This window comes from Talpa europaea (genome assembly GCF_964194135.1).
Source record: "Talpa europaea genome assembly, chromosome: 13".
Taxonomy (NCBI): domain Eukaryota; kingdom Metazoa; phylum Chordata; class Mammalia; order Eulipotyphla; family Talpidae; genus Talpa; species Talpa europaea.
The window spans coordinates 86,857,382-86,929,470 of NC_140080.1; the positions used below are offsets into that span (position 1 = coordinate 86,857,382).

Consider the following 72,089-nt stretch of genomic DNA (forward strand, 5'->3'; position numbering starts at 1 on the left):
CAGTGTCGTGGGGGTGGAGTCCACAAAGCCTGTATGGAGTTTGCTCAGGACATCCTTAACCCCTATCAGTTTAATGCCATCTCTTTGAAGCAGCCTATAATTCGGTTTCCCAAAAAGGGCAGTCAGGAAAGTTTGCAAATCAGAAGCCCAGCTGAGTGAACCTGTTAGGGGGAAAGGATGTCCTGAGCTAATCCCATACAGGCTTTGTGGACCCCACCCCCACCCCAGGCCAAAGCCATCAAGACTCTGGGAAAGACAAATCCCATCAACACTAAAGGGAGGGTGGCTGGGACCTGAGGGTGGAGTTGGGCAGCCAGGTTGGATATAAAAACCACACACGTGAGCCTTGGGGGGCTCCCTGTCCCTCGCCTCCTGGCTACACAGCTCCTGGCTTGCAGCCAGCTCTCAGAGCGCCATTCTGGGATTCCTGATCGGCAGATCGGGTAGGACTCATTTAAAATTTTGTCTCCCACTTTTCTCCCTGAGCTGTACATTTCCTCATTTTCCCTTCCCTTGTAAATAAACCTTCTATTAACCTTTCGCGTGTGCCTGCAGTAGAGCATTGATAAGTCCTTTTAAGCGCCCGGGTGAGGACCCACAGTCAGGCACCCCGTTTTGTGTCGGGGCTGCTCTACAACAAACCGATTTAACTAGTAGCTACAGATGTGCCTCGCGCTGGTAACCAGTCCCAACACCACATCTGTGGACTGGTTGATCACTAATCATTCAGCTCCATCCTTAGAGACCGAGCAACACATTGTGCCAACAGCCGCCAGCCGCCGTGACGCCCATCCAGCCAGAGAAACCCCTCACCCCAGCAAGACAAGCTGAGAAGCCTAGAAACCGGAATCTACCTTGGACATAGGATGGGCAGGAAACTCTACCCTAGAACTGGAAAGTGAGGCGATAAAATGGTGCCCGCAGCTGGTTGTAACAGAGACAGCTCCAAAAAAGGGGGGATGTTCCCTGCCATGCTTAACTGTGGGTGGATCCGAGTGGCCGGGTGAAGCTATACGACATGGAAGGCAAGTGGGCTCAGGGAGTCACACAGAGGACAGACATGTAGAGAAGAAGCACTCGCTTCCTTCTTGGTTTTGAACTTGTACCAGGGATTTGTAAGACTTGGAGGAGACACACGGAGGAGACGCGTGTAGAGACCCTTGGAAGCGACGCATGGGGAGGCTGACAATGGCAACTGTTATTTTCATTTGTACTTTGGTTTTGCTCCTTTCATCCCTTGCCTGGCCTCTTTTACCCCCTTTCTATGGTTCCCCACCAGAAGGTGACTTAGACTGGGGCCTCACTGGACTTTCTCAGGCTAACCCTGTTTGGCTGCACATTTGCCCACAAGGGGATGGGTAATTGTGGGTGTTTTATTGGAGAGCTATTATCCTTTCTCCTCTATGCACATTAATCCTATCAAAGTTCTTTTAAGAACTAAGAGTTGCTCTGTCTTTGTGCACATGCATGGCCAGACCTTCATAGTGTGCAAATTTGAGGGTCCTGGGATCCCCCTCAGGCTGCCTGCTAACACTAGGACACATAAGTAGTCTGGATTCAGGGACTGAGCACTGGCCTGGGAGTGGTCCCTATTATACCATCCCTGCACTGGAGCTTTGAGGAAGCTGAAGGCCTTCTAGCTCAGCTTCTTTATCTGTAAAATCAGAAGGTTCATTTAATATCTTTCATTTTTACTGATTATTCCACATTTAACAAAGTTCTATGTTAGCTGGTGGCAGAGATTCTATAAAATTAATGTGAAAACACTCAGAAGGGTATATGAAGGCACTGTTATTATTATTAAATATTTTGACAGTTCATGTTTCCGGAAGATTCTATGTAATCTGAAGACAAAGAACAGATTCTGTGTGGCAGGGAAGAATGTATTACCAGAATAGTTAAAAACCATGGGAGATTTTCCTGAGGATGATCGCAAAGAAGGCAGAGATGTCTCAGGTGGGTACACAGACCAGAGAAAGGAGAAGAGGATTAAGTCTGGAGGCTAGTCAAGGAACAAAACCCAGAAATTTCAACAGAAGTGATTGAGGCATTTCAAAACCACCCTATAATTCCATCGAAGCTTTTTAGAGGTGGCAGAGTCTGTACAATGAATGTGAAAGCACTCAGAAAACTTACGAAGGCACTATTATGACTGGTAAGTAGCTTGACAGTTTGTTTCCAGAACATTCTATGCAATCTGAAGACCTAAAGAACAAACTTGGTCAGACAGGGGAGAATGTATTATCAGAGTGGAGAATCAGTGAAACCATGGGAGACTTTAAATTTCCAAATAATTCAATTCTCTTATTTATTAGACCAGAAAACTGGAGGCCAGAAACATGAGTGACCCACTCACCAGGGTGGAAGAAGGGTCAAGCCTTAAATTCAGTTTTTTCCTCACTCCCAGCCTCCTCCTCCCAAACTGCAATAAAAGCTTACCACTTTGGAGAGATGGTTATTTATTACCTCCTTTGGGCACCTATGAGTGACTGGAACCTACAGGTTCCTTCTGTTGGAAGTGTCAGTGTGACTTTAGGCAAAGTGCCTGTTTCCTCGACTATGGACTGAAGGTAATAGCATTGCCTACCTCTGCTGCTGAGATGAGGATTATTGTCCGTTCATGTGAGTGAAGCGCTTAGCACTGGGCTTGGCTTAGCACTTTAAGCCACCGTAGCTCCTCTTCTTTGCGGTGGCCAGTTCTGAGCACTCTTACTCCAAACAGCAACCGGTTACAGTTCTCAAATTGGACTTCAATAGAGTGACACAAGGTTGCAGCCATGGCTTGATTGCACTTAGCTGTACAACTAAACGCTGAATTGCAGCATTTTCTGCATAAAACTTTATACTTCTGGGATGTATTGTGAGTCCCAGTTCCTCTCGACTAAGACAGATCGCTCACCTCACCCCGTTGTTAGGGCCTCCCCTCGGGATCCCTGCTTGAGAAGGATGTCTTTATCATTGAGATGCTGTGCTCTTAGAGGAAGTTGTCCAAAACGCTCAACCCCATACCACCCACCTGATCTCCTTTTTGTAAATGCTGATCAACTCCTGCCCTCTGCCTTCTTGGGTTACAAACCCTTCCCCCCTCTCGACCCTCCCTCACGCAGCTGCAGCTACTCCAACAACCACGCCAGAAAAAAGGAATTGCTTCTAAGCATCTCAATTCCCCCACCCTCCCCAAGGAAGTGAGTCTGACTGGGAGAAGGAGGTCTCAGGTTTCCTTCCAGATGGCAAGGGTTTGGGGGTGGGGGAGATTAGAGGATTTAGTCTGCATTTGTCCATTCAATGCCTGGATGTAACACCAGAGAAAAATGGCCTCAGGGAGCACCAGGAGGCACAGGAGCCCCACCCAGACCCAGGCTTAGTGGGGAAACAGTGAAACCTTATGGACCTGGAGGGCCTAGCTGGGGAGGCCTTTCATGCAGGTTTTTACAATATTCCAGCCACCTGAGACTCCAAATGCCTGGGGTCTTTGGTAGGTGTGAGGCCCAGGGTGCAGGGATTAGCAGGGAGGCCCAGCCTTGCTCTCCTGGAGTTTATGCTCTAGATGAGCACGTACGGAAGTGCACAAACAAGTGCTAAGAGCACAGTGGGCAGGAGGAGACGGAGGGATGCAGGAAAGGCTTCCAAAAGGAGGTCATTGCTAAACTGAGGTTGAAAACAGTGAGGGGGTCTCCCTGGTGGCACAGCGGGTTGAGTGCCTCACTGTGAAGCTGTCCGCAGCCTCTGCAGTACGGGTTCGATTCTGGCCGGCGAGAATCCCACATAGCAAAGCAGACCTCTCCTGTCTCGCCCACTGCTCCCCTCAGCAGTGTATTTCGTCAGTCACTCTGTAACAGGGTGGTCCCCAGGAAAGGGGGAGGTTCCCTGCCCCACCCAAGGGAGGGTGGAGCTGAGCAGGAAGAGGAGAAGCTGAAGAAGAGACTGAGGAAGGATGCAGGATGGAGCCAGGAGACCTGGAGGAGGCGCATGGAGCCTAGAGACACGTGAAGAAACTACGCTTGTCTTTTGGTCGTGGACTGGGTGACACAGATGTGGGTGAGACCCGTGGGGAGGTGACAATGGCAGCTTTTATCTTGATGTTGATTTTGCTCTTTTCCTTCCGGGCTTGTCCGGTTGTTTGTGACCCTTTTCTGTGGGTCCCCACTGGAAGATGCTTTAGACTTGTGGCAGGCCTTGGGGCCTTGCTCTGGGCCAATCCCATTTGGATGGACTTTTACCCACGAGGGGACGGGTAACTTTGGGTGCTTCATTTAGAAACTAGACTCTTTGCCTTACCTGTATTGTTTCCTAGTTTTATTAAAGTTCCTTCCCATTAAAGTCTCCTATGTTTTGTATTGATGCGGCGGATGGCAGAACCCATGTAGAATAGGCAGGTTTGCGGGGTTTGGGCTGCCCCTCTCCCTGTCCTACAACAACTCTGCCTGTTCCTTTCCCCACTGTCTCTGGTGAATCCTCTCACCCTCCCACACATCTGGCCTGTACCCCGGTTCTTGTATAAAAATAAATAAATCTTTAAAAAAAAGAAAGAAGGAAAACAATGAGTAGGGTTAGCCAGCCCATCAATTTCTGTCCATTTCTCATTGGGTTTTGCATCTCCCTGTCCCCTTTCATGATATGAGGGCAAAAAAGAAATGGCTGGGGATGGTGCCACCAAGAAATTTCACCATCTCTACACATTCAACCACTCTGCTTTCCTTCCAAAAAAGCAAAACTGCTGAGTTCCCAGGCTGAACCAGAGTGGGGCCAGGGTTTATTTCTAGCCCATTCCAGAGTCAGAGAAAAAGGCTAACTTGACAAAGGGCAACTTGACCTCACCCTGCTCCCAGTCAGATAAGGCTTGGTTCTTGTTTTGGCCACCACGGGGCTAACTGTTCCTCTTGCAGCCAATCGCCCCTTTTCAGCTCCTCACTCAACAGCCCCCTGGTCCCCATGGGGGCTGCAGATGTTGCTGTGCAGTTGTGGACTGGATATAGATTAGGGCAAACGGGCTAAAGTCTCTCAGGACAGCACCAGACCCTTAGTCACCTCTGCCCCTGGCCAGGGACTTTGAGTCAGAGTTCTCCTAACCCTTTACAGCACTTTACAGTTTATAAGGTACTGATGGTTCTTGCTCTGTAGCAGACTGTAATTGGGGGGGTGTGAGGGCAATGCTAGTAAGGCTTAGAGCAGGATCTCTATGATCTAGGCAGACAGGTAAAGGAGAGTCCTAACGCCCTCGGTGGCTTTCTCAGGCTTTTACTGAGCTTTTTACCTCATTTGTAAAGAGGCATCCAGGTACACAGCAGGCAGGGGGAGTCCCAGGGCCAGGAGGCTGGCAGGCAGCCCCCCGCAAGTCTTCGCTCTTTCTGGCCTCTCAAGTGTTCTCTCCCAGGCTCTTCTCTGCTGCTGTTTCTGCTCTCATTCCGCTGGCGTCCCCATGATGCCGCCCTTAAAAGCCCAGTCTCAGCCCAGGTGCACCCACCCATGCATGCCCACACCCTACTCCAGGTGCCATCAGGCATGCATGTAGGACCACAGGGATCTATCATTAATGCTAATGGCGGGAGGGCGGAAAATCCTGACAATTTTCACTTACCCTACAGGGGAGTTGGATATAGTTTTGAAACCATGAAGGAAACTGCCAAAGACCACACAGCCCTCTTGTTGGGTCCATGGGACACACAGCCCTAGAGAACCACAGGTGTGCGCTCCGGGGATCTATGGTAAAGGAGGAAATTAGTTTGTTTGTTTTTTTTAATTGTATTATTTTTACTGAGGTAAATGTTGGTTTACAAAACTGTGCATGATTTAAGGATACAGAGTCACACCTCTTCAGATGCACATCACTACACCGCACCCACCACCAAAACACCCATAATTCCCCCCAGAGTCCATGGGGTCCCTCCCCCGCTTCACTCCCTCTACCCTGTTCTCAGTTCTACTAGGTGAAATAAGTGAGGAGAAAGACAAATACTGGATGATTTCACTCTTAGAGAAACAAAACAAAAGAACAGACAAAACTCCACCAAAACAGGCCCTAGAAATCTGACTGAAGAATTAAAGAAGAAACTTTGAAAGGCCCTAGTTCCTAAAACAAAATATGCATGTTATATAGACACATATTCAATTATGAGAGCAAGTCCATTTCTTCACATCCTTAGGAGTTTGAGGCATAGAGAAAATAGTACATGGAGGCAGAAACTGGTAGAGAAAGAGAAAAGCTGGGATTTGTTTGATCCCCAGGGAGAGCTGAACCCCCATGAGGGACCTATCATTGACACTCAAAAATATTTGTCGAATGAATAAATCCAGGGAACACATGCCACCTAAAGCAGCAGAATCAGAATATAGATTTTTGGGGGGCTGAGGTTTGGCTCTTAGGTAAGGTTGACAACAGAAGAAAAGCAGTCAATAAACTCATGAAGTAACTCTACTGCTGTTTTTATAGTTCAGTTTCAGAAACCGTGTACTTAGCATCCACTCTCTACTTTCTCGTAAAAATAGTTCAAATCTGGAAAAAAGCCATTGTGCAAGCTGTCTGATTTATAGAAAAAATCAAATATTCTTCCTAAGCACTAATGTGTTTTTATACATTAGTAGTCACTTTGGGTATGAAATCAATACAGAAGTTATGAAAAAAAAACCAAAAAGTTGTCTCCCTTGCTTGAAGTTTAAGTGCACACTAGCAAATAAATTCATTATTTGTTCTCCCTTGCTGTTAGCATTTGAGCTTTAGCTCTGATCTATGTTAAATCTATTGTGTGAAACGAACACGCATGTGGTGTCTGTGAGCCTCACAGCTCTTACATCCATTACAGACACACATGCAAATGCACACAGCCTATTTTTGCTTCCTGGGCTCAGTCTAGCCCCATATCCTATACAGCTGCTGAGATGAAACACATATACCCTAAAATTTGTACAGCTTCTCAGTAGGGGAAAACTCCAGAAGCAGCAGGAACAGTTCCACCAGCTGCTGAAAAGGAAGCTGCCGGGCCTTGAAAAAAACTGCAGCAAATGGGCTAACATCTCTGATATTATGCCACTAATAAAAATCTATCACCCCAGTTTTGTGCCTCTGAATCACATTTTTTAATGAGCTTTTTTAAAAAAAAAATTTTTTTGCCCACAGGCTGATCTGCATCTCCCAGGTCCTGTTGAATCCAGGGTGCAAAGGAGAGAAGACACATGTCACCCCCACCCCGGGCCAGCAAAGCCCACAGGCCTGGAACACTTGGCCATTTTGTGTGGTGACGAATGTGGGCATCAGTGCAACTCAAGGAAAAGACCAAGTGTTCCAGATCATAACAAATGACAACACTTTAGAAGTCAAAAACACACACAAAGAACAAGAAAAACTGAAAGATGTAGTCAGACCAGGTTTTGATGAGCGCCGTTTTCTTTTCTGCTATTGGCAGCCAAGACTCATCTTGTATTTAAGAACATTTTGAAATTTGTCCCTGTAATGTTTTCAATTAGAAGCTCTCTTGCATGTGATGCATCAAGGGAAAAACAACACTTGGAGTTCGAAGGAAGGTACTCCCAGAGACAAATATGATTAATGGGATAATCTTGTAGATTACAATAGTTAGAGGCGGTTCCTGCCATTCCCCGCTCTCCAAGGACCGGGAAGAGGCACTTCGCTACAAACAGCTGCACATTCCTCAATACCATTATTATCCACGTACAGCATGTTCAAATTCCTATAATATCCACATTTGGCAATTTCCTATTGTGCAACTTCAGTTTCAGAAGTTAAAGCTTCAAGTTCCTTGTGATTACTTGATAGAGTTTACAAACGGAATTGATTTTCTAAAGCGTCATTAAAGGTTGCTCTGTGAGAAACCAGACAAAAGGGTGCCCCAACTCGCAAAGCAGCTTTTATATGGCACATTGAAAACATAAAGGGCAGTGCTGTTGTCTGCCAGTCAGTCCCCGGGGTCCCCCTGAGGGGCAGGTGAATGTTTTTATTCCTGGTTTATGGGGAAGAAACAGCCACAGAGAAGTTAAGAGTCGCTCCAGGCTTGGCTGAATTGATGGCTGAGTCAGGATTAAGAATGTCAGGTTCCCTGTCTCTGATTTCCCAGCTCAGCCCACCAGGCAAGTCACCTCCTTTTAAGATAAATGCTCCCCTCCACAATGAGTCAGAAAGGAAATACAAATTCCCCTCTTTCTCTGCAGCTGATGCAAGCTATAGCGATACTGATTGAAATTTGATTAAGATTTTTTAGTTTCTTCCTTCGACAATGCAGATAATGTCTTGAAAGCTTCCCAGTAAACTCATGGACAATCATGCCCCTTACATTTGTCCACTCCATTTCCCAAGTTCAACTCCTTTCTGAATTGTTCACATTCCAGGAACATCCTGCCTACCCTCCACTTTTTCAACAAGCAAAGATTCTTTTTTGTTGACTATGTTGGATCCTTTAATATTTTTGCTCTTTGCAAAAGAGCTGGAGACTTTTAACCTCTTGATTGCCTTTGCAAATTGTGTCCGATGAAGAGGACAGAAAGTTCACTTTGAATAAACGTTATAACTTAAAAGAAGTTTTTCCCTGGTGTCTGCTTCCTCCTGGTTGGGCTGTTTTCCTCTCAAAAGCTGGAGAGCCCTCTCCCCACTGAAGTTCAGCATCTTGAGTCCATTTTGCTAGTAAAACCATGAAAATATGAAACCATTCATACTAAGATATAAATAACTGTTGACAGCTTAAAGTGCTCATGGACATTTGCATCTTGCAAGATCCAAAGCTTTAAACCACAGAGAAAATGTTTGTCTGAGGAAAGTGCAGGTGTGTAACAGGTGAGGGGGACAATCGAGTGGTGTGGAAGGAAGATGGGAGAGTTCTCTTAGTTCCTAAAATCATCAGGTATACCTGTGGTTCTGTAACTTGATGGGCACCACCAGGAGGATTTGTTGAAAGACAGGATGCCGGCCCTAGCCCCAGAGCTGCTGATTCAGTAGGTGGGACAAGCCCCAGAATTTGTGTATTGAACAAACTTGTAGGCGACACTGCTGGTGGCAGATCACGCTTAGAGTAGCACTGACATGAATGCTCCAGGCACACAGGAAGACAATTCCAGCAAGAACTGTTCATGATACCCAGAATCAAATAAATTAAACTTTTAAAGAAAGTAAATATCCCATCTGCGAAAGCAAAATGACCGAAGAGAAGGTGGGTGTGTGGGATGGTGATTGTTGGATAAATGACCTTGCTTTGCAATTCTTTCTGATCCGTGCAGTCCAATAAGGGAAACTAGTGGCAATTGGGGGTACTTTATCAAGGACAAGTTTTCAGGGTGTTCAGATATGAGGATTGTTAGCCAGCACTCTAATGGACCTCAGCTGTCACTGCAGTACACACAGAGATCCAAGATCAACCATCCGGGGTTTACAGATCAATATCCACACCTTGAACTGCACTTGAAATGAAGGCAAATTAAAAGCCAGGACAATGTACAACCCAAGGTGTAAGCAATGCTTTGCAAAAATTCTTTAATTAGAGCCAATTGGAAACATCTCTTCCTTTTTTTTTTTTCTTCCATTCCACCTAGGTTGCTAGGGATTTTTTTTTTCCTCTGAGACATCACAGATGTTGTTTAGGGAGATGATGCAACATTGACAATCTAAAAACCTGAACTTTTATTAATTTATACACATTGGAACCTGTTACCACATAGAAAATATGTGATCTACTTATGTATTACAAGACCTAAGTAAAAAAAAAAAACAAGTTTTGAAAATCCAACTCTCTTCAACATGAGTGTTAATGATGTCATTCAATGCCCATGTTATTAGAAGGTTATAATGAGAGACAATATACAGACTGTTCTTTACCGCTCCACCTATAGGAAAACAAAGAACATGTGCCCAGTGGATAAATTAAGAAAAAATGTGAGATTATTTTTCAATGTCTGTCATATGTCTTTTGATATAAAATGCATGTTAGATTTTTTTTTCTCCCATGGAGATATAGGAACACCTTAGGTTTTCTGGATTTAGAAAATCATAGCTTCTCCCTGTTCCTCTTCCTTTAACACAAAACTTGCTAAGGAATTTGAAAGGCAGGCTTGGCTATGACCCACTCAAGGATGCTGGGAGACTTCTGAACGAGCATAAACATCTTCTCACATTTTGTTTTCCTCTTTTATTCTTGCATCTTCTGCTGTGGTCTCAGGCTTCATTGCCAAGTTGTGGGCAATCATTTTCCAAGTCAGTAAAAGGCCTTTAGGTTAAGTAGTTAATTTACACTATAATCTTCTGTGGTGGCTTCCCAACACAGTCCTGGAGAAGCAGAAAAAACACATCACTCCTTTCAACACTGGCTTCTCTTTTTCCAGAGTTTAAGTGCATTTTAGGCACCTTAAGCCATGAGTATTTCAGAATTAGACAATTGGACGGAAAGCTAGATCATCTCCTTTTTTCTATACTGTTTGTATTCTGGAAACCAAGTAACTTCCCTTTTCTAAACTGGAAAGTATACAAACATGAATTGATACATGAATCTGGGGTTAAGATGAAATGCTTGTTTTCTGAGTCTATTTAGACATGCAAATACAAGCCAAGATTACCACCATCAACTACCTCTCATAAAAATTCTTAAGAGGCCTCCCTGGTGGTGCAAGGGGTTAAGAGGCAGCACTGTGAAGCTGTCTGCAGCCACTGCAGCAGGAGTTCAACCCCCAGCCAGGGAGATGACCCACATGGGGCATCAGACCTCTCCTGTCTCACCCGCTGCTCCCCTCAGCAGTGTATTTCAGTCAGTCTGCCTGTTCTGCTCCTCGCTCTGTCTCTGGTGAATCCTCTCACCCCCTGCACCTCTGGCCTGTACCCCAGTTCTTGTATTTATAAATAAATAAATCTTTTTTAAAAATTCTTAATTTTTTTTAAAGATTTATTTATTTATTTGTTTGTTTATTTATGCAAGCACTGGGTACAGTCAGAAGTGTGGGAAGGTGAGAGAATTCACCAGAGCCAGAGCGGAAAGCAGAACAGGCAGACTGACGAACTACACTGCTGAGGGGAGCAGCGGGTTTGGCAGGAGAGGTCTGCGCGCCATGTGGGACCCTCTCCGGCTGCTGGGGATGGAACTGGTGCTGCAGAGGCTGCGGGCAGTTTCGCAACCCAGCGCTCAACTGCTGCTGCGCCACCAGGGAGGCCCTTTTCAAATATTCTTAAATGGAGCCTCTTCTCTCCCTCACTGGCATCTCCACCCTAATATTAACATCTATTAAAGGGGTAGAAGATGGAGCGTGAGAAGACTTAAAATTCTAGTCTCCTAGAAATTTTCATGTCATAGTTCAATAGCATTCAGGAAACTGAACCCACTTAACTAAACAATTAATTGCGAACCCATTGCCTGTTTGGGAAGTGTGAGGTGCTGTGGAGTTATGATGAGTATGTTATAACTACAGGACATTCAAAGTCATTTAAAGAGACAAGGTTAACACGAGTGCAAAGATCAAAGAATGATGAAAGAGGACATTTGTTTATGTACTACATTGTGAGATGCTGATTGTAAGAAATAAAAGGAGAGTTTAACTTTATTTTTTAAAAAAATCTTGATTTTGCATCTAGAAACCCAGTGCAGCATTTTTCTGTCTCCCTTGGCTGAGAATGAGTGGAAAACAGAGTTGCAGAGTCAGAAGGAAGCCGATTGACACGGCAGGCACTAGATTATGAACTTAGTTGAACTCCTTCACTTCTTTAAGCATCAATATTTTGACCCATAAAACAGAGATCAGAATACTGACCTTCTAGCGTAGAGGAATAAATAACTCAGTTAAAACCCACGGTGTAGGAAGTAAAGTGGTACCTACAGTCATTCCTCCAACATGACCCCATCCTTCCCATTATTGGACAAGAAACATTTTGCCCAGCAAGCACGGTTGGGATTTCCACCCTGTACACCCAGAAGAAATAGGACGTCAATATCCTCGTCTCCTGAATGACTCCTGTTTAGGAGGTTATGCTCCAAGCATTTTACATGCCTTTCCTTCATTCTTTTGCCTATTTCTCCCTCAACACGAGATTGAGAACCTCTCTTCTGCTTTTCTCGTTTGAACATACATTTAATCTTGGAAAGAACAACCTCTCCCACTGGAATGGGATGTCTGACTTTTTATACCACTTCTCTGCCTTGTCTCTTTCCACTGTTAAACACCTTATGAGAAAATTAAGACCATTTGTTTTCTTATTTAGAAAATAAGAACAGCCAAGCACCAAGCACAGAGAGGTTACACCTCTTGCTTAAAGTGACAAGGCAAGATTCCAGCAGACCCTGAATGACAGCTGAGTTTTCTCATGCAGGGTTTGGTGTGATTGCCACTAAAACACTGCACCTAGAGCTTAGAGCAGCTTTAGGTAAATGCCACAGGTTTACCTGGAGACCCTTAAGACTGGAGCCTGGTGTGGTAGGGACACAGCAAGACCACTTGTGTTCATTCCTGTGTTTCCTCAATAAACATTTGCTGGGTGCTAACTGGGTGCCAGCTATGTTCTGGGCACAGAATATTGCCGTGGACAGAGGAACAATGATTTCTAACCTCAGGGCGTTTACATTCTGTTGGGAGAGACAGACAATAAACAAAAAGTAACTATTTAGCTTCTGAGACATTGGTAAGAAGAGGCACCAAGCAGGGGAGAGGGAGGATGGAGGAATTGGTGTTGGTGAATTTGTGGTGGGGGCAGGGAGGTTGCAATTTTTGATGGAAACAGGAAGAGGGCAGTGAGATAGTGGCATCTGAGTAAAGGGTGCAGAGTTCAGGGAGCCAGAGTGTGTGGTTGCTGGAAGAAGAGTGTTTCAGAGAGCAGCAAAGCTAGCACAAAGGCCCAGAGTTGGGACTTTTTCTAGAAGGATTGAGAAAGAGCAGGTGGGCTGGTGTGACTCAGCCCAGAGAGATGAGTCAGTTGAAGAAAGGAGTAGACAAGTCAGAAAAGAAGGTGGTGCGCAGGGGGCAAAAATCCAGATTGGGGCTGGGGGAGGGGGACTTGTGAATTGTCGTCGTTGTCAGGACTTTGCTTTTGCTAGAGTCAAATGTAGAGCCACTGGGGGTTTTGGAACCAGTAGGATGTTAAATGATGCTAACAGCTGCCCTGTTGAGTATTGACTCAAAGGTCATGGGCAGGCGGAAGCAGAGAGAGACACTGAGAAGAAGCCACGGCAATGACTCAGGGGCAAGATGATGGTGGCCTGGGTTGTGCCCTCACCTCCCACCTGTGATGGGCCACGCTTAACTCAGAATGATGGCAATGAAGTCAAGGTCAAGGACTTTGGTTTGTATCCTTTGAGCCAGTGATTATCCATCTTAGCTTCCAGACTCTTAGAGGTCCTCAACTCGCCCCCACATTTCAGTACTCCTAAAGGAAGCCATTAGAAGGTTGCTCAGTTTAAAACACTGAGTTTCTCTGCAGTGAACTGGGCTGGCACCACCCAGACTTCCTATGCTAATCAGATCAGGTTGATAGCAATATCCCTATTTAAGTTTGTTTTAGTAGAAAAATAAAAGAATACTTAACAAATAGGGCTTCTCTTCTGGGCCTTATTTTTCATAGCAGGTAATGCACTCATTCCTCAGTGAAAAAGTAGTAAGAACCACTAAAGCAGATAATGGCACTAGGCCTCATTTCCTCTCCCACCAGGCATCTCTGTTCTTGATTCCCTGGAGGGGCAGATTCCCCCAAGTCAACACCAGTGTCTCTCTGCACTTCCAGCACATGCCCCCTGTGGTGTGGCAAGGGGAGGGGAGGTGGCGGTGCTCTGCTAGCCAGAACAAGTCATGTGGGACCTCAGTTTCCTCATTTGTGGAATTAAGAGATTGGTGTAAATGATCCTGGTCTGGTGGCTGCCCTAGCTCTACGCACCCATGACACGGTAAGGGTGCTCGTCCATGGGGAATAAAGGAGAAAGATTCCATTTAACATCTGGTCAAGAATTCAGGTAAACAGCCCAGCTCTTAACTCTTTTTGCACACCTAGCAAATGTGTGTGTAAGTCTTTTTCATTCTTGGCATCAGAAGGAAATTTGAAATCTATCTTATAGTCTAACCAGGTGATGCTTTAACAAACTCTGAGTTTATTAAGATGTTATAAAACCTGACCTTTCTTGCATATATTTGGATAGACTATCAAGTCAGACTCTTGATATAAATGGGGTCATGCATTGCACCTCAAGGTCTTGGGTGGATTTAAGTCATTTCTCAGCTGCAATTCTTTTTTATTTATTTATTTATTTTACTTTTTAAGAGTAGAGAGTATGTGGAAAGAGCTTTGTTTTTTGTCAGTCTCTGGAGCACGCATGATAAATTCAAGGGTCAGCGATACTCTGGAGCTTATGAGCTTGGCAGAAAAAGCAACAGTTAGGAGCTCAAACAAGGGCCCTTTCTTCCTCTAATGGCCAAGACCTTCAATTCCCAGTTGCTCTGAGCCTTTTAGTTTAGCCTTAAGACACCGGTCCCTAGTAGAATTGAGAAGATTGGCACTTTAGTTACTCCCAGATTTTTACTCCTAAGGAATGAGTCAAGATTAGCTGTGCTGTGAAGAGGACAGGCAAAGAGACCTTGTTTGTGCCTTGGGGGTGAACAGATGTGCCCTGGGGTGGAGAAGATGAGGAACCAGAGGTGGAAGCACCAAAGTCAAATGGTCCCTCTCACCAGTTTCTCTCAGACAGAGACCCACAAAGCAGCACACACAGCCCTGTTCCCTGGGTGTCTTCAAGAACCCAATATCCTTGGTTTAATCAATGCAAACATTTATTTGTATTTACCTGAGCACACATTCTCAGTTCTTTCTCTTGATGCCTCCTTGATGGGCCAATTAGCATCATCACTGTGTGTAGAATCATGGATCTGAGAATCCAGTGGTCACTTAGGTTAAGTTTTACCCCAGACAGAGATTCTCTCTGCTCTACCAAGGGCCACTCTGTCGGTGCTTTTAAGACTGTCCAGTGACAAGGACTCCAGTGCTTTTTCAGATGTTCTGTTTCCACGGCGGCTCTTTAATTTTTAGGAAGTTCTTCCTGAATCTAATTCAAATCCTCTTTCTCAGCTTCAACCCATCACATACTGTCTTCCAGAAGGGCTTCCTTGAGTGGATCTCCAAGTTCAAATTCAAATGTTCAGCATCCCCTGCTCTGGCCTAGTATTATGGAAAGTTCTAGGAAGTCTTAGCGGACCTCGCATCTGACAAGCTCGGGTTATTTCCAAAGAAAAGGAGGCTGGCGATCCTCAGCTAACCTCTGCACAGGGCTGACCTTAGCTGCTCTGCTAGCCTGGGGGATAGACGTCTCCCATGAGACTTTGAATGCCTTCATGGGTTTGCTTCCCAGCATTGGATAACAGACCACATTTTCTAATAGTTTCTAATATCTTGCTTCAAATTAATCCACAATGACTATTTTGATACAAACCCCCAAAGAAAATGGGGAAAACTTGCAGCGGGTGAGACCGCACCAGGGAAGCGGGCCCTGCATTTCCCCGGGCTGCTGGTGACATCTAGTGGTGCGGCCTGGAAGAGTTCAGGTCCTCCAAAAGCTGCTGAGGAAGTGGGGGGCAGGAGTCTTCATCTTATTTCATATTTGTTCTTTGAGTATTTTATTTTGTGAAATTGTACATTGAATTCATGTTCCAATCCCTCATAATGACATACTCATCTTTATCTTAAACATCATGTTTTGTAGCTTTTATATTTGGGCTTCTTTGCAATCGATCAAATTATCTTTTCACAGATGTCAAGAGAACACACCATTCTCCTTTAGGGAAAAAAAAGGCATTTTGGAGCAGCATAAATAACTATATTTTGATCTGGAAGCATACTAGAGAAATGTTTAGCATAAATGTATTCATCTTCAAATGTGGCTTTAAGACTTTGCATTCCTGTGAAATCTGAGTCATTTATAGCTAACCTTGAATGTATTGTTATTCACAATTAGAAGTAGATAAATTTCACAGGCAGAGAAGCTGACAAGTCTTTAAGACTTCACACTTAGTTTTGCAGGAAGAGCTGAAGTTAATTAGAAGTGATTATACATACACTGCATGTGTGTGTGTGTGTTTGTGTTGCTGCGCACAGGCACCACAAAGGCCTTGGGAAGGTTGCATTTTTTTTTTTTTTTTACGTTTTAAAAATAAACATAATCTCCTTCCCATGTGTTGCTATAAGCCCAGTAAATCTAGGAAGCTCAGCAGGATTGAACAAGGTCATTTCTTGTCAGGACTCCAAGGGGGAGCAGGAAGCAACCCAGTGCATCAGATGCTGGCATTCTAATCCCTGCTCAGCACGGCCTTCCCGGGCACAGGGGCCGGTCCTGCCAGCATCACACGCAGCAGACCGAGGCTCTGACGCCAGCGCCAGTGCTAGCAGGACCGGAGCTCTCTACCTACAGTGCCCTTGTAAGATGGAAATAGAGGCTCACGCTGGCAATAGAGGCAGCATTCCAGCCGAGTTTGCTTACTTCTTGGCTTTGGTAAACAAGAAAGCAATTCTGAGAAGATATTTCCCATCATTGCCTCAACATCAGAGAGGCTTTTTGATTTGTTTTGACTTTTGTTGATTTTAAGCACCTATTTCAATTCTGTATATTTCAACTCAATGTATTGGTATATTGATTATACATACTTCTATTCAACAGAACTAAACTAGATATGTGTATTTGTGTGTGTGTGTGTGTGTGTGTGTGTGTGTGTAGACACACATCCCCACAGATCTGCTGCTGCTGCTATGAAGAAATAGAATATAAATTTTAAAACTTTATAAACTTTATCGGAAGATAACACAGGTAGGCGATATCACAGAAGGACACACAGGACCAGGCAGCAGGACCTCTGGGGGAGGGATCTGGAGGCTGGGATGCGGGTAGTGATATGGAAATGATAAAGTCATTTTTCTCTATATTCTCATACTCCTTGAAGATTGGGATAAGGTGATATAAGTCTTTGTATTCACTATTTTAAAAAATAAGGGCAGCTTCCCGTTTCCAGCTCAGACTGCGAAGTGCTAAGAGGCCTCCTCTATCTCCAAGCAAAAAGCTGGACAAACAGAAAAATCAAATCTTTTTACATCCATCAGAGAGATGAGGTCACAGGGTAAGGTGTTCCCCTGAATTGAAGAGATGTTCAGGAGAATACACAGAAGCACAACTTACTGCAGCAGAACTCTCATTAGGAACCAGTTCTGGGGTAGGCAAACTTTAACAATATTGCTGGAGACTCAATGCAGACAAATCTGAAGGACTGAAAACTCCACATTAAATATAAAAACAGATTGGCCAGGATGTGGACAAAAAGGAACTCCCCTGCACTGCTGGTGGGAGTGCAAACTGGTCCAACCACTATGGAGAGCTGTGTGGAGATTCCTCAACCTGCTAAAGATGGAGCTTCCATAGGATCCAGCAATTCCACTCCTAGGTATTTACCCAACGGACACAGAAACATTAATTCAAAAGGGCACCTGGACCCCTATGTTTATAGCAGCACTATTTACAATAGCTAAGCTGTGGAAACAACCCAAATGCCCAAAGATAGTTGACTGGATCAAGAAGATGTGGTACATATACACAAAGGAATATTACTCAGCAATCAAAAAAGATAAACTCCTGCAATTTGTAGCTGGAAGGATCATGCTCAGCAAAATAAGTCAGAAAGAAAAATACCGGATGGTCTCACTCATAGCAGGAATTTAGAAAACCTAAATAAGGGACCAGGAAAAAACCTAATTATAATAAAGTAAAAAGCAAAATCAACAAGCAACTATAAACCAGAGATACACTACGGGGTGGGGTGGGGGAGGGAGTAGGATCAAAACAAGGGGAGTGGGAATTGTATGGAGACTATAGCCAAGATGAAAATGCATAACATTGTGCAAAAATGAAAAATGATGTAAAAAAATGTATAAAAAAGAAAATTATGAGAAATGCAAAAATAAAAGCATAAACAAATATAACACATATGGGCTAAAAGTAAAGTCGTCCATGCTAACACAAATCAAAAGAAAGCAGGGGCCTCCCCGGTGGCGCAGCGGTTGAGCGCTGGGTTGCGAAGCTGCCCGCAGCCTCTCTAGCGCCGGTTCGATCCCCGGCTGCTCCCCGGCCACCAGAGGAGGGTCCCACATGGCGCGCAGACCTCTCCTGCCGCCCGCTGCTCCCCTCAGCAGTGTACTTCAGTCCTTCTGCCTGCTCTGCTCCCCGCTCTGGCTCTGGTGAATTCTCTCTCCCTCCCGTGCTTCTGACTGTACCCAGTGCTTGTATAAATAAATAAATAAATCTTACAAAAAAGAAAGCAGGAATAACTATGTTCATTTCAGGCAGAGCAAGTAAAGTTCTATTACAAAGGGTCAGTCAAAACCAAACCAATAATGAACTTGTAACATCTAACTGCAAAACTAACACAACCAGCCAGAGCAGAGTGACAGGCAGGGAAGGAGGGAGGGCCGGGGCCAGTGGAACATGATGGGGCAAGGGTGGTGGAGGCTGTGAACGTAAACATTTGTAGAAGTTTAAACCTATAACCCCCGAAGCAGATACAGCAATGTAAACATATTTTACCTCAATAAACATAAAGTGAAAAAAAAATAAAAGTTGCTATGTGTAAAGAGGAACAACATATAAGAGGTCAATACTCCAAGAAGACATACCAACCCTTAATGTACCTAACAACAGATTGTCAGGGTGCACAGGCAAAAGCTGCTAGAACTATAAGGAGAAATAGATGAACCAAGTATTACAGTTGTAGATTTTAACACACCTCTATCAAAAATGGACAGACCCCATGGGCAGAAAATCAGGAAAGAGACAGCTGAACTCAATATCACCATCCACCAACTGGATGTAATTCACACGTAGGTGGCTACTCATCCACCAACAGCAGATTACATCTTCTCAAATTCACATGGAACATTCACCAAGATAAACAACATTATGGGTCATAAAACACATCTTTACAAATTTAATGGACTATAAGTCATGGAAGATTGGTTCTCAAGGTTTGTTGGAATTAAACAAAAGATTCAACAATTGAAAAATGGCTGGAAAATCCTTAAATACTTGGAGATTTTTTTAAAGATTAATTTATTTATGCATACAAGATCTGAGTTGTAGGCCAGAGGTGTGGGAGGGTGAGAGGATTCACCAGAGACAGAGTGGGAAACAGAACAGATGGACTGACTGCAATACACTGCTGAGGGGAGCAGCGGGCGAGACAGGGGAGGTCTGCTGTGCCATATGGGCCTCCTCTCTGGCCAGGGATGGAACTCATGCTGCAGTGGCTTAGGACAGTTTCACAGTGCTGTGCTTAACCCCTTGCCCCACCAGGGAGGCCCCAATACTTGGAGATTTAAAAACACATTTCCAAATGGCATGTGTACTAAATTCTAAGACCTAAATTGATCATTATGCTGCACTTTAAATGAGTGAATTCTATGATATGTGAGTTATAGCTCAGTAAAATAAAGCTTTTTTAAAGTATTTTTTAAAGTTTCCCTCATCTTAATTCTTTCTATTGCAACACAATATGAATCTTTTTATTTGTGTATTTACATCTTCATAAACATACATTTTATCAACCTAAATATTTAAAATATAGCCATATAAAGGGACTGATTTTATACACAGTTATTATATTTTTGACCATGAACTATACAATCTTAGGTAAAGTTTATGAATAAAAATACCTTTATTCAAAACTTCTGTTTCCTATGACACCCTAGGTAATTCAGATTAGCCACCTACTGGTGACAACTAAAATATGCTACACAAAATGTTTAGGTCTTGAAATAATCAGATGTTTGCCTAAATCAACAAGGCCAATTTGCCTTGAGAGTGTTGACTTTTTGACTATCTGTTCTATCTGTTCAAAATACGTTTAAATAAGTGAATGGACAAATCACCTACTGGAAAAAGATACAAAATACATATCAAAGGACCTTCAGATATTTAAAATATCTGAAGAAATCCTGCAACAAATCATAAAAAATACTATAAAAAGTGATCATAAGTGAAAAGATGCTCAAGATCATTATTTGTAAGAGAAAAGCAAATTAAAAACAAATTAAAAACTATTACATGCCCCCTAGAATAACTACAATTTGAAGCTTGACACCATCATTGGCAAGGGTGGAATGCAAGTGTAACTCTCATACAAAGCTGGCTGGAGTGTAAAATGGAATCTCCACTTATGAAAAAGATGTGGCAGTTTGTTCACGTACTCTTTAATCTAGCAGTTCTATATCTAGACATTTCCCAAGAAAAATAAAAGCATACATACACAAAAATACTTGTGAAAGGTTGTTCCTAGCAGCTTATTTGTAATAGTCCAAACTTGAAACAACCCAAATATCCATCAGTTGGTGACTGTATAAACAAATGGTAGTATGGTTATACAATGGAATACTACTCAGCAATGAAAAGGAATGAAGTACTGAAATATGCAACACCATGGATAATCTCATACACATTTGCTAAGTAAAGAAGTTAGACACAGAAGAATACATGCTATCATTTAATTTACATGAATTTCTAGAACAGGCCAAAAAAATCTATGGTGAAAAATATTGAGAAGAGTGACTGGTTTTAGGAATTGGGAGGTTGATGGGGAAGGGACTTAATTGGAATTTTTGGAGGTGATGGAGGTGTCCTATACCATGTTAGGGACACATGATACACGAATGTATCCATTTGTGAAATCTCATCGGGCATTTGATAAACAACTTTTATATTTCAAGGTATATAAATTTTACCTTAAAAACAAATGAACAAATATTGAACACTAATAGATTAGAATTTCCTGAGATAACGGTTATCAATTCTGAAACTACATCTTGTATTGTAGACTTGAGGGAATATGTAAATACACTAAGGATAATGGAAGCCACATTTTTACATTTAGCAAATGCAGTTGCAAAAATGGAAATAAGAAAATCTAGAATGGGCCTCCCCGGTGGCGCAGCGGTTGAGCACTGGGTTGCGAAGCTGCCCGCGGCCTCTGCGGCGCCGGTTCAATCCCCGGCTGCTCCCCGGCCACCAGAGGAGGGTCCCACATGGCGCGCAGACCTCTCCTGCCGCCCGCTGCTCCCCTCAGCAGTGTACTTCGGTCCTTCTGCCTGCTCTGCTCCCCGCTCTGGCTCTGGTGAATTCTCTCACCCTCCCGCGCTTCTGACTGTACCCAGTGCATGTATAAACAAAACAAACAAATAAATAAATAAATAAAAACATGCCTCTCTATATAAAAAAAAAAAAAAAAAGAAAATCTAGAATGTTCCCTGCACTAGAGCCATAAATATGAAATTATGGGTTTTTTTAATTAAAAACATGTTCCTTAAAAAAGAAATTAAATGCTTTGTCTATGTGTGTGCATAAATATCCCATCCTGTCTGAACCTTTTTCATATTTCCACCCATTGAGAGAGACTATAAGCAAAGACACACCAGTAGGAATAAGCACAGCTAACACCCAGATCTTGGTCTCTAAATATCATTCTCCACTTTAGTGGAACTAGTGATTTATCCTTGGAGAAATAATTGACACCAGGCCTGGGAGAGGAAAGTAGAGAGAGAGCTTGGAAAATCTTATGCAAGAAAGGAAGGGAAGGGCCTCCCCCGCGGCGCAGCGGTTGAGCACTGGGTTGTGAAGCTGCCCACAGCCTCTGCAGCGCCGGTTCGATCCCCAGCTGCTCCCCGGCCACCGGAGGAGGGTCCCACATGGCGCGCAGACCTCTCTCCTGCCGCCCGCTGCTCCCCTCAGCAGTGTACTTCGGTCCTTCTGCCTGCTCTGCTCCCTGCTCTGGCTCTGGTGAGTTCTCTCACCCTCCTGCGCTTCTGACTGTACCCAGTGCTTGTATAAATAAATAAATAAATCTTAAAATAAAATAAAATTAAAGTATAGTAAAACTACTCTTTGCCTTTATAAAAAATAAAATTTAAAAAATTAAAAAAAAAAAGAAAGGAAGGCAGGGCTCAAGGATGCTTGAGGTATCAAGTCAACATGGGTGCCAACTTGCAGGGGATCCCATCAGGCAACTCCGGAACAGCATGAATATCAAAATAAACTGATAGTAATGTATTATAACCCATTGATATATAGATATTATATGATATACTGATATAGATATTGATATATAGATATCTGATATAGATACTGATAGATATTATATGAATAAAGACATAAGTACATAAATAATAGAAAAATATCTGCCTTATGGTGAACTATCATCTAAGAAATGTAAAAGAAATAATGGCATTTTAAAAAATGGTAACAAATGCTAGCTAATGTAGAAGTTTGATAAGGAACAGGATATTTAATATCTCAAAATATCTCCCAAGTTACTTATTAAAATAAGTAATTGGCTAATTAAAGTCATCAAACCTAATATTAGCAATTATGAAACAGATATAAGCCCCTGAAAAGATATACTGAGATGGACACAACACTGCTTCAGTAGTATTCCTGTAAAAAAATGAAGAGTTTGAATCCATTCAGATAATCCCAAATTGAGGGTAATCTTACAGAATAATTGCTCTAAAATCTACCAAAAAGGCCAAGGAGAAGAAATACACAGAAAGGCTAATGAACAGATCGAAATTAAGGGAAAAACAAATAGACATGGTAAATACCATATGAGCATTTTACATTTTTCGTAAATGTTCTTTACGAGGTTGAGGTCCTTTTCTATTCCTCAGTTGTGTTTTATCAATAATGTAAGGCTTTAGGGTTCCTATTTTAAGTGGCACACGTTTGCTTTTTTCCCTCTCCTTTATATTCACACTCCTCCCTTTCAAACCACCTGTTTCAACTATCATTAACTTAAAAGACTCCTAGTTCCCTACTTCTACCCCTAAGCTCTAAAACATTCTTGCCTGTGTACCTACTAGTCATCTCCACCAGAAAGGCAATAAACATATTTCAGGCACTTCGCTGAAGGCAACATATCCAAAACTATATTCATCTTTCCCTGAAAATACACTGCTTCTAGTAAGAACCAATATCTCTTCATCCAATTGTAAAAATGACACTTGAGTCACTGTGGAGTCCTCTCCCTGCCCCTGCACCCCCACCCCATAAATACAGGATAAAGCCTCTCTCAGATGGCAAGCGGACTTCATGCCATGGTTTGTATCTGCTCCTCCAGCTTCATCTCCTCCTTCACCTCCCTAACAAATCTGTTGTATTTAATTCAGTGATTCCAATGAAGGCACCATGCACTTTCCCCTGTATCCACTAAGTTCTCTTCCTCACCTTGCTGAACTGCAAATTCCTACTTAGGTTCTCAGACTTACCTCAAGCATCTCCTCTTGAAATTTGGTGATTTGTTCAATGGTGTGTTTAATGATGATAGTGATAAAAGTAACACTGGTTTGGTACTGGGAACAAAATCCTCCCAGTTCTGCTGGTTAAAATAAATAAGACTACAATTACATAATTTGGTAAGTACCAGGATCAGGATGAAATAACCACAAGGTGCTCTGGCAGCAGCAGGACAAACAGAATCTTGGTGTTACCTTTATCCTTTTTGCTTGCACTGAGTCTTATAGCTACATAGGAATATGCTAAGAGGTCATGTTGAGTCACAAGTATGTATTAGATATCAGGATGCTAGGAAGGTTCAGCACGCAGGGGAATTGGCAGCAGGGAGGGGGAGAAGAGGCTGACGAGGGGAGGGGCGAATCACATTATGAAGACCTTGAAAGATAACCAGCAGTCATGTGGCAGACACATTACAGAGGCCAGGTCAGAGGCAAGGACACAATTAAGAAATTGCTACATTATACCTAGCAAGAAAAGGCCTGAACAGCAATGACAAGTGAGTCAAGAGGGGAGAATAGGATACACAAGGTAACTTATCCTTGCTCCAGATACAAAGTAAAACACATTTAATCTTCATAGCAAGACCAAGAAGTAATGTTTCTATTTTTACAAAAGAGTAAACTCAAGCTCTGAAAAATGCTACTTTCTCAAGAAGACATAGCTCACAAGTAGGAAAGAAAATTCAAACAGTGGAGAGTCTCACCTAAGTAGCCTAACATGCCGGGACCTCAAATGCTTATTATCCAAGTCATGTTTTCACCAAATCACAAAATCACAAACCAAATCATGTTTTCACAACTAATTCTGGCCTGGTCAACTTACCAGAATCCCTGAATAAGCTTCCTCTTCCCACAGCGAAGTACAAGAGGGAGAGAAACACTCTAGCAGCTTTGGGGTTACATATCATAAAGTTTAATATTATTCCAAGCTGTGTACAATTTTAGGAGCATACCCAAATTCTAAAATAATCTTCTGAGCATAATTTAGTTACACATTCTCCAATAATTTTGCATGGGCCACAAAGTTTTAAAGTGATCTTATTAGCATGTAAAATCCCCACTGTAACCACTTACAGTGCTGGCCATATAAAAATGTATTGATGTAAAAATAAAACAATTTGAAAAAAAATGCTTTAAATGAAACACTGGCTTAGTTGGGGAATATTCACTCTTAAATTTTGTTTACCTAACAAACATGTTATACATGTATTATAAACATACATAATGAGAGTATGGAAAATTCTGTAAAACGCAAAACACCTCTGATGACAAGGTATTCAAGCTAAAAGAACACAATATTCCTACAAAGTTTTCCTTAGGGGCTTAGTGAATGGATTTATGTAGGGAAAAAAATTAAAGTTAGAAATGACTGATTCCAGAAGAGATATATAAACAGAATCTGCAAAATTGAATTGGAGAAGTATTAATACAAGCAACATGGAATGGTAAATTTTTTTCATTCTTAGAAGCTTACAAGAGGATTTAAGTTGACTAGTCAATTCCAGTGCGTTATTCTTATTACTGTATTAAAGTTTGCTTTAGACATTAAAGGTTTAGGAAGATCTGAACAGCAGGTATGTCCCCACATCAAATGTATTAATGGCAACCATGAATAAGAGGCTGAGGCCCAAATGTACAGTAACAGCACACCTATAAACACTTCAAAAACCTAGTATACAACCCCAAAACATGAGATAGACGGTGGATAGGTTTCAACTTACATGTCAACTCCAATAGATTTAGTGGCTTGTCTTCAACACAACCCTGAAAATGGGGGCCCACTTGGCCAAAATGGATCATAAAGGCCTTGCAGAGGAACATGAGTGAAGGATTTGCTCTTTTACCTCAACTGTGTGCTAGCAAAGACTTTGTGCTCTAATATTTTTATTTGTTTTCTGGACAAGGTATTTCATTGTTTTAATGCAATCTTATGTGAAATGTGCAAAATGAGGGAAGTTTTGTGAGTTTTTTGCTAGGTCTGATAAACAATAAACAAAGTTAGTTTTCTGGAAAGCACTAATGGATGGTTTGGTTAAAATAACTGGGGTTACATTTTTCAAATGCTTTTATTTATCTGGAAGATTCCGTGTTGCATAAACAAGTCATATATGTATACGTTTGTGTGTGTAATGCACACACTTTTAGGATAAAACATCAGCATTTCAGCTTGTTAATTTAAATAATGTCAACTATGCATGTTTATTTATAAAACTTCCCATAGTGAAACATTTACAGTTACCTATAAACATTCATTTTTCACTATTTACAATTTGATTATGGAATGTTTGTATAATGCAACCAACTGAGTTATAGAAAAGTCACATAAACAATATAAATCTGATGCCAATTCCTTTACAAAGATGAAATTACTTTCACTGGGTTTTCAAATTGTCAAGTATAAATAGAATGAGGTCAGTAATACTTAAGATGAGGCACTTTAAGAATTACCCAAAAAGCTGTGTACAAAAGTGTAACATAAAATCTTGATATTAATTTTATCCTTAATTTCAGACGTGATTAATCTGAGATGGTCTATATTAAGGAGTGTTAGAAACTTTTATTTCTTGCCTTTTGCCTCCACTTGATCCAAGGCAACATAGCTGATACAGATCAGTTAATGTGCTTACATACAAAAAAAACCCTAAACATTATCTAATGACAGGGGTTTCAGAAAGTGACTATTTTAACACTAAAATTTCTGCATAATTTTTTTCATAAAACAATTATAGGTACATTCTTCTCCAAAGGCAAAATTGTATCTCAACCATATTGCCAGACACCACCACCAGCAAATGTACTATTTAATTAACTGAATCAAAATTAAGACAGTTGTATGTATACTTTCCAAACACCAAATTTTAAAAATATTCAGAAATTAAAAAATTAAATTTGAATTAGAAAAATAGAAATTAAAAACAAATTGACCAATACTTTCTGAAGTAGTTTTAAGATTAAAAACAAAGAAGAAACACGTTTTGTTTTACCAGCCTTTTGTGAAAGACCTTTTAAACATACATTTGGCCAATGCATTTTCAAGCTTAACTTATGTTTTCCATATACTTACACTGCATCTTTTGGTAGCTAATAAAAACTTGATTGAAAACACTAATTTCTATGTTTCATAAATTGATAGTACTTTTTTTCCCCCACTCTCAGATTTTCACAAACCTTTCCTAGTAAAGAAAATGGCTGACTCAGAGGGGCTTAGAATCTCTGGTTCATTAACTAATAGTTTAAGTTAAACTTAAAGCTCATTAATTTATTTCTGGTAGTTATAATTTGAGAAATCTCTATACCTCAGATACCAAAATGTTTTAATAAACATATAAGTTACTGCATTCTGAAACATTTGAAATAGTTAGCTTTCCAAGTCCATGTATCAAAATCACTTTCTGTTTGTGTATACATGAGTGCACAAACACTCCTGAATTACCTGAAATAGTTTTGCTCCTCTAAAGAAAGTGGCTTTCAATCAGTGTTACCAGAAACTTAAATCTCTTCTAAAATCACAAGTTGGCCAATTTTCAAATAAATGGAAAGAGAAAATACTTATTTAGAATGACAAAAGTTAAGCTTGGCAAAAGTATGACTTTTATTTACAATTGCATGTATCAAGATTACAATAGAAACACTAATGATACCATCTGAACAAAAGCAATGATTTATTGGTAATGGCAATGAATGGAATATTGACAGTCTCTGGTGAGAATCAAGCAATTATCCAGGAGCTGTAGATCTGATTGCAATGTGGTCTTCCAGTGTCTTCTGTACCTTAATGGCTTTCTCCTTTTTTGCCAACTACCTAGAAAACAAAAATAATTTCATATACACATCTTATTTGGAAATATGGATATTTTCAAAATATTACTAACCGCTAAAAAAAAATTACTAACTGCTAATCATCTTTAAAACCTGGTATTAATTTTTACCCCTGCATCTTTACCGGCATGCAGTGTATTTTCATTGTTGAAGCAAACTGTGACCCTCCCTCCTCTCACAGCCTCAAGAAATTAAAAATAAAACACATGCAGGCTATTTTTGGCTTCCCACACTGTTTTAAGAAAAAGTAATGCAATTTTTCAAAACAAGGTTGACAGTTTAGAGAAGTTAATAAAAAGATGATGCTATATGAGTGAAATATATTTGGCATACTATTTTTAGGCAATTAGAAATCAAATGTCGATCACAAAATCTGGAATTAAAAGGGTATGCTAAACTTATGTCTTCATGCTCAAGTTGACAGGTCTCTAGACTTTTCTCTCAATATGAAGACATGCAATGAAAACAGATTAAAATGACTAATTTTGCCTAATTTCTATTTTTAAAAAACCATGGTTTCTACAAATGTACTACTGAAAATGTAAAGACTAAGTCTTGTTTCTGTCAATGATTAGAAAAATTCCCTACTGGAAGGTTTTTAAAAATGTTCTAGTTGCTATATATGTGGGCAGCACAGAAATGGTAACGAATGACCTTGTTTCTACCAATAATTCTACATGGAAATGATATAAAACTTTGTTTTAATCAAATAATTTAAGTCTAAAGTTTATTATTCAATAGTACATTCTTATGGCAGAAATGCCTCTAAAGAAATCTACTACTTACAAGTGATTAAATATGTATTTGCAATCAAATTTCTATATACATTTATAAATATAATTTAGATCAGTAGAATCAATTTAAATTGATTCTAAATTGCAAGTGTCTATATCAAGCAAAACTCAAAGGTCTTCAGTACATGTTTGGTCTGAAATAAAATATGGTTGGGTCAATGTCATTCAGGAGAGAAGATTATAAAAACCCTTTCCGCTGAATTCCCAATTACATGAAGCCAGAAATACTGTTTTTCCCCTCATAGAAAACCACTTTTACAACTTTAAAAAGCTCTCTCTCTGATCCAAGGAAACCATATATTAGAAAGTTCAGAAAGTCAGAAAGATGTTAAAGAGATAGTCTCCTAAGAGTATGTAGATGAAAGTAAGAAACTCAGATATTAAGAGCCCAGGAGAGTCTTAAGAAAGAAGGTGAGGGGGCAGGATTTATACAAAAATAAATTAAAGCAGATAAACACTGAAAGTGTTATTGATCATTATATATCACCTAGGAACACGCCAAACACAGAGCTATTAATTAAACAAAAGAAAACAAAACCAATATTAAAAATTAAAATTTTAGCAGATGTGACACAGCAGACACAAATCTGCATACTGTTTCACAGGTTGATAACTCTCAACTTTCCAATGTGTATTCTCTGTAAAAAAGAAGAAATTCAGCACTCCAATATGGATGTTCTCGTTGCCAAAATAAAGCTCTTTTATTCATTTTAAAGTCTTTATATAACACCTCAAATACACGTCTAGGTACAGCAAAATTAGGTGTCAAAGATATTTATTCAGTAAAGAGTCCACTGATCTTTGTGTTACTATTTTAACCCAGCTTAACAATCAGTCCGTACTCTCAACCGGCCTTAAGCTCGCTTGGGTAGACAAAACAAGGACAAGCCCACATTAATTAGCAAAAAGACTTTTTGGGCTACAGTTTCAATGAGAAAAAGAAAAACCCGTATCTCTCAACTACAGTCTAATCAATGTAGTATGCTAGTACTACAGTTTAATCAACACATAATTCTAGTATAAATGAACTCAGTATAAAAGAAAGTATTCATCTTTGATTTCCAAAATGATTCTACAGTTACTAAAAAAATAAAGTTAAACTTTACATCATATTAAACATTACCCAACAACTAGCTAAATCTGAAAGCATTTACAACAATATATTTTATTGCAATATTATTTTTCAAAATGTAGTACAATATTAAACGTGAGACAGGAGGAAGTTAAAAAGTCAGGTGAGCAACACAGTGTGGTAATGAAATGAAAGCACCTAGTTGCAAGCCCAAATCAAAAATCAAAACAAAATAAAAGGCCAACTGAGAAACATGATTTGAGTGAGGTTTGATGAAAGAGATGGCTGAGAAAATCTAGGTAACAAGAAGGCTGATCCAGATGACAGAAGCTGGAGAAATCTTGCACCAGCAATGGCGAGAATATGGGAAGGGTGAGAGCAGACAGGTGCTAGCTGAGTAGAGAAGCAAGGAGGGGAGGAGAGTGAGATAAGGTCAATCTTTATATTCATTTTTTTTAAATCTTCTGTTTTTAGTTCATTTGAGTTGGATTAAAAAAGCTGAAAAATAAACAGACAGATATGTTACAAAAATAGCTGATACAGTGAATGCCAGTTTAGAAAGATCTATTTTTATCACAGCAATAATCTGCTCTACTTTTCACATGCACCTCATTCCCTCAAAAGCAAAAGCCCCTACAATTTTGCTCACTTAGTACACTTTTATTTTAATACTTTTGTATTAAAATAAATAATCCATATAAATAGCATATTTTAGCAAAGAAAACATCTACTTCCAATTAAGGTGGCAAGCTTTTTCATGATGCAACACAAAAAATTCATTGACAACAACATATATCCTAAGCGTATATTATAATCTGTGCACCATGCCTCTAAGAGCCAATAAACAGACATGTGGAAGGGGTGTTCTAGCCCAACAAATCTTAAAAGTATAAACATCGAAAGCTGTAACAGCATGCAAGGTAGGCAAAGATCTCTATCCACATCAAAATTCATCAGCATTACCTTAGCTTCTGCCAATTTAATGACATAAGGAGGTGGTCAATGATATTCTGAAAACTAACATTATCTAGATACAACTTATACAACATAAAAATGTGAACTGGAAATGCTAAACTGTATTTTATCATTCACTCAACCATTTTATAGCTCTCTTCACAAAAAGGTATGAAAACTTTCTGCCCTGAGCTAATAAAACACATGCCAAATCTAACCTGAGAAAATTCTAATACTTTTGCTATCCTAAAAACAGTTAAAAAATGACAATTTGGTAAGAGATGATAGAGATAAACCATTCTGGGGTGGGAGAGGGGCCGTTAGAAACAAAGAGGTAGAAACAGATTCTTAGATGGACAATTATTTTACATTAGAAAAACCACAACTGAACGGCAGACTGGGAAGATGGGAAAGACCAAACAGTGGTTATTTTGAGGAAAAAAAGGGAAATAAAATTGCATAAAAGCTCAAGTGAGAAAGTGGAAACCAGGGCTGGATTAATGGTGTGAGGAAATAATAGAGGACTTACAGTAATAAGTTTTATAATGTGATTAAGCTAAAACGAACTACAAAATCCAAGCAAAATCCAATGGAATTTAATTCAAACAGGCAAAGTAACAAAGCAGGCAGCCAAAGTGTCTTTGTTGCTCACACATTTTTTCCAGTACAGCATATTTCATATCATTAAAATGTAGATGTTTAATCTCTGCTTCTTCTGACCTGTCATTATACATATGTCAAACACTTGACATGACAAAGTACACAATTGTTTCTACAGCTTCCAAAAGTTAATTATGCTATGAGACAGGAGAATAGCAGTGGAAAATGACCAGTTGAAATCAAATAGCATACAATTGTGTAAGTTCATCCACTCTTAGGTAATTTTATGAATTTCTCTGTAACTGAATTAAAATCATATCTGTAGATATCACCATAGAATATAGAATAAGAATTCAAACTATTGTTACCTCAGTAAACAGAGAAAATACTGCCTATGCAAAAAAAAAAAAAAAAAAAAAAAAAACAACCCAAAAAGCAAAAAAACCCCACAAAAGTAAGAATTCTCAGGATATCCTTGAATTCTACTTTCCCAAACAGGGATCTAAACTGTTACACCGGGTGCCTCCCGCTCCCGCTCCAGGTGCTGAAAACCCTAGGGAAACTCTTCCACTCTTATAATCACCTCAGGTTCTACCCTGCCTGCTCATGCAGCTCAGAAACACTGTGGTCCCCCCATCTCCTGTGCTGCTGCACATTTATCTGTGCGCAGCAACTGGGCCCTATACCGATAAAGCTCGTGGTAGCACTTACGATCTGTGGTTGCACATTTTAACAGTCACCCGAAGGAACTGTTATCAGTTAGAAGTAATTCCATTCCATGAATGTACGAAATGTCATTCCAAAAAGTCCCAAGGTTTCAAACCCCTAAGGTTTCTTTATAAACCTTACGATTATGTCCTCTTTAAAAAAAAAAAAAATATATATACACACACACACAAACATTTTTCTCATATATGTATTTTTCATATTCTTTGTTGTGTGTATGTGTGTGTGTATGCGAAGCCTGACTATTCACTATAAATTTACTGAAATGTGATCTTTTTAGCACAAACGCAGAGTTTGGAAAGTTATCTCAATGAAGTAAAACAAGTCCTTTCTTTTATCAAAAAGAACTTTAATCATTAAATTATTGAAGTCATTTAAAATTTCATCAAAATCACTGATAATCAAGATCTTAATATCAGCGAAGTACTTACTACTTTCAAGTAATGACATAACTCTTATTTTTCTGTTATTCCTACTTTCTATAACCAAACTATTATTTTTACTTCTTATTTGGATACCATTCACTAATAGACACTATTATCCATAAGACATCTGTATTACAGATTTTTTCAGTTGGATATCTGAAAATCTAAAGGAGAACCTACTATATACATTCATCTTACAAAATTTAATGCCATGATGATTGTGGATCTTTATGAAATTATTTCTTTTCAATAACATTTTTATTCCCCCAAATATCATTTTAAAATACTTACTCGTTTGAAGTCATTCATATTTGTTGCCTGGACTGGAGTACCAATGAAGGTAAAATATGAAATTCTTGTTGTTTCTTCTTCACCTTGATTGGATTGAACAAATATCTACCAAAAAAAAGAAATCACAACACTTTACATTTTCATTTATGATACTTTTTTCCATAAACATTCTTTAAATTTAATAAGCTTCCTTAGACAATAAAAATATGAAGATTAATCCAAACTATTAAGTATATATATATATTACTTGCAGCACAAAGGCATAGTTTGAAGGCTATGTGACAGAGCCAGGACAGCAACCTGAAGCCCTTGTTCTCATCCACGACCCCATGCTCATCCTTGCAGAGGAAGATAGGCCTTTACAGCCTGGGAGGGGCAGATTCTGAGAGGGGTAGCCAAGGCTCTGTTATTCTCATCTTCTCCAGGGATGATAATCTTCTCCAGTTCCTGATAATTTAGTGTGCCAGTATGAGGAGTCATGATTAAACCAGAGAAAGCGAGGGAATGTAAGATGTCTGATGACAATGGGCAGAACACTATTGAAATTTTATTAGTTTTTCACTGAAGAAAATCTTTGAGGTTGTATTCTTTCTAATTTCCATTCAATTTCCCAGAATACTGAAGGAGAAAGTAGCACTAGAAATCAACTAAGGGCCTACCTGGTGGCGCAAGGGATAAGCACAGCACTATGAAGCTATCCACAGTCACTGCAGCATGAGTTTGATCTCCCGGCCGGCCAGGGAGCTACCCACATGGTGTAGCAGACCTCTCCTGCCTCGCCCACTGCTCCCCTCAGCAGTGTATTTCAGTCAGTCTGCCTGTTCTGTTCCTTCTGTCTCTGGTGGATCCTCTCACCTCCCACACCTCTGTCCTATACCCCAGTTCTTGTATGCATAAATAAATAAATCTTTAAAAAGGATCAACTAAAATCATACTATGCCTTGCATATTTTTTAAGCTTAATGCTTTATACTTTCTATTAAAAAACTCCTTTCAGCATGTTAAGAGACAACACCTTTACTCACTGATCCTTTTTCAATATATTAGATTTCTTCTTTCCCCATTTAAAAAAACACAGTATTACTCTAGATGCTATCACTTAAGAACACCACCTCTCTTGGTTTCAACATCATACTCCTTTCTCAGATGGGACTCATCATAGGCAACCATAGATCCACCTCAAATTGAGGTTATCATCAGTTAAAAATTCCAATTCAACAATAAGTAGACTATTAAATCAGGTCTCCATTTATTTATTTGTACAGATCTTTGAATCAAAACACAAATTTACATTTACTGGCTTTAAAATATATTAAGTTGCTTTAATTAGATTTTCTGGTCAAAATTATCATTTTGAAGACACATTATATCAGGATCTCTAGGTAGAAGGGGCTTTTTTCAACAAATGCCTTCCAAATTTGATAAGCAGTGTTCTACTTTAATGTAACCATTTTTTCTTTAATTTCACTGGAAGAGGATATTTCAAATACTGAAAATTCAAAAAAATAATCTTTCATCTTACTACTAAATATATGTATTGTGAAACTCCACTGAAAACCTCCTAAAATGAACACATGCTATAATGTTCTAGTTTACAAAAACCAGACTCGTTCCATTAACAGAAAGAAATCACACTAATTTGTCATAACTGTTCTCAGTGGTCCCTGCTGGTTGCCATTCCTTCTCCAGGTATTCTGCTATTCTACTCATGCCCTCCTACCCCTCTTCTGAAGGACTGGACTGAGCAGGGTTGCATGAGCTGAATTCCAATACTGATGTTCACCAAAGGAATTAGCACTAAGTAGAGCTGAAAATGTAAATTAAGATAATGTGAAGTTATCTTTTTAAAAAGTCATTTTTATTGATATCATGATTACTACACTATTAAATCCTGGAAAAAAGAAACTGGGGGTTACAAATGTATCATTACTTAACACCAGATATAAAGGATAAAGCAAGAATATCTTCAGTTTAAGTACAAATGTTCCAGAGTAAACTTTTAACAAAAGCTGCCAAATATATAATACATGCATATAACATAGTACACTAACAAATTCACCTTCCTCTTAAGGGCACACAGATAAATGTTTTAAAGAAGAAAATTTTAATTGGCTCATTACATATATTTTTACATTATAAAAATTATTTCAAACCACGTCGACAAATAACCACTTTAAAGGATCACATGGATCCTGAAGATAGTATGAATTGTCACCCATAAACCCACTAAATATCGTTGAACGAAATACTACTTACAGTTACACTGTTAACATTCTGAAACTTCACATAACGAAGTGGGACAATACCATCTTCTTTAATATCATCCTCTGTTAGTTCCAGAGCTTGAGTTGGTTCACTTCTTTCTGCCTCTTCAAAATCCATAGATCGGGGTAGATTGATAAAAATTTTTACATATTTAGGACCCTGACCTGTAAACATAGAATAGTAAATACATAAATCACATATAATTCTTCTCTTTATCATTACACTCACACCATACAACACAGACATACATATATACATACCTAGACATACCTATACATATCTTTGTAAACCTCTCTTTTAGAAATTTTAAGAAAGTATTTTTGTAGTCATAGTTTTCCTCTTTTTCAATAGATATTTATCAGTATATACTTGGTCTGCTACTACTACACAAAATAACTAGGGAAACTAGATTAAAACACACACACACACAAATACACATACACAAACATACATATGTATATAGGTGTGTGTGTGTTCATTATAAAGAATTTCTGCTCTCAACTATAAAAGCCATACTGTGATAAATGTAATATTACTGGTAAGAAGGTATAGGGAAGGTCGCAATGGAGTCTTTTTTTTTTTGTAGTTTTTTTTTTTTTTTAAATAGAGGCATGTTTTATTTATTTATTTTATCTGTTTGTTTGTTTTTGTTTATACATGCACTGGGCACAGTCAGAATTCACCAGAGCCAGAGCAGGGAGCAGAGCAGGCAGAAGGACCAAAGTACACTGCTGAGGGGAGCAGCAGGCGGCAGGAGAGGTCTGCGCGCCATGTGGGACCCTCCTCCGGTGGCTGGGGAGCAGCCGGGGATCGAACCGGCGCCGCAGAGGCCGCGGGCAGCTTCGCAACCCAGCGCTCAACCGCTGTGCCATCGGGAGGCCCCGCAATGGAGTCTTACAGTCAGCAAAAAAGTTTCATAAAAGAATTCTTGAACTGGGTCGTGCAGTTGCCAACAACTGTACAGTTTATTATTTAAAAGGCATTTAGGAGGTAAGGGATAAATCATGAAAATTTCTTATTTAATTAAAAAAGAAATGCCAAGTCTGTGCAAAGAAGAGGAAACTTAAAGCTTTTTTTTTTTTTTTGAAAGATTTATTTATTCAAGCATTGGATACAGTCAGAAGCGTGTGAGGGTGAGAGAATTCACCAGAGCCAGAGTAGGGAGCAGAGCAGGGAGCAGAGCAGGCAGCAGGACGAAAGTACACTGCTGAGGGGAGAAGCGGGCAGCAGGAGAGGTCTGCGCGCCATGTGGGACCTTCCTCTGGTGGCTGGGGAGCAGCCGGGGATTGAACTGGCGCTGCAGAGGCTGCGGGCAGCTTCGCAACCCAGCGCTGAACCGCTGTGCCACCGGGGAGGCCCAAGAAGAGGAAACTTAATAGAGCTCACATAGGAAGATCTAGAGCCTTAGTTTTATTATCCATAATAGGAAGATATTTGAAATTAACCTCTCCCATTCTGATACTTAAAAATGTGGTTTTGAATCTAGAGTTTTAAAAAATAGTTTACAAAAAGTGTTTCCTAGTTTTCACTTAAGAAAACTTAGGAGGGAACTTAAATTCTAAAGAAACTTTAGAAATAAGGCTAAAGATTTTGGGGGCACTTTCAGTCCCAAATAATCTCATATAATTTGCCCATTCATTTATATCCATGCTTTGTTATAAAAACAGTTTTACTCTATGCTAAAGCAAGAAAACAGCTACCTGCATTTAATACAAAGTTTGAAACAAGTTCTAACCGGTCTATACAATACAAAGTTAAAGCTACCCATTACTCACCATTATCTGGTCCCTGAAATTTCATTGAATAAAGCTTAACAGGTTGATTGAATGCCACAGTAATAAGTAGCTGTGAAAAAAAAATAAGTCTTATTTTAAAAAGACTCTTGAACACCTTGAATACACACAACAGCTAAACAGAATGAAAATAACAGAAGTAGAAATATTTTAATTCATCTAACAAAAGGAATATAATATGGAAATCAAAATGAGGTAACTTCATTAAATTGACATTTGAAAAACATAATCTCCTAATATTCATATAAGGAATGGCAAAAACAAAATTCAATGGAATAAATTAACTAAAATTACATTTAAGAAACGAAAGTCTTGTCACCTATAATTGGCAATCTGCTTTCCAAAAAAGTCAAACTCAAACCCCCCAATTAAATTTAACTTTATGTTTTAGTACATATGTTTAATGTTTTCTAGGTCTACCTGCCAAGTATCTATCCATGTCACTTACCAACTGGGAGACAATGTGAGGTTATATGGATAGACTAGTCCTCAAGTGAACTGTAATCCCAAACTCAAGAGAATAGGACTCTTAGAGCGTTATGCTAAAATCTCCAAACCTCCATCCTAAACTTACATGGGAAACTGATTTTGGAAGGTCACATTAGGGAAGTAGGATACAAAATATTGTCAGAAATGCTTCTCTTTCAAAAACTAATTCATTCACTCAATCTTCTTTTCAGCTCAAATTATGTCTGATACAGGTACGTGTATTTCTATCCTGGGAGCGCTAGTTCAGGGAAGCTGTAACTGGAGTCTTGCTGATATGCATCATGACATATAGAACATTTACAAGGAACACAATGGGAACACACCTTCAAAGCTACAGAGTAAAGTAGCTCTGACTGGAGAGAAAGATGGGGTGTGGATTTATGATTTCGGAATCACTGTGGTGTGTTTGCCTAAACACATAAAATGGCCAGATTATTGCCCTTGGTTAGATAAGTGCCTTTTAATACTTGACCTATAACAGTGTGTCGAAAAATTATAAGCATGACACACTCAGGGACTTGAACCACAGGTGAACAGATGAAGTAGGAATGCCAAATTGATGAAGTCAGTGGGAATCTGACACTCTGTTCCTAAAGTCAGTGAAGAATCATTTATTTCTTCTAAGAAAGACAAACAGGATCAAATTTATATTTTAGAAAAGAAACTTTTGTAAACATGTGGAAAATAAATTGGAATGGGGACAAAGCAAACAACAAACAAAGTAAATTCAAGAAATTAACAGTCAAGATGAAGTAAGTCTGGTCAAGCAATACTGCACCACTTCCTCTGTGACAACAGAGAGGAGCACACAACTTCACTTCTAGGAGTGAGGACTAGAAATTTAGGGAGTGCTCATCTAATTGGTCCCATCTTCTCAAAGACAAGCTCATCTAGGTGGGTAAAAGTGTGGAAGGCAGGTCAAGAAGAACAAAGGACCCAAGAGTGGTGAAGGCTACACTTAGCAGTGGGGCCGATCTAGAGTTCCACTGTTCTCCCCAGTACACTGGCTGCTGACAAAGAACAAAGAAAGGAGGTGCGTCCACATGGATAAAAGACAAGCAATCAAAGAAATGGAAAGAAGTGGTAATCTGGGAAGGAGAGCCATAAAACCATGAAATGAAACACAATAAAGAAACAAGAATGGGCACAGAAAATGATACTGCCTACAATTCTTAAATTAAGCATTCAAATACCTGTTCATCACAATCAGATTCCAAGAAGGTCATATCTTTTCGTAAACAGTTGTCAAATCCATGCTCATCGCTTTCATTAAGACATTCACAGCCAGCTTTGTTAATAAAAGGCATTAAATCCATCTGAAAAAAATTAAATCAATTCCTTAGCTAAAATATTTAGATTTAGCATAAAAACTTAATAATTTAAATATGTGATTCTCTGTAGATTAGGCGATTTTAAAGAAAACCTCTATTTCTTTTAAAATAGTTACTAAAACTTTCACAACAATCTTTTCAATTGAATTCTGACTGAGATCTACCACTGATTATTATTATTTTTTTAAAGAATCATTTATTTATACAAGAACTGGGCTACAGGCCAGATGTGCAGGAGGGTGAGAGGATTCAACAGAGACAGAGCGGGGAACAGAACAGGCAGACTGGGCCTCCCCTGGTGACGCAGTGGTTGAGTGCTGGGCTGCGAAGCTGCCCACAGCCTCTGCAGCACCAGTTTGATCCCCGGCCACTGGCAAGGGTCCCACATTGCGCACAGACCTCTCCTGCTGCGCCCGCTGCTCCCCTCAGCAGTGTGTTCCGTCAGTCTGCCTGTTCTGTTCCCCGCTCTAGCTCTGGTGAATTCTCTCACCCTCCTGCGCTTCTGACTGTACCCAGTGCTTGTATAAATGAAGAAATCTTAAAAAAAAAAAAAAAAGAATAGGCAGCCTGAAATACATTGCTGAGGGGAGCAGCGGGGCAAGACAGGAGAGGTCTGCTGCCCCATGTGGGTCATCTCCCTGGCCGGCCAGGATTGAACCCACGCTGCAGAGGCTGCAGACAGCTTCATAGTGCGGTGCTGAACTGCCTGCGCCACCAGAGAGGTCCAATACCACTAATTATTAAAGCCAAATCTAGGCTGGGCCTACTCAACAAGCTATCAGAAACCAAATCTTTAACACTAAGATAATAAAATGTTAACTCACACCTTTTAAAAAGTGTATAGCTGTAAGCAGTAGGAAACATGCAATTTAAATATCTGCTGAGATCCAAGAAAGGCTATTTCCCTCTTCCAATGGCCATGGTGTCTTTAAACCTTTATCCATGAAGTGCTTAGATTTAAGATGAACAGCAAGTAAGGGCTTAAACTTTATGTTGGAAAATTTCAAAAACATACATAAATAGACTAATACAGTAAACCTCATGGACCCATCTCCCAACCAGAAAAATAATCAACTCAAGGCCACTCTTGTTTCTTCTTTACCACCACCCTCCCAACAAGTTCCTGACGCATCTCCTGATTACTTTCAAGTAAATCTCAGGCATTTTCTCCATTTCATTCATAAATATTTCCATGTATATTTCTAAGAAATTCATTTAAAAATGAACCCTCAGTATAACCATAACCAAATCTATGAACATTTCCTTATCAAAACTCAGTGTTCAAATTTCCTCTACTGCCTCATAAATGTTTTACAGGTGAATTATTAGACCTTTAATAATGATCAAAAAAAGGACAAATACTGAATTTAGTTAATGTGTCTCTAAAATTTCTTTTAATCTATGGTCATTTTGTCTATACATTTATTTTTTCTGGACTTTGCTGACTACTTCCCTGTGGTATTATCATATTCCTGAGTCGGTTCAAAACCTTCATACTTTCAGCACAACACCAGAGTTGCAGTACAGTAGTCCTGCTTCTAACTTCAGTGGAGATGGGTAGTGTTTCCCATGAAGATTTTATTGAATGCTTTATATGTAAATGAGTGTTAAATTTTGTCCATGCTTTTTATGCACACTAGAGATCATGAATTTTCTTCTATGAATTGTTACATTTAGTTTAGCTTTTATTTAACATCCATACCAATATTTCTAACTGGAACTGGTCAGTAGTTATCTTTTTTGGTGCAAATCTTGTTGATTTTGGGATCAAGGTCACACTTCAAAAGAAAATATGGCAGTTTTGTCTCTTTTTATATTGCCTTAAGTACTTACAGTAACACCAGACTGTCTGATCTTTAATAATTCGCCAGAATCTCCCTGTAACAACATCATCTTGACTTTTACTATTTTCTGTATTTCCTGTATGGTGATTGCTCTATTAGGTGGTCTGTTTCTAGTGGAGTTGATTTTGATAAATTGTGGTTTTAAGGAAAAGTACCCATTTCATATACTAAACAAGGACAATTTTCAAAATTTACCAAGTATTTAGATTATCAGTTTTATATGCTCATCTTTCTATCTTTGCATGTTCACCTATCTAGAGTCTTCACATTCTTTTTAATCCAGGACATTAATGTATATGTATATACAATTCTAGAAGGCTAAAACACACTATTTTACATGTTAAATAAATTCCAATATGGTAATAATCCATTAGAGTAGACCTCTACTTATTCATGGAGTAGACTAAATGCTTTCAAAGCCAAAATTACACAAAGTTACTTTGTATTACATTAAACATTACATTAAACATTACATTAAATATATTCAGGGTAAAATGTTATAGCCAATTCAAAAAAGGGAGGAGGATAAAAAGGAACATTGCTGAACAAAGTTCTATTATGGTACAGTTATTCTGAATGTCATCAGTATTTGCCCTAAAAGGACAGTATTGACAAAATCTTTAAAATGTTTATATCTTCCATTCTACCAAGATGCCTAGTACTGCATCTAGGATTAGGATCCAGGCATGACGACAACACTGTTGAAAATAAACTAAATAGGGGAATTATTTAAAATATTAAATTTTTTGGACCTTCCCGGTAGCGCAGCGGTTGAGCGCTGTGCTGAGAAGCTGCCTGCAGCCTCTGCAGCGCTGCTTCAATCCCCAGCTGCCGGGCGAGGGTCCCACATGGCACACAAACCTCTCCTGCCACGCCCGCTGCTCCCCTCAGCAGTGTATTTCATCAGTCTGCCTGTTCTGCTCCCTGCTCTGTCTCTGGTGAATTTTCTCACCCTCCCGCGCTTCTGACTGTACCCAGTGCTTGTATAAATAAATAAATTTTAAAAATAAAATAAAATACTAAATTTTAAAATAATTATTAAACTTTCATTTATTATGAGCACACAAAACGTATAACATTCAACCGGATATATTATCTAGGGCAAGATTGCCATTATATTATATATATGACATAGTTACAAACTGTCATATTCTGAAAATATATAATGGAAAATAAATATCACTCCCTATATAATCAACTTGCCAACAATAAGGAAAGAATAAGAAAACAATCAGACAAATCCAGATTGTGGGACAGTCTATAAGACAGATGGTCTAGACCTGCACTGTTCAATAAGATAGCCATTAGCCAAATGTGGTGATTTAAAATTAAATTAATTAAAAGTAGATACATTTAAAAATTCAGTTCCTCAGTTTCACTTGACATATAACAAATGCTCAACAGCCACATGTGCCTGGTGGCTACCATATTAGATTGATGTTGCCTTTCACAATAACTTTATAACAAAAAAAAAATAAGAAATTTGTAAAAAGAGAAATGTTTGTATGCAACATTTACCAATTTGCATAAACAAATCAGCTACTATGAAGTGCTACTCCAGAATTTTACTTCCTTCCTGAATAACTCTCAAATGATAAATATACTTACTGCATTATAACTATTCACATTACATCATTTTCAAAAAAATTTTCCCTAAGTCTTCAAGTTATTATTCAGAGTAATTTGCTCTTAAAGCTCAGAAAAACACATTCAATACTAAAGTCACATTTGATTCTAAAACAAAATCAGTAACTAGCTTTTTTAAAGTAGAGCGCCAGAAAGAAGGGAATACTTTTAAAGAGGGAAAAGAAGTGGCAGGAAAGGGATTCAGTATATAATGATACCACATTAAAACTTACAAGTCATTTTATTCGAATGTCAAAAAGTAAAAAAATTCTTCAATGCACATCTCTTCACTACTTGGGGGGGGAAAATATAAAACTAATGTTTAAAATTGGCTATAATAGGGCCTCCCCGGTGGCGCAGCGGTTGAGCGCTGGGTTGCGAAGCTGCCCGCGGCCTCTGCGGCGCCGGTTCGATCCCCGGCTGCTCCCCGGCCACCTGAGGAGGGTCCCACATGGCGCGCAGACCTCTCCTGCCGCCCGCTGCTCCCCTCAGCAGTGTACTTCGGTCCTCCTGCCTGTTCTGCTCCCCGCTCTGGCTCTGGTGAATTCTCTCACCCTCCCGCGCTTCTGACTGTACCCAGTGCATGTATAAACAAAACAAACAAACAAACCAGCAAACAAATAAATAAAGCATGCCTCTATAAAAAAAATTAAAAAAAAAAATAAAATTGGCTATAATAATAGTTCAGAAAGAGTATTTTTAAGTAAACATAGCAAAGTAGCAGAAAAAAATTTAGGAAAAATATTTATGATGGAGCCTTAGGTATAATACATATTCATAAGCAAAACCCAATCGTCAGTTAATGATTTTACTTTTAAAGTCCTTATCTGAAAGTTTTCTAAACTAGTAGAATATAAAACATGAAAACAGGGTCAATTTCATTTTAATCAAATAATGACAAATGCAAGATAACATGATTTTACATTTAAGTCTACGTACATAGCCTTTTGGAATATCTGTATCCTCGTTGCTTCCAGGGTCATTTTCTAAATGCTGCTTGATTTTTTCTTCTAATCCCACAGCATCTGCTCCTTGATACTGATCAATTCTCACTTTGTTTCGAAAAAACAAAAATGTAGGTGTTGCTGATATATTGTTGGTAGCAGCTGTTCCCTAGAATTGGCAAGTTAGATGGCATTAGGAATTAAAACTAACCTTAAAACACTCTGAATATACACTCTGTATCTCAGTGGAAGTTAAATATCACAAGCATGGATGAAAAACATATAAAACAATTTTCCCCGATTAATGTTAAAGAAAAAGCAGTATTATTCCTAAAGTGCAAAACTGTTATTACTCTTAAATCCATAAAGAAGAACACTATACCATATAGCTCTCTTATAAGAACATACTGTTTCTCAAATGAGTAACCAAAAAGGGCATTTATCTGTCAGTATAAACCGCTGCTACTAGGAAAAAGTAAAACACATCAGCATATCTGTCTAAAAAGGAGGTAAGGTCCTTTGCATTGCAATCACACTTAATTCCACTCATAGAAATGACTTCTGGTCTCCCAACAAATAGATTCCAACAGTTATCTTTTGAAATTCTACTCCAACTGCAGAATATGATAAGACTAACTACTGAATGAAAATTAATTCATTATCACTCATTCATGTTTTAAACTTCACATGAGAAATGTAAAGCCAATGTGTCACCTTGCATATTCAAATACTGTGAAGAGAAACCATTATATTTTTAAAGAAAAAAGCATAAAGTTTAAGAGATGTCTTCTCTAAGCCTCATAAATTTTGAGAGAAAAAAAAAAAACACGGTTGACCTTTTAGAATATTGCTATATGTAAGAAGTATAATGTAAAAGATAAATATGAGCAATTTAAGTAATTTAAAATTTTCCAGTACCCACAATAAAAAAATAAAGAGAAACGAGTAAAATGGGTTTTCGTGATATATTTTTAGTGAATATAATATATGCATCTTTAACATATAGTCAATGAGATATTTTACTTTCTTGCTTTTACAGTAAGATTCAAAATTTTACACTTTCAGTACATATCAATTTTAACTGAATGTACTACAAGTACTCAATTACCACATGTAGCTAGCACAACACATAAAGAAGACAGCAATTCCAGATGACAAATAATAAAAATACTTCAAATAAGAGCCAGTTCTGCAGTCTAGTAAAACGTGACATTAAGTACTGAATAATAAAGATATAAAACAGTTTAAACCAAATCCCCAAACTACTAACTGTATAACACTTTAAAATTTTTTTTCACACTGAAATACACCAAAGGTAAAAATCTCACATTAACCCTCACCCCCACACCCACAGAAAAGAGTAGTTACAGAGGTGTTCTTTAGTCAGAACTAACGATCATATTTTCAGTGTCAGAAGTCTCTTCAAATTTTTTCCAAACAACTCCCCCATATTTCTACACATGCAAATGCAAAACTGTCACACAGTCATTCAAACTAATCAGGGCAACCTACCTACAACACTGGCTCAATCAACAGTAATCAAGACTAACGTTTCTACTGATATGCAGCTTTGAAGCTAAGATTACAAATGGATCGATTCAAATCAAACTATAACCAAAAATTCTCTGCCCTAGCTTTGTAATCAGTCAATGCCTTTGTAATAGAAGATATGATTCCAGACTTGCAAAAGATAATCAAAGTAATGTAAAACACAGAACTGCAGGTGACCTATTAAGTATAACAACACAGTATTAGTTCCGTATCAGAAGGATGTTAATATAAACAAGCAATTAATATTGGACTGTCCTTCCTAACTAAGAAAGTAATGACATTTTTTTTAAATTTTATAAATATATTTTACATCATTCTTCATTTTTGTACAATGTATGCTTTCTCCTCTCAGGTGTAGCCCCCAGGAAATTCCCACCACCAATTCACCGGTGTCACGTCAACATAACATTTTGCTATTTTCAAAGGAGTACTATGCACATAGAGAGATAAGTGAAGGATAACATTAATGTCAAATTTCAAACTGAACTGTGAATTATTATTTTTTTTAAAGTATACCTTTCACTTACCTGACACTGATGTACATCTACTTCCAAGAAGACTGCCTGTGGATACTTATTACTCATAGAACTGAATGCTGGGGCAATCCTTAGACATGGTCCGCACCTGTGAGAAAGGTAAAAGAGATATTTGGAAAATTCACTATTTTTAAGCTACCAATTCTCCTCAATGTTATCTTTAGAGTTGACATAAAATCCCAGCAGATTTCCTTGTAAAAGTTAACAAATTAAACTTTAAAATTTATAGGAAAATAGGGCCTTCCTAGTGGCACAAGGGGTTAAGCACCACACTATGAAGCAATCTGCAGCCTCTGCAGCAAGAGTTAGATCCCCCCGGCTGGCCTGGGAGCAACTCACATGGCTCAGCAGACTCTCCTGTCTCGCCTGCTGCTCCCCTCAGCAGTGTATTTCAGTCAATCTGCCAGTTCTGTGCCCCACTCTGTCTCTGAATCCTCTCATGCCCCGCATCTCTGGCCTGTATCCCAGCTATTGTATGCATGAATAAATAAATCTTTAAAAAAAATAAAACCCACTGCTCCCCTCAGCATTGTATTTCAGTAGCTCCGCCTGTTCTGCTCCCCACTCTGTCTCTACTGAATCCTCACACCCTCCCTGCCCCACCTCCCCGCACCGCTGGCCTACACCCCAACTCTTATATGCATAAATAAAATTTTTAAAAATAATATACTAAGACTAACCCAAGCCATTGTGAGGTTAAAGCTGAAAAATTACATTACTAGATATTAAGAACTACCACAAAGTTTTATGCAAGATCACAAATAAATATAAAAAAGATAAAGTCCAGAAAAAGATGAATCCCATACACAGTAACCTGACATGAAATCACAAGAGTGTAGTGAGTTAAGATAATCTCTTCAATAAATACTGCTGAGTCAACAAGATATCCACATTGCAGGTGGTGGGGGTTTGAATCTTGACCCCTACCTCACACCACACTAAAACCAATTCCAGACACATTTTATTTTTTTTATTTTTTTTTTTTAATAGAGGCATGTTTATTTATTTATTTATTTGTTTGTTTATACATGCACTGGGTACAGTCAGAAGCGCGGGAGGGCGAGAGAATTCACCAGAGCCAGAGCGGGGAGCAGAGCTCAATCGCTGTGCCACCGGGGAGGCCCCCAGACAGATTTTAAATCTAAATAACAAGGATGAAACAATAAGCATTCTAGGAAAAAAACAGTGAATACTTTCAAAACCTAGGAGAGTAAGACAGTATTTCTTAAAACACAGAAAAAAAAAGGAAAGAAAAAGGCACTAAAGAGAAAAAAGGAAAGAAAACTGATATCTTGTCATGAGTCCCTTAAAGACATTAGGGTTAAGTATGGACCCCTATATGGTGATGGTCCCAATGGTTTGTACCACAAAACCTAGGTGTGTAGTAGCTTTACCATGTAGGTTTGTGTAATCACATTCTGTGATGTGTGACAAGTCACCTAACAACACATTTCCCAGAATGTATCCCTATGTTAAGCAACACACAACTGTACTGGAATATTATTGACAAACTGGAAAATATTAACAAATCTTATTCATAAACATGCCACTTAAAAGATGAAAAGATAACTACGGGCAAGCAACAAATATTTGTAAAACATACCAAAGTACTTACATCTCCACTATGTAAAGACTCCTACAAATCAGAGTGAGATGGAACAGGAAAGAACAGAGTGATATGGAATGGGAAAAAGTTGTGAATTCTTGAGCAAGTGACTTGACAAATGGAATTATCTAAACAGTCAATAAATATGAAAAAGTATCTATTTGTCAAATTAAAAAAACAGGGAAAGGCAAATTTAAATTACTCTCACTAAAATAGCTAAAACAAGGAAGAAAGAAGTACTACCAAGAATATGGAGTAAAAATGAACTATTCAGGTGCAAAGTGGTATAACCACTTTGGAAGAGAAAGAAACTGGCAGTATCTACTAAAGCAAGATATATACCTAATTTGGTCTGTTTCTGGGATACAAACACACACACACACACACACACACACACACACACACTCATCTTTGAACACTTTTAAAAAATATTGAGAGTAGCAATGTATCTATTAACCAAAACCTGGAGTATACCCAAATTCTGATCAATAACAGAATGAGAGACCTAATTATAGTTATTCACAAAGTGGAATACTAAATAATAAAGAAAATGACTGATCTAATGCAAAAGCATGAATGACCTTTATAAATAATACTGAGGAAAGAAGTATACTCTATGATTCCATTCATATAGAGTTAAAAACAAATCAATGATATTGTAAAACAGGGCAGTGGCTACCTTTGTGAGATTACTAACAGGATGGGGGGGCCTTAGGGAAGTTTCCTGTTTGTCCAGGAACTGACTATACCACAAGCACACATGCAGTTTGTGAAAATGCATTAAGCTATACGTTTATAACTGTGCACTATGTATACATGTTGCAGTTCAATAAAAGTTCATAAAAAATGAGAACAATCTTGGCTTTAGCAGATAGGTACACAAGAAAAAGCAAATTCTAAAACCCAAATGTTTGAATTCACAAATATTTAAACTCAAGCTGTAATTGTGTCTTTATTTTCAACATTTTAGCCAGCATTTTTTACCCAGTGTCAACCTTAATAAGCCTCACACCAAAAAGCTAAGAAAATAACTAGCAAATCCTTAGATAATAAGTTAAAGTGTATCTGAAAGACTGTTGGATCTAACAATCCTCAAATAAGCCCTGAGACACAATTAAAAAGAAACAAAATATTCACAGTTGACTAAGCCTATGCTTAGTTTAGCAGAATACTTCCAGATATTAATAAGTCTTTTTTTAAAAAAGATTTATTTATTTATTTATTTATTTATTTATTTATTTATGCAAGCACTGGTACAGTCAGAAACACAGGAGGGTGAGAATTCACCACAGCCAGGGTGGGGAACAGAATAGGCAGACTGAAGAAATACACTGCTGAGGGGAGCAGCGGGCATGGCAGGAGAGGTCTGTCACGCCATGTGGGACCTTCGCTGGTGGCCAGGGATCGAACCAGCGCTGCGGAGGCTGCAGGCAGCTTCACAGCCCGGTGTTCATAAACATTATGAATGAGAAAACAAATTGGTTCTTTTTAAAGAACCATTTGGACAGGGGCCTCTCCAGTGGTGCAGCGGTTGAGCGCCGGGTTGCAAAGCTGCCTGCAGCCTCTGCAGTGCCAGTTCAATTCCCGGTTCAATTCCCGGCCGCCGGGCGAGGGTCCCACATAGCACGCAGACCTCTCCTGCCTCCCGCTGCTCCCCTCAGCAGTGTACTTCATCACTCTGCCTGTTCTGCTCTCCGCTCTGGTGAATTCTCTCACTCTCCCGCACTTCTGACTGTACCCAGTGCTTGCATAAATAAATAAATAAATCTTAAAAATAAATACAGAACCACTTGGACATTATGTATTAATTTTAAATAAATACAATCCAAACTTCAACAACCTCACTTCGAAAAGTCCACCCTATCTTAACACTCAATTTCATAATAATACATACAAGGAAGTTCAATGTAATGTTTGTAAGAGTAAAAATTTAGAAACAATCTACATGGTGATCAAAATCAGTAAGAACAGCATGACAATGAATAGGAATATTCTAAATGAACAAAAACAAATGAGTGGAAGTACCTGCTTACAGGTACTGTGATGATCCAGATGGAAGTACTCTGGGCCAGTGGGGCTAATATTAAGGTAGGGAGAGGAGTATGTGCAATACTGAGAATGAGTCTCCCACCCCTAAAAGTACTGGGTGCTCTGTTGGCAAGGGTGTGGAGAAAAAGGAACTCTTCTGCACTGTTCGTGGGAGTGCAAACTGGTCCAACCACTATGGAGAGCTGTGTGGAGATTTCTGGACCTACTAAACATAGAGCTTCCATAGGATCCAGCAATTCCACTCCTAGGTATTTACCCAAAGGAAACAGAAACATCAATTCCAAAGAGCACCTGCACCCCTATGTTTATAGTAGCACTGTTTACAATAGCTAAGCTTTAGAAACAGCCCAAATGCCCAAAAATAGATGACTGGATCAAGAAGATGTGGTACATATACACCATGGAATATTACTCAGCATTCAAACAAGATAAACACATGCAATTTGCAGCAACATGGATGGCGCTGGAAGGGATCATGCTCAGCGAAATAAGCCAGAAAGAAAAAGAAAAATACCGGATGGTCTCACTCATAGCAGGAATCTAGAAAACTTAAATAAGGGACCAGGAAAATGAATATAAGAAAGTGAAAATCAAAATCAACAAAAAACTATGAACCAGAGATACTTTTTGGGGGGTGGGGGCGGGAGGGGAGGGATTGGGGTCAGAATGGGGGGGGGTTGCAATTGTATGGGGAATATAAAAATAAAATTTATTATTTAAAAAAAATAAAGTGGGAACAAAGTAATAATTTACAATTATTTGCCAGGCAAATCTGAATGTTTGTTTCCTTAAAATCTTCTAAATGGACAAAAAAAAAGTACCGGGTGCTCAAGTTTAATTTTATTAACTTTAATGTTCTTGAAATAAACCTGAAAGGGAGTCTGTCTGTAGCTGGAATTTTTTCTTCTTTGCTGAAGGTTCTATTTCTGTTCCTACTCTTTGCTACCTAGGACAGATATGAACTAACACAATCTCTACATTATATTGATGTCACTGTACTATGCACCAATCATGTATCACTTAGCACTAACCTAACAGTGTATCTGCCTGTTGTTAAAGATCACTAAGCAGACTGTACCAAAATAATGGTTGAGGGCCTCCTGGTGTGGCAAGAGGTTGAGTCTCAGCACTATGAAGTTATCTATGCACAGCCACTGCAGCACAAGTTTGATCCACAGCTAGGGAGCTACCCACATGGCGCAGCAGACCTCTGTTTTGCCCTCACTCCACTCAGCAGTATATTTCAGTGGATCTGCCTGTTTTGCTCCCACTCTGTCTTTGGTGAATCCTCTCCCCCCTCCAACCCTCCCCCTATATCTCTGGCCTACACCCCAGCTCTTGTATGCACAAATAAATAAAATAAATCTTTAAAAAAAAAGGTTGATTTGCAAATAACTGTTCTCTTTCAAAATTTAACCTAATTTAGAGTCTTTGCTGAATTTTAGTTATACATCATAAATTAGAACTTCAAAATAAGAGAACACTGCAGCACAAATATACACAAACACACTATAAACAGCATACTCACACTATAATCACTCAAATGAACTGATTGGTTAATTTACTTAAGATATTTGCCTTGTTTAATATAGCATTCAGGAGTAAAATTTTTCTATAAGCTAAATTCATGAAAAGTCACCTGATTTCTCAGAATAAACAGAGAGGGGGTAGATTCTCCTAGGACTTTCCCATCTATAAAATACTATCCCCAATTATGCCTGAATTTCAGGATCACACTTCTTTTTCTTGCACAGACCCTGATTCACAGTCCTTAGTACACGATCATAGGACCTTTGAACTTGTTAAAAAAAACAACCAGAGGCCATCTAGACCAGAGATTTGAAAAGAAAAAAACAGAATTTATCTACCCTTGTACCTTTTTTTGACTGAAAGCTAATCTGCTTTAGTACAATATGCAAAATGGATCTGTAAGGATCCTGAGTTACATCTTTTGAAAGAGAATACAGCAGACATTCTCCAGTTTTCTGCAATACATTAAGAACCAAACACACAAAACTAAAACTTTAAAGTTGCTCTAACCTAACAAAATTATTTGGTTTAAGTGAGAAATAAAGTCTAGGAAAGTTGAATGATTTGCCCACAATACTCCAGAGAATAGCAGGATCACAACTAGCAGCAGTTAATTTCTTAATCCAATCCAAGATCAGCCGCCTTTGAAAGATTCTACCAGATTCTTCTTAATAAGATTTTTCTTAGCAGTTGGAATATAAATAAATTCTATTTCATGAGCGTGCTGATCTGTCCTACTTGTTAAAGTAGTCAATGTTGTATCTTGAGCAATAACTCGTGTAAACATATTCTGCTTGTAAATGGATAAGGAAAATATGCTCTCTCAAGATGTAATTAAAAAGTTTATTTTCTGTAGGGCATAACTTTAAAACAGATAATTTCTAAATGTGTTATATTAACTAATGGCAGACATATTCACAATTGGTCTACTTAATAACAAAATAATCAGCACTCATTGAACATTTACTATGTTATGCAATTTACAAAACCCATAAACTCTTGTCAACTCATTTAAGCTTTACAATTCCTCATTTTAAAGACAACAGCAATGAAATATAGAGCTAGAATTTGGGGGGGGGGGGGAAAGATCGAACTTTCGGGCCACCCTGGTGGCGTAAGGGGTTGAACACAGAACTATTAAGCAGTCCACAGCCTCTGCAGCACCAGTTTGACCCCTGGCCAGCCAAGGAGCAAACCACATGGCGCAGCAGACCTCTCCTGTCTCGCCCGCTGCTCCCCTCAGCAGTGTGTTTTCAGTCAGTCTGCCTGTTCTGTTCCCGACTCTGTCTCCAGTGAATCCTCTCACCCCCTGCATCTCTGGCCTGTACCCCAGCTCTTGCATGCCCCAAGAGTGACCTAAATAATGTTTTTTGTTATTTCAAAATTAAATGCCAATATTAAAACTATTTATAATGTTCTTAAAACTAATTCACAGATTATATACATGATTCCAACTTTTCAAATCCAGGCAAAACTATTCTATCGTGTCAAAATTCAACAATGACGAGAAGCCTGAGGAAGACTGGTGGAGGAGCGTGATTCTCGAGTGCTGGTATTGCTGAACTACATTATTGGTTAAATAGGTATAATCACTGAAAATTTATCAAACTATATACTTAAATGATGTGTTCATTTTTTATGCATGGCATATTTCAATTTAAAAGTTTACTAAAAACAAAAAACCAGCTATATGTTCTCTACGGCCCAATCATGTCCTACTTAGTTATTTATCTCACACATTAATATTATCTGTCTGGTTCTAAAAAACTGCTGGGTCTGCTAACTTTTCAATACAGTCAATTTATCCTTTAATCATCAGCAATTTTGCAATATGTAATTTTATATTTATTTAATATTATTTGGACAAGTCACCATAACCTTTAGAACTCAATATGCTAATATACACTGATACCTTTCTAGGATGAGAACAATAACTAAACAACTACAAAGACATGCTTTAAGAAAACTGAGTAAGGCCTCCCTGGTGGTCCAAGGGGTAAGTCCCAGCACCATGAAGCTATCCACTGCCCCTGCAGCACGAGTTTTGATCCCTGACCAGGGAGGTGACCCCCCACATGGTGCAGCAGACCTCTCCTGTCTCACCCACTGCTCCCATCAGCAGTGTATTTCAGTCAATCTACCTGTTCTGCTTACCACTTTGTCTCTGGCGAACCCTCTGACCACCCCCACACTTCTGGCCTACACCCCAGCTCTTATATGCATAAATAAATAAAATAAATCTTTAAAAAAAAAAAAGGAAAACTGAGTAAATGGTACACAAAAGTGTTCCATGGACACAAAAGTGATATATTGACAAATTCAACTTAAAAATCATTTCTAGTGTGTTTTACAGGGGGGGGGGGAATGTGTATTTTTTTTTTAACATAGTACAACCAAGTTACAGTATACCCACCGATGACGACAACAAAATCAGCATTCCTTATAATCACTAAAATGTATCTGCATATATTTATTTATTTATTTATTAAATTTCAGCCCCTTTGCTGTTTGAAGGATGATACTTCCCAATGTGCATCATCTGGATTGTAATTGTTTTTTTTTTTTAAAGATTTGTTTATGCACACAAGAGCTAGGGTACAGGCCAGAGATGCAGGGAGTGAGAGCATTCACCAGAGACAGTGTGGGGAACAGAACAGACAGATTGATTGAAGTACACTGCTGAGGGGAGCAGAAGGAGAGTAAAGGAAAGGTCTGCTTCGTCATGTGGGTTGCTCCCTAGCTGTCCGGGGATCAAACCCGCGCTGCAGAGACTGCGGACAGTTTCATAGGTTGCGATTTAACCCTTTGCGTCACCAAGGAGACCCCCATATCTGCATATATTTAAGTAATTTTTTGGAGATACCAGTTTTCAAATTGCTTGTGGTCTACAATTCACAAGTAAGTGTTTAAACAGGTACCTTCCATAAACTAGATAATATAAAATGATGACTATATTAATTACTTAAAAAAAAAATAAACACACACACACACAGGAGGATACCAAGACCATTCACTGGGGAAGAGATTTTTCAACAAAGGTGCCAGGAAAATTAAATACCCACATGCAAAAGAATTAAACTGAACCCTTATTTTAAGTCATATACAAATGTTAGCCCCCGCTGGATCAAAACTCCTAAAGTTAAGAGCTAAAACTGGAGTGGGGGTGGGGCCATAAAACCTATTTCTGGAGTTTGTTCAGGACATCCTTTTCCCCTAACAAAACTATAAAATTCTTAGATGAAAACACAGGAAAATCTTCATGACTTTGGGATTGGCAATGACTTCTGGGACATGACACCAAAAGTACAGCTAGCAAAAGAAAACAAATAAAATGAACTGGACTCCATCGAAAATTGAAAATTTTAAACGTTTACAATCAAATGGCACTATCAGAAAGTGAAAAGCTAAGCAATAGGGGGAAATATATGTAAATTATATTGAATGTGAGGGTTAGAAGACCTCGCCCCACTTTAAAATATCTGTGTAGGCCTTTTGAGTCCCCAAAGTTTAACTATAGTCACCTCTAGGTATCAGTGGGGGATTGGTTTCAGGTCTCCTAAGAAAGCCAGGGCATCCAAGGGTGGTTGAATCTATGAATACAAAACCCATAGATATGGAGGACCAACTGCACTGACTGAAAAAAATCCATGTAGTAAGTGAATACTTGTAGCTCAAATCTGCGTTGTATCTGATAAGGGATTAGGCCAGTAAGCAGAGACAAAAATGTTCCACATCTTTACTCATTTAGGAAATGCAAACCAAAACCATCAGAAACTACTTCACAATCTATTAGAACGTCTATCAGTAAAAATTAAAAATGTTGGCAAGTATGTGGAGAAACTGGAACTCACACACACTACTTGTGGGAATGCAAAATGGTACATTCCCTGCAGAAAATAGTTTGGTAGTTTCTCAAAAGCTTAAATATAGAATTGATAATCCAGGAGTTCCACTGCTAGGTAAATATCCAAAACTACTAAAAGCAGATATTCAGAGAGATCCCTGTGTACCAACGTTCACAGCAGTACTGTTTACAATAGCCAAGAGGTGGAAACAACCCAAATGTCTATTAACGGATGAATAAATAAAATGTGGTCTATACATACAATACATTGGAATATTACTCAGTCTAACAAGGAAGAAAAATCTAACATACGTTACAACATGGATGAGCCTTGAAAACATGCTTACTGAAATAAATCAGAAACAAAAGGACAACTATTACGTGATTCCAATTACACATAAGAACAGGCAAATTCATAGAAACAAAGTAGAAGAGAAGTTACAAGGGTTGGGGGTGGGGAATCATGAGGATTTTTTATTTAAAAGGTAGAGTTTGTGTCTGAGATGATGACAAAATTGTAGGAAAAAATGGAAATGACTACAAAACGCTGTGACTGTACTTAATGTCATTAAATTGTACACTTGAAAATCGTTAAAATGGTAAATTGTATGTTACAGATATTTCACTAAAATTAAAAAAAAAAACTAGGGAGCTACTAGAGATTCTTAAATAATGCTAGTGTTTTAGCAAAATTAACAGGCCAAATGGACAAGCCACAAAAGTAGAGAATAAGGAATAAGACTTCAAGTAGGATAGGAAAGGAAATGAAGAAAGAGTTGCTAAAGAAACTACATTCTTGGCCTAAAATGGAAGATTAACTTTGATCTCAGTGACTTTTTTTTACAGGATTTTAATGGATACAGTAGTTTGTAGATGTAATACTGATGCCCACTCATGTAGCTGTGGGTCACGCTGACATAGAGTTCTTACAAGAATGGGTTAATGGCCAAATGTTAAAGGAATTTTAAAGGTCAATATAATCTTATCAGATTTATAAATGTTACCTAAAAGTGTTTTTCAACTTAAAGCTTTTCCAAATTCAAGCATGTCATTTACTTGCTCTGATTTTACTAAGAAAAAAATTTTCACTCCATCAAAATACCCTTTTTTACAAAAAGTAATTATTTAAAGGTAATAACAGAACTTTACTAATCAACATGTGAAGTTATGTTTCTGGTGAAATGACACCACATGGCTAGTGGAAGTGTTTACCTCATTTTTCTCATTTCAATTAATAAATTATTTGGTATTCTATTCTCTCTCTCTCCACCTCTCTGCTACGGTAAGGAAGGAAAATAGTACATGATTGAGTGACTAAAGAATACTCCCACAGACAAGAACTAGAAAAGTGATTCAAAAAAACTAGATTCTTCAAAATCATATCTTCCCTTTTCGAACTCTGGCCTAAGTACTTAAGAAATGTACAGATATCTGTCCATATTAAGAACACAGACACCACAAAATGTGCTGAAGCTGGGAAGACACACTTACAGAATTTTGACATTCTTTTAGACATGCCTTTACATATGCAACCTTTACCCCACGCTACTGAGCATCTGTGGGACCTACTCACTTCAAATGGATTCTCTATTAACACCCTATAGAATGTATTACTCCTTTTTAATTCCATATGATATGAACCAAAAAAAAGTCTTAACCTTGGTTCATCTACACTGGTATCGCTCCATCCCCTTAAATGATCTAATCCTAATGGCACCACTTATATACTCCACATTTACTTAACCATATGCAGGAAACGACTTTTTTTGCCCCGACATTCCAAATACTCTTATGCTTACTTAGACAACAAAATATGTCAAAAATACTTATAGCTTTCAAGTTAGTAGAGTAAGTGTAAACCAGAGAGTCAAGGTAAGTCAAGTGGAGAACTCCAACTCTTCTAACTCGGCATTGACAAGGGGAGATCAGTAAAGAAATTCGCTAAATTCTTGGCTCCGAATGTCCTCTTCCAGCCCGTCAGTCTTACACAGGAACCTGCACACCCAAAATGGAAGACCCACGAGCTCTGCGACCTCTGTTGAGATTTACCAAGCACAATGAACATCTCTCAAGATCGCTCGCCCCTGAAGTCAAAAACCAAGACAAAAATGAAGCTTTTGTGCTCAAACTCACATGTCTGGCTGGTCACCTGTCCGCCTCCATTGCTTAAATCCACAATCATTTGTGATTTCAGATGCACTTACATACACCGGGGAGCCTAAGCTACAAAGTTTCTAATCAAACTAGTAATAAAAGCCTTAAAAACATAAAAAAAAAAAAACACCCAACATTTAAGTTAATTTAAATTGCATTGGTAGCGCCTAGGACTGAGGCTACGCAGACTGGCTGGATACCCCACCTAAACCTTCAAAAGGCTTTACAGAAATGCAAGGGGGGAAGAGAATCGACGTGTCTGGGCAAGATTTTAGCGTTTTGAACATGCAAGTGACAGCTAGGTCTGCGGAGAGAAGGGGACTGGCCTCGCCGGCGGCTGGAGGCGGCTGTGGGAGAATCCGCCGACCGCAAGGCTCAGCGCGGGCCGTGGCCGAGAGCAGAGCCCAGGGACAGACCAAACGGGGCAGGCGGCCCCTCCTGGCCCGGAGACCCGGCCGCGCCGGCTCCGCGCCCAGACACGGCCGCGGGCCCCGACGGGCGCTCCCACGCGGCGCCGCGGCCTAAGGCGGCAGCGGGCGGGGGCCCGCGCTGGACGTTCCGGGCCAGCGCGGGGATCCCCCAAGACCGAAAGCAAAGCCCCGGCGCCCAGAGCGGCCGGGCCGGGCCGGGCCTCACCCTCGCATGGTGAACTTGACCACGGCGAGCCTGGAGCCCGCGCCGCTCAGCTCCGGCTGAAAATCCGGGTCGCTGCCGACCGGCTTCACTCCCACCATCCTCACAGGGCCCGGCGGGGCGACCGCGACGCCACCGGCTGGAAATCGAGAGGCGCAGCGGCGGGAGAGGCCGCGGAGGCGCAGGGAGGCCCAGGCCTGGACGGAGAAGGCGGCGACGCGACGGCGGCGCTTCTCCGGGGCGCTCAGTGCCGAGTCACGCCAGGGAGCGGAGCGGCCGAGGGGGCGGGGACGCGGCGGGGGCGGGGAGCGGCGCGGAAGGGCAGGCGTGCGACACCCAGTAGCCGCCGCGCAGCCGGGCCGCCCGCGCAGGCGCGCCCTGCGTCATTTCCGCGCCGCCCGAGTGCGGTCCCGCCGCCCAATCACGCGCCGCGACCTTCGACCCCGGCGCCGGCGGAGGAGCCCACGCTGGCCGCGCGGCGCAGGCGCAGACGTGGAGTGAGGCTCAAAAGGCCGTGTATTCCTCCGCGCGCCCGAGACGAGGCTTTCACCAACCAGTTTCTTGGGGTGGGGAGGACCCTACTTATTTCTAGGGTGCGTGGCTGCTGCCTAAGGTCTTAAGAGCACCCCCCCCCCACGACCGGGAAGTACTTCGAGGTAGTCTTGCCCATCTGCCCCGCTGGTAGCTACAGTGGGCCAAGTAGGAGCAGAGGCGTTCTCTGTGCGGTGCAGGAAATGCGGTGCACCTTGCTGAGTTGTGCCTTGCCCTGCAAATTGGAAAATCCCTCGCCCTCGCGGTCTCTGTCTGTCTCTCTCACACACACCTGGTGAAGTAGATTTTATTATTATTTCATCGGTAGGTTAATTTCCCCAAGCTCGCATACTAATAGGAAATCAGGCCACCATTCACATTAAGGCAATCTAACACTGGCATGTTCTTTGAAATATTAGGCTAGGTGACGGGCCTCAGGCACCGCACTATGAAGCATTCTGCAGCCTCCGCAACGCGTGTACGTCCCCAGCCGGCCAGGGAGCGACCCACATGGCGAGGCAGGCCTCTCCTGTATGGCCCGCTGCTCCCCTTGCTAGGGAGAAAGGATGTCCTGTGCTAATCCCATACAGGCTTTGTGGACCCCACCCCCACTCCAGACCGAAGCCATCAAGACATTGGGAAAGACAAATCCTGTCACCACCAAAGTAACAGTGGCTGGGACCTGAGGGTGGAGTTAAGCAGCCAGGTTGGGTATAAAAACCAAACACGTGGGCCTTGGGCTGGCTCTCTGTTGCTTGCCTCCTGGCTTCATGGCTCCTGGCTTGCAGCCAGCTCTCAGTGCCATTTGGGGTTCCAGATCGGCGGATCAGGTAGGACTCATTTAAAACTTTGTCTCCCACTTTACTCCCTGAGCTGTACATTTCCTCATTTGCCCTTCCCTTGTAAATAAACCTTTTATTAACCTTTCGCATGTGCCTACAGTAGAGCATTGATAAGTCCTTTTAAGCGTGCTGGTGAGGACCCACAGTCAGGCACCCCGTTTTGTATCAGGGCTGCCCTATAACACCCTCAGCAGTGTATTTCAGTGGATCTGCCTGTTCTGTTCCCCGCTTCATCTCCCCAACTAAATCTGAAAGCAAATCTCTTGATTTGTCACCTAGCCTAATTTTTTTTTAAATGTAGTTTCCTTTTTTTTTAAATTTATTTATTTATGCATACAAGAGCTGGGGTACAGGCCAGAGATGTGGGGACAGAGGATTCAGCAGAGACAGAGAGGGGAACAGAACAGGTGGACCCACTGAAATACACTGCTTGAGGGGAGCAGCAGGAGAGACAGAAGAGGTCTGCTGCGCCATGTGGGTTGCTCCCTGGCCTGGTGAGGGGGGATAGAACTCATGCTGCAGAAGCTGCAGAGAGCTTCATAGGTGGCATCTTAACTCCTTGCACCACCAGGGAGGTCGAAAGGTATAGATTTCTGAAGGTGAGACAAGAAGAGACCTTAGATCTGACGGGGTCCGTTATTTCTTTTCCTTGTGTCCCTACACTTCTTGGCCCTTTCTTCAGCCCAGAAAGCTGACCAACAAGGACTGGGGCAATAGGATTGCTCTCTGAAGCTTCTTGTTGGAGACTGAAGAGCAAAGGAGAGTGAGACCCAATGATTTATTTGCTCAACTCCCATTGCTACTGTTTGTAAGGCCACATCTCATAGCAGGAGGCTCTTCTTACCATTACTCTTTTGGGCTTCTTGTAATCACTGTTGTTCCTTGTTCCTTCAGGCATGAAGTAGGAATCACTCTTGGCTTGGTAGCACCAGCATACTAACTGAGAAACCCTGGCCTGACACCTACACTATGGATGCTGTTGCAGACCTGACAACATAATGTCAATTTGTACAATTCACATAACCAATGGAACCTCTGATCACCACATCCCCTGCCCAGAACCTCCCAGGGGAAGCAGTTACCTGAAAACATAATTCCTATGTGAGCTTTCCATGCTTATAGCTTGGAATCAACTCCAGGTACCTAGCAAAGTCTCACCTAACCAGGTAAACTCTACCAGGAACCAGGTAATCATCAATGTAGAGAGGCTTCAGGTTCCTAAGATTGATAGATTTTGATTTAAAAGGAACTGCCATGTTTCTCCTCACCTGTTACTACCTGTCTCTCCTCCCCCTCCCCCCCGCCTGGTGGTGTGGCAGATCTGGTCCCCTTCCATATAATAAAACTTCCTACCCAAACTCAATCCTTGGTGTTTTTGTCTATGTTTTCTCTTTGAAGACACCATTCCTTTTTTATTCTCCTAAACCTTGCTTACAGGTTTGTTAATACTCTTTACTAAATGGTCCTCAATTAGTCACTTTCGATGTACAATCTTTTCACTGATGTGACCTTTATATAAAATTTTTAAAGAGATAGAACACTAGGGAAATTGGACACTGGAAGGTACTATAGCAAAACTGCAGATAAATATTTGAGAGTCGTCTACATTGAGGTCATAGATAATACACCAAAGTAGATGAGTTCATCAGGAAATATACAGAAAAGCAAAGAGATACAACAAATATGAGGACAACCACAAGGAGGAAGCAAAATGAGAAAGAAGAAAGAATTAGCAAAAGAGCAGAGGAAGGAGGAAAACCACAGACATCAATGATCAGAGACCAAAAGAATGAGAATTGAAAAAGACTGAAAAATATCTTTGTGATAGGTGTGTGTGTGGGGGTGAAGGTACAAGGGAGGATCATTGGTTAGCAGTCACTGGACTAGTGTGCTTCAGTAATTAAGACAATCAACTTTTGCCTCATTGCCTGGGAGAAAGCAAGATGGGTCACCAGCAGCTCTATTGGAGGCATCAGAGAAAATTTGGCCAGGGTTCTCACTCTTGCCCTGTTTGCTCACAATGGCATGGGTCTGATCTGGAAATGTCACCTCAGTGACATTTGTGCTGCCAGTGTCTTGGTCAGTATGAGAAGGATATAAGCTTCATTAAGGTAGACTAAGTGAACTCCCTTCATTTGGCCATCTGAAACGTCTATCTTAACGCACAAGCAATGCCAGCTGTTTGTACATTAAAAAAAAAAAAGACTGGCCTCAGCTCAGCCATACTCTCAGCACATTCCCCAGGGCCTCTAGTATGCTAATTCCTCAGAAGTTAGAGATAATTCCTTCCTGTTCCTGTCCTTGGAGATACGCACTTTTTTTAAAAAAACACAATGACAGATTCCACTCCAGCTAATTTAAACAGAAAAGGCACTTGTTACAGGATAACTTCCAGGTGGGACATGGGTTTAAACTTTATTCTCCATTGCCAGAAACAAAATAGCCTTGGGAAAATGTCCACACCTTGAAACTAGTCCAATGAAAATGAAAACTCCCTTGCTGCATCAACCACTGCTTAGCTCGGATGAGAGGAATGTGTCTCCTAGGGTTGCAGATAAAATTCTGATTTCAAGGCATTCTGGGAATTAAAACTATTTTGCTTTCTAATACTAGTAAGCAAGCTAGAAATGTGTTGGATGTGGTGTGTTGAAAGAGCTTATCTACCACAATCCCTTCTCATTTCTTTAGTGTTCTCATGAAGATAATGTTTTTCTTCAAACATCAGTCATTTCCAAGAGTTTGGACTGAAATTTAGAGGGAGAGATGAATAATCAACCCACCATTTTTTTGGAAATGGTGATAAAATATACATACCATAAAAATATTTATTGTTTTAAGCATCCAATTCAGCGGTTTAAATGGCATACACAGTGTTGTGCCACCATCACTACTATGTGTTGCTAGAATCTTATTATCCCAAACAAATTCTGTACCCATTAAACAATAAGTCTCTAGTCTCGCCTTTCTTCCTACCTCCTCTAGCTGCTAATATTGCTGTGAACATTGACGTATAAGAATCTCTTAGAGTGTCTGCTTTCAATTCTTTTGGATACTTACCTAGGAGTGGAATTGTTAGATTATAAGGTAATTATGTGTTTAGTTTTTGAGGAACTGCCAAGCTGTTTCCCACACCAGCTGCATAATTTTACATCATTTTACATCCCCACCAGCAATACATAAGGATTCTGGTTTCTACACATTCTTTCCAGCATTTATTTTCTTTTTTTGTTTGAATAGTAACCATTAAATGGGTGTGAAGTAGTATCTCATCATAGTTTTAATATGCATTTCCCTAAGACTGAAGACATAGAGCATATGTTCATGTGCTAAGGACCACTGGTATATTTTTTTGAAAAATGTCTGTTTGCCCATTTTTCACTTGGTTTTTGGAATTGTTGTTGTAAGAGTTCATTATACATTCTGGATTTAATCCCTTATCAGATACATGATTTACAAATACTTTTCCCTATTCTAGGGGTTGTCTTTTCACTTTCTTTTTTTTATTTTTAAAGATTTATTGAATTTATTTATGCATACAAGAGCTGGGGTGTGGGCTAGAGATGCTGAGGGTGAGAGGATTCACCAGAGACAGAGTGGGGAGCAGAACAGAAGGTTCTACTAAAATATATTGCTGAGGGGAGCAGCAGGTGAGATAGGAGAGGTCTGCTGCACCATGTGGGTTAGCTCTCTGCCCAGAGATTAGAGATCAAACTCATGCCATAATAGCTGGAGATAGCTTGATAGTACTGAGACTTAACCCCTGCACCACCAGGGAGGCCCTCTTTTCACTTTTTTTTTTTAAAGATTTGTTTATTTATGCATACAAGAGCTGGGCACAGGCCAGAGATGCAAGGGGTGAGAGGATTCACCAGAGACAGAGTGGGGAGTAGAACAGGCAGACGGACTGAAATACACTGCTGAGGGGAGCAGCGGGTGAGACAGGACAGGTCTGCTGTGCCATGTGGGTTTCTCTCTGGCCAGCTGGGGATCGATCTTGTGCTGCAGAGGCTGCGGATTGCGTCATAGTGCAGTGCTTAACTCCTTGCGCCACCAGGGAGGCCTCTTTTCATTTTCTTGGTAGTGTTCTTCGGAGCACAAGAGATTCTGATTTGATGAATTCCAATTTGCTGATTTTTTTCTTTTGTTATCCGTACTTCTGGTATCATATCCAAGAAGTCATTGCCAAGTCCAGTGTCTTAAACATTTTCCCTTATATTTTCATTAGGAATTTTATAGTTTTAACTTTAGTTTGTTTGTTTTTTTTTTTTTTAGATATTTATGCAAGTAAGATCTGGGGTATAGGCCAGAGATATGGGTGGTGAGAGGATTCAGAGCAGGAACAGAGACAGAGCGGGAACAGAGCAGGCAGATTGACTGAAGTACACTGTTGAGGGGAGCAGTGGTCGAGTCAGGAGAGGCCTGCTGCACCATGTGGGACCCTCGCCGGCAGCCAGGGATCGAACCGGCGCTGCAGAGGCTGCAGGCAGCCTCATAGTTTGTGTCTTAACCACTTGCGCCACCAGGGAGGCCCTAACTTTAATTTTTTAATCCATTGTCTACTATTTTTGATCCAAACATCTTCAACATTTCAAAGTATTCCCACATTATGTAAAATTTTCCAGTTTTGTTATATTTGCCTATTTGTTGGGAAAGTATTATGCAATGATTTAATTATATTATGCATAATCATATTATGCATAATCTCTGCTGTTGGATTTTTCTTTAAATTTTGCCCACTTGTAAAAAGGAAAAGATGCATTTCTGATTTTTTGAAAAATAAGAGAAACAATAGAGTAAAAGAAATTTTTATTACTCTACAAAAAAAAGCCCATCAATTCCTCTGAGGTACAATACAGCTCTTTAAATAACTGAATTTGTATTTGCAGAAACCCAAGGATATATTTTTGAATTACATAAACCATATATGCCCTCCTCCATTAATTTCTCAAAATTAAACTCACCTCACATACAAATGATTGCAGTTTAGTAGCTTTTTGTTACCCTATTCCTGCAGAACTTATTTAACTCTGATTATCAACTGGATAATTTATTTATGACCACTTTCAGAGGGTAGACTGCCTTTTTGTTATTTTTTAGGGCATATTTTTGGTATCATATCCAAGAAGTCACTGCCAGTTCCAGTGTCTTAAAGATTTTCCCTTATATTTTCATTAGAAATTTTATAGTTTTAACTGTAGTTTGTTTTTTAAGATATATTTATTTATGCATACAAGAGCTGGGGTACATGTCAGAGGTGTGGGGGGTGAGAATATTCACCAAAGACAGAGCGGAAACAGAACAGGCAGATTGACCGAAGTACACTGTGGATGTAATACAAATGTAATAGGAAATCCTGCTTCATAATTTTCTATGAAATTTGAAAATCTGATGCCATTCCCAATCGCTAGCTGTAGGTGGCGCAAAATCTTTTTGGTCAGAAGGGCGTGATTTCCCCTTATCAAATAAGGGGAATGCTTATTTGACAAACATCAATTTCTCCTTTAAAAAAATTTTTTTTTTAATAGAGGCATGTTTTATTTATTTATTTGTTTGTTTGTTTGTTTTGTTTATACATGCACTGGGTACAGTCAGAAGCACGGGAGGGTGAGAGAATTCACCAGAGCCAGAGCGGGGAGCAGAGCAGGCAGAAGGACCGAAGTACACTGCTGAGGGGAGCAGCGGGTGGCAGGAGAGGTCTACGCGCCATGTGGGACCCTCCTTCGGTGGCCGGGGAGCAGCTGGGGATTGAACCGGCGCCGCAGAGGCCGTGGGCAGCTTCGCAACCCAGCGCTCAACCGCTGTGCCACGGGGGAGGCCCTCAATTTCTCCTTTAAATAATCCCTTCCAGCTACCATTTGTCTGATTAACATTATATTCTTTAGCTTTGGACGCAGAGCAGTGTCTTGGAGGAGAGCAATTTCTAGAACGTCTAGAGAGATCTTTCACTTTCATAACTCTCCTAAAACATGCTGAAGAAACTTGCTGACAAATCTGAATCCGTTTCGAATGTTTCCAGAGACGTAAAATAGGGTTCTTTCCTGAAACTTATATCTGAGGTTCAGAAACCCTTAAACTACCTAGAGTTTCTGTTAAAAGCGCCAAACATCTAGACAAATATTTCAGACACCTCAGTCTGTGCAATAAAAACCCATATTTGGAATTTGGAATTAGCCCTATGAAAAAGTACATTTAACTGTGTTTATGAAAACTTAGCAATCTGTGTTTTCACTTAATCACTTGAAAAGAGAGTTCTTTTTGCTTGTGGTAGTGTAGTAAATATTATCTGGTTAAAAGGTATAAATAAGAAATAACACTTATGGTAGAGGCTTTTACTGTCTATATTCATGGTCCTTAGGTTTGTCCTGGACTACACACACACACACACACACACACACGTGCACACTCGCGCGCGCACACACACACCACACAACCCTCACCAATCAGACGGTTCTTTAGCCTCAGTTTCAGCGTACTCAGTCTGTGTCTTAGGACCAAAAACTGAAGATGTTCAATAAAAACAATAGCCACAGCAGTTGCATTCCTCTGTGAAAAAGAAACTGTTTTATAAGACTAAACACCTCTTTCTTAGCAAAATAGAAAGTAGGCTGGGCCTCCCAGGTGGCACAGCGGTTGAGTGCTGGGTTGAGAAGCTGCCCACAGCCTCTGCGGCACCAGTTCGATCCCCGGCTGCTCCCCGGCCACCAGAGGAGGGTCCCACATGACGCGCAGACCTCTCCTGCCACCCGCTGCTCCCCTCAGCAGTGTACTTCGGTCCTTCTGCCTGCTCTGCTCCCCACTCTGGCTCTGGTGAATTCTCTCACCCTCCTGTGCTTCTGACTGTACCCAGTGCATATATGTATAAACAAACAAACAAACAAACAAACAAATAAATAAATAAATAATACATGCCTCTTTAAAAAAAGAAAAAGAAAAAGAAAGTAGGCTTATCTGTGACAAGCAAAGATGTATTCTATGATTTTGGTTGGCAAAGGAGAATGATGGGCCATTTCAGACCAAATTAGGATTCGTTAAATGTCTTGGCCTTGGCTGGGAATATGAAATTGAATATTTGAGCAAAATTGAGTAAAAAAAATTATAGGTATGTTAGTGGCTTCTATATGATAAGGTAGCAGTTATGTTAGCATGTAACTGTGGGGTACCCAGGGACCCCAAACTTAAGGGGAGTGCACGGCCTACGAAGATTCTGCCATCCACCTCCTAAAGACAAAGGAAGCAGATTCTTAGTGTGAAAGAATTGGTGTACAAGAGAAGGAAGAGAAGAAACGATATCCCTAACAATGGTTTGACAGTAAAAATACCTAAATTGCCCATCCCCTTGTGGGCAAATGCCCAGCAAAACAGGGTCAGCCCAAAGTGGGGCCACTGAGGCATGAAACCTTGCCACAAGTCTAAGGTACCTTCTGATAGGGGACCACAGGAAAGGGGTGGCAGGAGATGCCACATCAAGAGAATGGCCTTCATTGTCAGCCTCTCCAAATGTTTCTCACAAGGTATCTCTTCAAAGCCCCCTACATGTCTCTTCTCCATGCATGTCCTCCTAGTCTCCTTCCCAGAAGTATCCGTGTACAAGTCAAAACAGGAGAAACAAGCCTGGAGACCACTGGGCTTCTCTTAGGTAGCTTCATCTGAACACACAGCTCTGCCCCCTAGTTTCCAGTAATTACCCCCGGAAGTCTGGCTCACACAGGGCCATGTAGTCCACAGCAACTGCATCTAATCAGGGGCAGGGACAACAGCATCAACAGCAATTCACTGCTCTGTGCTCCTCCTCCTCCTGTTATGGAGATGCATTCTATATCAGTTACTTACTCAATGCTAAAAACCACTATTTCCCACCAAAAGCCCCACTGTCAGAAGGGAAAGTCAGATCCTTCACAACTCTGGTAAAAAGTAGCAAAGCATGTGGCTTCTCAGACTGTGTTGTCATCTTGAAAGAAGCATCTGTCTCCCCACCAAGCCATGAATGAATTGACCACAGAACCAGGTCCTTGCATTATTTGTAGGCCCAACCAGCAGAGTGTCCAAACTTTCCAACTTGTTGAATTAAACTCAAGACAAGGAAAAGAAAGCACTATTTTGGAAAATGGAAATGAAGTTAAAGTTCTCATAGCTGTCACCCCAAGCACCCCACATTATTTTGGAGAAAATACTGGGCATCCCAACATTTCATCTGTAAATATTTTCAACTTACATGTCCAGAAGATAAAGATTCCTTTTAAAATTCATAACCCCAAACACCATTATCATACCAAAAAAGTTAACAGTGGTTCCTGAATATCACAAATACCTACTCACTGTTAAAAATCCCTTTTTGTTTTAATTTTATAAATTGTTTGAATCAATATCAGGTTAGGTATATACATTGCATTGGTTGATATGTCTCTAGCCTCATTAAAACTTGGTTAAATTTATGTTCCTATTTTTCCATTTTTGCATTTGAAAAAATTCAAATGAACAGAAAAGTTGCAGAATAATAAAAAGAAGCAGAAGGAGGTAGTGGTGGTGATGGTAAAGGAAGAGGAGGAGCATGGCAGGGAATGGGAGGTAGTTCTTTGAGAAGGGTAAGCCTTCTGCTAGGCTGTTTTTTTTTTTTTTTTTTGCCTGAGCTTCTTTTATTTTATTTTTTCCCTACTTGCATTTTATTTATTTATTTTTTAATTTTTTAAAACAGTATGAAGCATGTGCTCTTGCTAATTTTGCATTGCTCAAGTACTCACCGGTGGCAGCCCCTAGAATAGGTAACCTTAGCTGCAAAGCTGAGGTGACCCTGAAGAAGCTAAAAGCATTGAGCCAACTGTTGTGTACAGAAGTGGGTAGCATTTTTTTTTTTTTTTTTTTTTTTTTTTTGCTGGAAGGGAAATCAGGTCAAGCATCTTTGTGTCTCTCATTGTCCACAATTTGTAACTTTCTCCCTACAGCTTTGGGGAACTCTTCAGGGCTCTGGTGGGTATCTCATCCCCATGGGAAACAGAAGAAAAGGTTAGTAGGACAAATGATAGCCCCTGTTGCTGCGTCTGGCGACAAGAAACTGGCATCTATCACCTCCTCCTTTACTATCCTAATTTCCCTGTGCTAATATTAGTAGTTTGGTGAAAAGCCCCCAAATCCACATTTGTGAGGAGCTCAAGTCACCCCAGTCTTATCACAGAACTCCTGAGAAGGCGTAAGTATAAAGCATGAAGCAAAGAGAGCTATTTCTAGAAAAAGACATCCTGTTACTTGGAAAGAAATGGTTGGATTCAGTGGAAGTCGTGAGTTAGGAAAAACAGAAGTCTCATCAGTTGACTTTCAAGTCATGTGAGAGGGCACAAAGGGAAACTCTTTAAGAGTCTGAATAGCACAGAGCCATGTAAGGAACACTTATTAAACTACTCTCCTGTAAGATCAAGTGTGAGGACTCTTGATGTCAATGTAGAGTCCCTAACAATGAAATGACTTTTAGGGGAATGGGTCCAGGAAAGAAGGGACAGATTTAGTAAAGTTCCAGGCACTGTGGGGAAGGAAATGTTTCTGTCTTGAAGGAGCTGTTTCTGTCCTGTTCTGCTCTGCACCCTCTTTATGCCCATCCAATAGGATTTTGCTACTCAAGGTGTGTCTGAAAGTCAGCAGCAATGAGCACTACCTGGGAGCTTATTAAAAATGGTGAAGTGGCCCACCTACTCGAGAACTACGGGATTAGAAACTTTGTTTTCCAAGCTCTCTAGGTGACATGTGTACACAGTAACTTTTGAGGTTGGCAATAGAATTCTAACTTGTCCTATAAATCTGCGAGATTTGAAGGAAAAACAAAATCATGGCATGAAAAATGTTTTCCATCTTTTAAATAGAGGTGACCATTGCATCACTGCTTGGCTAATCTTCATTCATTCTGCTTGGCTAATATTTTTTTCTGCTTGGCTAATATTCATTCATTCATTCATTCATCCATTCAACAAATCTTTGGCAGGAAGATAGGCAAGCAGAAGTAATCAACATCATTGGGCTTAATCTCCTAGGCATCCATGAGGTTACTCTGCCTGTATTCTATATAGGGGAATTGAGGACAATGAAGAGGAGCAACATGCCCCAGGTGACACTGCGCAGGTGAGGAACTGGGGTGCAATACACCCCTCTCTAAATGCAGAACCCAAGCCCCACCACCATTTGTCGCCCACAGGGAGAGCGTGCATTCATTTTGTCTTTTCCACGGGAATGTTGCACAAGGATGGACTTCCTCTGGTAGAGTTGCAGAGTTCCCATCTGTCCTTCTGTGTCGTGGGCAACAATAAAGTTCGGGGGTCAGAGGCGAACAGTAACCAAATTTCAGAGCTAAACTGTTCCGGGCGATTGCACCGAGTCGCGGAGGCAGGAGAATCCGCTTGCAACACCCTGGTCACAGGCCACACCTAGACTTGCCCTTTCATCTTGCTTCTCTCTTGGTCCTCCCAGAGGAGCAGTGGAGGCGAGACGAGAACCTAGACAATCCCTCCCACAACAAAAATGGCGGCAGGCACGTCTTGCCCACACTTAGCCTGCGCCGCTCTGCGCCTCCATAGCAACGCGGCTCGCTCCGCCCGCGCCAGCCTAGGCCCAGCGAGTGTGGACGCGAAGAGCTTTTCCCGCCCCCTCACTTTTGCGACAGTTGCAGCGAAAGTCACGGCAGTTGAGGCTGGTGTCAGCTGATTTACTGCAGCGGTGGCGGTGGCAGCGGCTCTTTGCAGCCTCGGTGGGGAGAGGGCGGCCGGACAGGGGTTGCGCCCCGATTTCCCACCCGGGGGTGCGCACCCCCGCTCCCCGACCTCCTCCCCAGACACGTCCTCGCCGGGTCCTCTTTTGCCCGGACACCCACGGATGGTCTGATCGACTCGATCGCGGCAGGAGATGAAGCTGTGACAGGTAAGGGGGCTGCCGAGCTTCCCGGGGGACCCCCCGCGTGCGACCTGCCTGCAACGTGGGGGTCGGAGCTGGAGGTCAAGGATCGTGGGGCGCTGCGGCCGCAGGCGGTCCCGGCTGTCAGGGCGCTGCTGCTGGAAGCTGTGCTCGTGCGGTGGCTCCCCCAGGGCCAGGCCCACACCTAGGTGCTTTGGCCAGGGGCTTTGGGCCTGCCAGGGGGCTTTGGGATTCTCGGGCCTGGTGAGTGACATTTGCTTCTGGTGACGCTGCCTCTGGTCCTGAGATGGGACTGGCTCGCTCTCAGTGCCCTTTAATCGGGGCGAGGTGGGGAATGATGATGGGTGGGTGGTTGAGTACTGGTGGGTAATGTAGGTACATTACTTTTGGGGTACACACGGCCTCTCCTTACCTGTTGGTACGTCTGTTCGAGTTCATCTTTGAGATGCCACCTGCCAGGTGTCATCCTTTCGCCTTAGAACTTGGCCTAAGAGGAGACCTGATGCTCTTGCTCACTTGCTAATGGGTCCCAGCCTTCTGAAGCTCTCCGTTTGGAGACAGCACTATTCTGCCTTCTGTGTTTTGATTGCTGTCCTATGTCAGATCTTCAGGCAGAATTTGCTGTTCCCTACGGTTGGATGCTGTGGAGCTACAGTTGCATCACAGGCCGCATTGGTATTGTTGATGCTGCTGATTTTAGGATTCAGTGGGAGCTGCGGCTTCCTTTCGCTGGAACATTTGCCATGAGCCAGAAAAGGCAAGCTATGACTCTTTCAGATGTTTACTGGCTTAGGACTTTATGAGCATGATGGTAGGTAGGAATGATCTGTTGTGTAAGAGCAATGGACTTGAGTTTTGGAAATTTTGTTACACAAAATACACAATTTGTGCATTATTAGCAATTTGTGACAATAGGGAGGTGGAGGACAGCATAAAAATGAAGTGTGTGGAAATTTCTTTGTCAGACTGAAGACAAAAAACTGCATTGATTTCATCCAAATAACAGCTTAGTTATTTCCAACTGGGAAAATGGCACAATGTAAATAAACAGTAAAGGCTTCATTAGCTTCAATTAGAGGTTATGGTAGAGAAATTATTTAAATGTCTGTCTTAAAAAAAATCACTCCAGATCCCTGCTTAACAGCACACCTGGAGTATACACTTTAATTTTTCTTTTTGCCACCTGTTAAAATTTAATGGATCTCAATAATTTGATAAATTAAAATGACTGGGGTTTGTCTTGGTGAGTATCACTGTGGGAACATAAATGTTGAGGTAGTGAGCCTTGTACCTTATGATTTCCTTTTATTTAAGTTGGGTTTAAGTTCTATTTGAAGCAAAGGAAATGGAGTGGTATATCTCTGAAACAGGCTTAGCGCTGAACACTTTGAAAAGTGATGAGCTGATTTTGTGCCTAGGACATGAGAAGGGTAGGGTGACATTGGGCTTTAAGGACACGCTCTGTGTTAGGTATGAATCCTTAAAGTTTTGGACCTCAGGTGCTGAAGATTGAGTTCATCCTCTCAACTCAGTGATGATCATTGGGCTGTTCAAGGTGTGACTCCTGTTTGTTTGCTTGTTTGTTTTCCCATATAATGCCTCTAATTTCCAAGTCCCACTCCATTCCCTTGCCCATTAACCCACAGAGAATTGTTCTAACATAAGTGATGTGTATCCTTGTGATTATAAGTGTTATTAATTGTACAGTGTCTTGGGTGCTCAGGTAGCAGATGATATCCTGCTACATATCCCATTACCTTTCCCTCTTCCTGCTGTGTTGGAAGCATCTGTTTGTATCACTTTTCATTGCTTCTACCAGTTGCACATTATTTCCGAATATAATCTACAGTTTATCTTCTACTCTTCTACTTGTGGATATTCTAGACAGTACTTTGATAAACAGACTCTTGAGACTTCTATGGTGCATGCTTTGAAACACCTACCCAGGAATATGATTTCTGGATCAGAGGGTATTCGTATATTTTATTGAAAGACATCAGATTGGGTTTTAGAATAGGCAGCAATGGTCCATGCTCTTGCAGGCAGGTCATATCTATATATCCTCTTTCCCCTCAGTGATCAATTTTATCCAGTCCCTGGTCATATCTATATATCCTCTTTCCCCTCAGTGATCAATTTTATCCAGTCCCTGATTTTTGTGGGCAGATAGATACAAAGTAAAATCTCATTTTAAATTGTATTTCACCGTTACTAATGATTTTCAGCATTTCTTCCCATGCCTTTTTATCTTGTCGCATTTTCCCTTTTGTAAAATTGACTGTTTATCTCTTTACCCATTTTTATTGTGAGGTCTCATGCATTTTCTTGTTTTGCAGAAATTCCTTATATTTCTTAGGCACTGGACCTGTAAAAATTTATAAGTTTATCTGCTCCTATTCTGTCATTTGTCTGTAACTTTTTTTCATAATGTCCTTCACTGAACAGCAATCTTTAATTGTGATAAAATTAAATTGAGAAACAAGTTTTACCTTATGGTTTGTGTTTTGAGGGTTTTGGCCAAGAAGTCTTTCCCCAACTCTGTCACAAAGTTACTCTCCTATTTTTATACTGTTAGCTTCATAGTTTTCCTTTATACTTATAGGTCTTTTATTTTTTTCTAGGCCTTTAGTACATTTTTATATGCCATGTGGTAGAGGTTCAGTGTACTTTCCATACAGTGTGCCAGTTTTCCTGCTTCATTCTCTCCTTTCCCCATGGATAAGTGATGCCACACTTACTGTATATTCTCATGTATACGCTGAACACTGTACCCTCTTTCTTTGGTATATTTGTTGCTCTTGCTCTAACCATGCTACTTTAATGCTATGGTTATGTAGTGGTTTCTCTTTTGTGAGTAATTCTTCATATTTATTTTGTTTTATCTTTATTTTAAAATAATTACAGATTCACAGGGAATAGCAAAAAGAGTACAGGGAATTCTGACTTGCCCCAATGCTTATATTGTATGTAACTTTATCCAATTTTTCTCCATGATTACATTTTTTAAAAAGATTTGTTTATTTATGCATACAAGAGCTGGGGTACAGGCCAGATGTGTGGGGGGTGAGAGGATTCACCAGAGACAGAGTGGGGAACAGAACAGGCAGATTGACCGAAATACACCGCTGGGGGGAACAGTGGGTGAGTCAGGAGAGGTTTGCTGCACCATGTGGGTTTCTCTCTGGCCAGCTGGGCATGGAATTTGTGCTGCAGAGGCTGCAGACAGCTTCATAGGTTGTGTCTTAACCCCTTGCGCCACCAGGGAGGCCCTCCATGATTACATTTTATCAACTAAAGTAGAAGAACAAAACCAAGGAATTGACATCGATACCCTGCCTGTGTATGGTTCTAGGACATTTTGTCACCTGGTGGATACCTGCAACCACCACTGCCCTCAGAACTGTGCCACCCCCACAGAGATCCCCTTCAGGATACCCCCTTCTATTCCCACCCACCACCCCTTTTCTCTGGTGATCAGGAATCAGTGTTCTATCACTATGATTTCATCACGACAAGAATGCAATGTAAATGGCATTATTCAGCATGTGACTTATTGAAAATGAGATTCACCCAAATTGTTGGATGAGACAATTGTTTTGAGATTCGTCCAAATTGTTGCATAATTTGAGTAGTAACCCATGGTATGTATGTGCTGTTTGTTTAACATATGAACCGATTTTTA

At 40.3% G+C, this 72,089-nt stretch overlaps 1 protein-coding gene across 1 annotated transcript; it reads right to left on the reverse strand.

The window, feature by feature from the left end:
* Window positions 1-26,997: 26,997 nt before the first annotated feature.
* On the reverse strand, window positions 26,998-56,245 carry TXNL1 (thioredoxin like 1; the record flags this gene model as incomplete). Its single annotated transcript, XM_084252437.1, has 8 exons — window positions 26,998-27,071; window positions 31,951-32,055; window positions 34,206-34,378; window positions 35,990-36,059; window positions 37,690-37,812; window positions 42,237-42,410; window positions 44,320-44,416; window positions 56,148-56,245. 8 exons carry the CDS (start codon window positions 56,243-56,245, stop codon window positions 27,042-27,044), a joined length of 870 nt encoding a protein of 289 aa, XP_084108563.1. The 3' UTR covers window positions 26,998-27,041.
* Window positions 56,246-72,089: the final 15,844 nt, after the last annotated feature.